Source organism: Rhinoderma darwinii, chromosome 8 (assembly GCF_050947455.1).
Source record: "Rhinoderma darwinii isolate aRhiDar2 chromosome 8, aRhiDar2.hap1, whole genome shotgun sequence".
Taxonomy (NCBI): domain Eukaryota; kingdom Metazoa; phylum Chordata; class Amphibia; order Anura; family Rhinodermatidae; genus Rhinoderma; species Rhinoderma darwinii.
Window position 1 is genome coordinate 98,551,689 of NC_134694.1, and position 72,089 is coordinate 98,623,777.

Below are 72,089 nucleotides of genomic sequence, written 5' to 3' on the forward strand. Positions count from 1 at the left end.
CATAGTCTGTATGTCTGATATGTTTACATTTCTGTATTTGATATGAGAAGTGCCTCTGTGGAATGAATACCTCAGCTTTGTGAGTTGCATAATGTTTTGCCCCTTTACTGAAACTTGCAATAAGCATAATTTTGGTGAAATTATTTTGATTCCCATGAGTACAATTTTATTAAAATCTGACCACTTAATGGATACTACAATATGACTATGTTTCGTTATGAAAAGTAAAAAAAAACAATCTTATTATATGTAATATATAAATCCTAGTCTTTATGGTGAAAGTTCACTTTTACACACCATCTGCAATGTCATTGAGACATATCAGAACATCTTAGTGATGGGAACCCCATTGGGAAGCACTGCCAAGAACAATGTCTCCCTAGTTTTTAGTTTGGAAATCTTCGTTTTCTGTGGCACATTCCAAGGATCCATCTTGAATATCAGAATATTTTCCCCCAAAAAAGTCCTTGGCTTGACTCCCCATTCTGAGGACTGCTTTTTTTTTTTTTTGCATTTTGTTTTTTATTCAATTACAAATACACAAAACACAGTGAACGGTGTCAGACTGACCCAATAGTGGTCGGAAACAATTAAAAACAGAATATACATGACAAAGGGCACAATCCAGTAGCCATATTCGTGATAGGAGCACCATTTTCGAAAACGAAATAAATCATCAGAAACATGACTTGGTACATATAAACGATTGAAAAAAGGAACCTTATGCTGATCCAGGCTAGGTCAAACGTGACATTTAGGAAGGTGGAAGGTGGATGAAAAGGGGGGGATACTTTCTATTCCCTTACAACCATTAGGAATACAGTACGCTATCAGGTGTCAGCAGGGACTAAGGCGGCATGCACACATTCGTCGGCCGTTGTACGGCCACCAATGACGGATCCTGATTGATAAGATAAAACTCAAGCACTCCTCTGGTTAAATATGCAAAGAAAATATTTAATTTTCAGATCAGGCAATGTAATAGAGAAAATATGTAACGTTTCGGCCACAATCCGGCCTTTGTCAAAATTCTATAAATAGATACAGAGAATGGTAAATACGATAAAGTGGATTGAAATTGATCACAATCACAATAAACATATGAAATGAGTCACATATGAAAAGTACATAGTAATACAATGATTCAGGATGAACAAGCAGGTCCGATAAAGTAGTCAAAATATAAAGCTAAATGATTAAGACTAACAGTGTTAATTTACAGCATGAGGCAAATAAACAATAAGAAAATAACATTTGACTACTGCAAAAAAATCCAATCTCCCTTGGAACATTCACAGGTGCTGAATATATCTGGAAGTAGATAACAACAGAGGAACATAGAAATTACCTGTATTAACAGAAAAGTATAGTAATAGTACTAAAGGTGGACAAGATGGTTTCCGTCGTGTGAACCCCGCAACATAAAGTCAAACTGAAACCACAGCTTCCGTTTCTGTCACCATTGATATCAATTGCTAATGGTTTCCGTTTGTCACCATTCCAGCAGGTTTCTGTTTTAATGACGGAATCAATAGCGCAGTCGACTTTTTAGTGGACCGGGGATGGCAACTGTTGTAATGTAATAGACTGTTACGATCGGTCTCTTTTTTGAATAAGTCTCAGGATAGGGATAGGTTATCTCCTGAATTCTTCGGAATTTTAGTATCCAAAAAGCTGATAGATTTAGGATCCTGATGTAGTGTGAACTGGAGTTCAGGATAGATGGAATTGAGATGTGCACGAAATGCGTTGAGGGATTCCAATGTGCCGCCCCATATGCAAAATATGTCATCTATATATCTCTTCCAAACTATGGAATGGTTGATGAAAAGGGTGTTAGTGTATATATATATGTCTCCTCGAAATCGGCCATATAGAAATTTGCATATGGGGGGCTACATTGAACCCCATCGCAGTGCCCTGTTTCTGCAGATAGAAGTCATCCTGGAACATGAAGAAATTCGATGTCAATGTGAGATTAAGTCCATATAAAATGCAATCAAATCTGGTGCTGTGTCAGAAGTTGAAAGGAGTTTGCTAACTGCTAAGAGACCCTTATCGTGTTTAATGGAAGTGTAGAGACTAGTTACATGTCAGTTAGGAAAGATTTAGTTGTATGCACAAGAGGTGTAAGTACTTTTTCTAGGAGGATTGAGAGGGGTGACGGAATCGAGTCTGTTGATGCCACAATGGGTCTCCCTGGTGGGTTATTGAGTTTTTTGTGTACCTTTGGTAGTATGTAGAAGACTGGGGTAATGGGGTGTGGATTGGTGAGGAAGGTGGATACAGACATGTCAATAATGCCCCTGCTTAGATAGGGCGTTATAGTGGTGTATATATTATGAGAGATTTTGTGTGTCGGATGTTGTGTCAATCTCTCATATACAGATGTGTCACGTACTTGGCGGTGGATTTCTCTGGTGTAGTCTGACCTATCCATGACTACCAATGCACCTCCCTTATCCGCTGACTTAATAATGATAGTTTTGTCTTCTGTTAGGGATTTTAATACTTGTCTGTCTAGGTTGTTTACATTGGATGGGTATCTATATGTCCCTTGAGACACAGATCGCACGCAGATGGCTTCCGTGTGCAGTCCGTTGTTTCACGAACCAAATCAATGAAAAGGCCGAGACTGTTCCGTCAAAATCGGACAGGAGTAGGACCTGTCCTATTTTTGACACAACGGCCGCACAGTTCCATTAAAACAACGGAAGTGTGCATGGCCCTATTGAAATTAATGTGTCAGAGTGCTATCAGTTAAAAAACGGATAGCACCCTGACGAAAAAAAACTGAAGTGGGCATGAGGCCTTATAGGTATCCGAGGACTGAAACTGAATCCAAGGGGACCAAACTGTGAAGAAATTTTCCTCAGTATTCCACAGCAATGCAGTGAGATCCTCCATCCACATGATATCATCCACTCTATGTAACCATTGCCCAATGGTCGAGGCAGTGTTTTTTTTCCATAGGACAGGGACACAGGCTCGGCCAGCATTGACCAGATGACGGAGGATAGATCGAGCGTAGTAACGCTGAGGAAGATCATTGATATGTAAGAGAAAGAGAGACGGGGATCTGTCTAAGGATATACCAGTAACCTGGCAAGAGAGTCTATGAACCCCATTATTTCATTATACCAGTATTCTTGAAGGGCTGAGCAAGACCAAAATATATGTAAAAGAGTTCCTACTGTAGAATCACATCGCCAACACATAGGGGAGGAGGAGGGGTGAATAGAGCAAAGTCTCTCTGGTACACAATACCCCCCTTTGCTTTTTTTTAACCCAAACCAAGCTTAACAACTTTCCCTCACAGATAATCCAGCTATGATTTCCATGACCTCAAATTTCCCTAATATGGCATTTCAAATGTGGTCGTCTGAAGTCGAAAACCCTATACAGAATTCCATTGTAAATTGAGAACTAGATTCTGCAATATCTGGAAAATTTACCACCTCGTGCATTTGGAGATCCATATTTATTTTGCACTAGGACCTGGATAAAGCAAACAAAAGGGAGTGGGGTTTACAGTACATACATGGTCAAACTATCCCACTCATTACCATAGGCCGCACTCCTTTTTTGGGTGTAACTTTATTTTTAGGTTACTGAATGCAGGCGCTCTGGACTGAGGAGTCAAAATTTGAAATATTTGGCTGTAACAGAAGGAAGTTTTTTCACCGAAGGGCTGGAGAGCAGTACAATAATGAGTGTCTGCAGGCAACAGTGGAGCATGGTGGGAGTTCCTTGCAAGTTTGGGGCTCCATTTCAGCAAATGGAATTGGGGATTTGGTCAGGATTAATGGTGTCCTCAATGCTGAGAAATACAGGCAGATACTTATCCATCATGCCATACCATCAGGGAGGCGTCTGATTGGCTCCAAATTTATTCTGCAATAGGACAACGACCCCAGAGATACAGCCAAAGTCATTAAGAACTATCTTCAGCATAAAGAGGAACAAGGAGCCCTGGAAGTGGTGATATGACCCCCACAGAGCCCTGATCTCAACATCGTCAAGTCTGTCTGGGATTACATGAAGAGACAGAAGGATTTGAGGAAGGGACATCCACAGAAGATCTGGGGTTAGTTCTCCAAGATGTTTTGAACAATCTCCCTGCAGAGTTTCTTCAAAAACTGTATTCAAGTGTACATAGAAGAAATGATGCTGTTTTGAAGGCAAAGGGTGGTCTCTTCTGTTCATTTACTTTGTTTTTTTAATTGATAAAAAAATAACTATTAAAACTTCAAGCATTATTACTTTGCAGCATTTTTCTACAACTGCCTAAAACTTTTGCACGGTACTGTATATGCTTGGAGTTCCTTTAGGAAAAACGAAGTATAACAATTGATTAATGGTCAATTAATAAAGGTCAGGAGAACTATTGTTTAAAGAAATCACGTTTACACTACCAGGAAGATTCTGAACGCAACCCTGCATTAGGTAAAAAATTATTTTAGATTGAAGTTTTAAAAAGACTGGAGACCTGCAGGATTTATGTAGCACCACAGATCATCCTAGAAATCCATTTTAAGGGGGTTTTACACAGAACGATTATCGGGCAGACGAGCGTTCATAGAATGCTCGGCGCTGATAATTGCCCTGTGTAAAAAGGGCAGCGATCAGCAGATGAATGAGCGAACTCTGGTCGTATAGTTTTAAAAAAGTAAAAGATTATCGTTGTCGGCAGTACATCTCCCTGTGTAAACAGGGAGACAGCTGCCGACATGATAATAATGTATGTGGACAAGCGATCGGAGTAACGACCGCTCGTCCACCCATCCATAGATCCGTGTGACAGGAGCAAACGAGCGCCGATCAACGATGTCTAGTTGATTGGTGCTCGCTGCACCGGCCGCTTATCGGCCGGTGTAAAAGGGCCTTTACATGAGGCTATTCTAAAGGTGTGAAATACTGTTGATAAGGTCACTGGTAATGTATATAGGATTCACATGAACCTTTTACCTTCTAATGAAGGATAATTATCTGACAATATGAACAATGAATGAAGATGAGCACCATAGAGCAGCCCATAGACATTTACATCTGGATTGTCAAAATTCTAATGTGTACAGGCACTGAAATCTGCTCCCTGAAAAAAAAAAATTAGATTTTCGCAACCAAATCTTAAGATGCCGATAACTGTCGGACAAAAACCTTTTCTTACCGGCTCCGCCATTAACAGGCACGGTGTAAAAGGGTCTTAAGACAATCACAGGATATTCATAATCAATTTTGTCAGAGAATTTTTTTAAATAATATCTTCCTGATTTCCTTCTTGTGACTGATCTGATACAGCTGGGGGTTGATAACAAACTCATTCACATAAATAGGTAGAAGATTCAAGATAAGGGCCAACCATTGATAGTTTCGCTGGATGGGCATTGGTAATAGTAAAATAATGGCGGGGGGGGGGGGGTTTATGCATAATGCTAATTGCACATTAGTACATTTGGTTCAACACAATATATTACATTTTAGAGGAAGAAGATATAAGCACATATGGTATATAATGTTCATTATGAGGAACCAAGCAACACAGTACATTTTACAGTCAGGCCAAAAAAAGTCTTCTCTTTCTTATTCAGTCGACGAGAAGAAACTTAAAATATGTGTGCAGAGAATCTAAATAAAATAGACAATTATTGCATAAAATTGTAAATATTTTGGTTGGTCATTAATTGAACTTTAGAAGCTCAACAACATGGCGGACCTTCCCTGTCAATGAAGCAGGTACAAGGGAAGTAGAACTAGCTGTCACAATCAGGCTTCTACTGCTGGGAAACCATAGGACCCCAATGCTATATAAGAGAACAGCAGCATCATATGTGGGGATTATAAAGACACAAAGACTTACCGTGCGATTTGAACATTGATGTAATGACGATATACTGCGATTTCTTACTGTACAAATGAATATATGATTTTATATTGTATATAGATACAATGCAGGGTGGTCATACACAAAGGTATGAAAAGTAGTCTGCCAACTATTAAGTGGTGGGCCCAAGAGATTCTGAAAGGTGGCTCATAGGTTTGAAGCCCCTATCTTTAGGACAGATATAAGGCCCCATGCACACGACCGTAATTACGGACACATTCATTTCTATGGGCTACGGAAACGTTCCCATATTTTTACGGCTGGCCGTAGAAATGATCCGTAAAATATAGAACATGTCCTATTCTTGTCCGTAATTACGGCACGGACTCCCCATAGAAATCTATGGGTGCTTCCGTAATTACGGAAGCGTTGCTAGGCGACGCCAGGTTTGCATATGTTGCACATCATTTGTGGTTTTCTTCTTTTCGCGGATCCGTATATACGGATGCACTACGGACAGTATTTGTGGATACCGTTCCGTATATATGTGGATAAGTTGCGGATGACTACTGGTCTGTATTTACGGATAGCATTTACGGTTGGATAAAAAAATATGGTCGTGTGCATGAGGCCTAAGCGGGTGTGTCCAGGAGTAAATAAAAGACTATGCTTTATTTTCCATAAATAACGCCCCTTGCGCATGGGCTGTATTTTGTATTGCAGCTCTTTCTGAATAAAGTGAATGGGGCTGAGCTACAAAAGCAGACACCGCATATGTACAGTGATGCTGTTTCTAGATAAAAAAATATATATATATTTTTTTTCTTTCTAATCCTCGAAAACGCTTTTTAGGATTGACCAGGATCTTTTCTCATGATCACTTACCTGGAAGATGGCTTTGCTCACTCACGAACAGTATTACCCTATACGCGACAGAGAAAACCTGTTAAGAATGACAGGATCTCCTGGAATGGTCACGATTGAAAACGATTAGCACCTTTTTGAAGAATAAAAGAATGATTACACATTATTATCGCATTTGGCACATTTTGCAGGAGGCGTGCCAGTATGCCCATTTCCAGCTGGTATCCTTTTCCATGTACAATCATTTCAAGCTATCTTGTAGCAACACTTGTTCTCAAAAGGCAAAGGAAATTTACAGCATTCACTGTATATATTATTAACAGGATTAGTTAATACCAAGCAAGGCGGGAAACACCTATTGCAACATTTCTTATTTTTACATCCTTAAAGATTTTTATTTTTCCTCCTCTATTATTTGTTACCCAGTTACTCGGGGACAATTTCCATGAGATAATCAAGTGGTTTATCCGGATGCAATGTTTAACCGCAGGAAAAGTTTTTTTGCTAAGATGGATTTTACTTTCCATTTCTATGGACAAAGTGTTATAATTGAAAGTGTATTCCCATCTAAGAATGTTATGACATATCGATAGGATATTCCATATTATTATGATTGGTGGGGATCTGACCTTTTCGACCTCCATCGATCCAGAAAACAAAGGAACAGATATCCTATTGGAAATTCTGCTGCACAGCTGTGCTCCCGACTACCTGCTGTGCAGGGAACCTCAACCCAGTTCCATTTAAGTAAATTGAGCTGTGTTGTGGTTCCCTCCAAATTATGCAGTGGGGGAACATCACTGTGCAGGGAAAATCTGTAAAGAAGCTGCAGTAGTATGCGATCACTTCCTATGATGAGGCAACCCCTTAAATGCTATGTAAGTGCATCTTTGCACCCCCATTTTTTAAAAAAAATGAATAAAACACTGTTTTAGGTGGTTTATAGCAACTTTTAAATTTACTTTAATTTAAAAAAACAAAACACTTTTTAAGATACAGCTTCTATTTATCCTGTATACGTAGAAAATGTATCGTTCCATCAAAGCCGGTTCCGTCAGGCTTTGACACGCAGTATCCAAGTTCTGGGTCTATAGGTACCCAACACACTACTCTCCATTAGTTAAAGGTCAACATTTTGTATACTACAAGAATATGCTAAACAAGGAAAAAAACTGCAGAAAGACCTAAACACTTACAAGTTAAGTCTGTTCTGTTTTATTGGGTGCAGGAAGGTACAAGGGTTGGGAAACTCAAACTTGGATATGACCCTTATAATGTGAACAACTTTTTATTCTCCAAATCATGTTTTACACCCTAAGTTGAGTCTTCTATAGCAGCCCACAAAATCATTTAGCAAATGTGGTGTTTGTTAAATAGACAATAGGCGGAAGGACCATGTTTATTAAATGACTGGTTGTCCTTTTATTCAGCTTAGGCTATGTTCACATCTGTATCAGGGCTCTGTTCTGACATTCCATCGGAGCTTTCCGTCGGAACGGAGCCCTGACTGACACAAACGGAAACCAATGAAATCAATGGTTTCCGTTTGTGTCAGTCAGGGCTCCGTTTCGACGGAACGTCGGAACGGAGCCCTGACGCAGATGTGAACGAAGCCTTACTATGGTTCCTCAGTCCAGATAAGATGTTCATGAAGTTTGCACAGACCAGGTAAGTGTTAAAAGTGATAATAGGTATTCTCCACGTGACAAACCTTAATCTCTCTCATAACTATAAGGCTGCATTCACACGAGCATGATGGATTTATGCTCGTAAAAAAGTGTGTTAAATCTGTCCATTATACATCACTGTGCTTTGTGAGTGGCATGTAAAATTGTGCATCCGTGTGCTGTCCATGGTTTTCACGTAACCATTGACTTCAATGGGCAGCTAGGTGCGTGAAAACGCACCAATATAGGACATGCAGTGAGTTTCACACAGCGGACACCTGCTGCGTGAAAACTCATGCATGTGTGAATGGCCCCATTGAAATCAATGGGGCCGTGTGCTGTGCTTTGCTTCAACGTACAGCACACGGACGAGACTCTCGCTCATCTGAATGAGCCCTTAACAATGGTCCATTAACTTTCAACCATTTTGAACAATTTTATGTTTTTTTCCAACTAGCTCAGGAAATGAACCATGTGCATACCAGTTTCATAACTCCTTTCATCACAAAATATGTGCAATTGTCAGCGCACCCAAGTGTAGGTAATGGTTCATGGATGGCAACTGGGACACACTGAAACTCAGCAACGATCAAAAGAAGATGTTCAGAACTAAGAGATGCTATGACTAAAGGATAGAGTATCAAAATTCTGCTGCCTGCATTTATGCATCTTGAATCGCATTATGAATTTTAATCTGGAACCCCACCGTTCGCGTGAACGAGGTCTCGAAACCTCCGTTCCTACTCACTGTTCGACCACAGTGAGGAGGATATTGAATCCAGCAGTGGTCAATCGCCCACGCTGTCACTCTATTTAAAGTCTATCGGTCTGACGGAAACAGCCATGTACAGCACTCGGTTTTTTCCATCAGTTCCAGAGACATTGAATAGAGCGGAAGTGCGCATGCTCGACCTACGATCCATTTAAGGAAATTAGAGTTCAGGACCCCCGTTCTCGCGACTGGTTGGGGTCCCATCGGTGTGGCCCCCCATCAATTAGACAATTATTACATATCCTGTGAATAGGTGAAAATTTTCTATTCTGATACAACCCCTCAAATAGTCTAATTGAGTACTGGACATCCTCCTTTAAATCGTTCCTTTCATTACAACCTATAGTAAAATAGCCTTCAGTTGACATAACTGGTGCCTCTCTTCTTTCATGGCTGGCAAGATGAGGTGGGTTGGCAGAGAACCCACTTCCTACAATCCCTTACATAAAACTCTAATGTTGTGCTGGAGTCTGAATATTTAGATTTCAAATGACCTATTCTACCTATGGGCAAGTTTCTGAGGTATAATGGAACTACATCCTATCCTATAGAGGAGTGGGGGTTGATTTAAATGGGTTTTCTCACGAGGGACATTTATGACATATCCACAGGATATGTCATAAATGTCAGATAGATGTGGGACCCACACCTATCTCTAGAATGGGGCCCCAAAACCCCGTTCTACCTCTTTGTGTGTCAGCTGATTTCCGACCATGAATTAGGAAACAGTGTAGCTCGCTGAGCTACGCTGTTTCCGTAAGCCCCATAGAACTGAATGGCAGTTACGGAAACAGCGTAGCTTGCATGCTACGCTGCTTCCGTAACTGCTATTCACTACTATGGGAGTTACGGAAACAGCGTAGCTCAGCGAGTCACACTGTTTTCGTAACTCCTGACCATGAAGTCGATAGCAGGCAAAGCTAGAGATAGGTGCGGGTAGGTGTGGGTCCCAGAGGTGGGACCCGTATCTACCTGACATTTATGACATATCCTGTGGATATGTTATAAATATCCCTCATGGGCAAACCCCTTTAAGGCCCTGACTTTGGGGAGTTGGTGTGTATAATAAATAGAATCAGCCAGGGGGATCAAACAAGCCTAATTCCCCCTTTAGGGCTCATTCACATTCAGACGAGCGTGAATCTCGTCCGTGTGACGGCCGTTAAAACAACAGACTCATGTATTTCAATGGGGACTGTTCACACAACTGCTGATTCAACGGAGCGTGTTAAGGGTTCGTGAAAAAATAGGACATGTCCTATTTTACTGCGTGTCACGCATCTCTCCATAGGCTCTAGTCTATGAGGGATCCGTAACAACACGTCCCACACGGGTGAACCTCTGACGTGAAAAACTACCGTTTTTCACATTCAAGGTTAGCTATGCTCGTCTGAATGAAGCCTAAGAGTAGATGTTTGAAGGCGTCTAGCACCACCACCATTCATGTGTTCATCAGTGGCTTCTGCCAAAAAAACATCCATCAAAACATCCATCAACAACAACCTATTGGTGGTGAGGTAAGGGTTACACTACCATTAAGTTTATAATTTTGTATTGGATTGTGTAACATCTACTTCATGAACATGTTTTATATGTTATAACTTCATTATTTAATCTTCATATTAACTTTCAATGTATGCTGTGTTTTTCATCAGTGTTAGTCTTGCTGTAATAAGTGACAACTAGGGGAGGTGCCAGTTACCAGTTACACACCTTAGTGAATGAAAAAAAAACATTGCCAGGCATTGACGCTCCACATAGCACAACCCAAGGAACATCACTGACTCCTCAACCAGCAGGTGTCCTCTGTACTGGATAAGGAATACTTGACGTCTGATCATCATCATGGGCATGAAAGAGATTCTAAAACTGAAGGATAAAACACCTGGTGGAAAACAGGTGAGTAGTTAAAAAGTACTTAAGCTCCTAAAGAGTTTGAAATTGCATGAAATCAGTAAATGAATAACTCAAGGAAAGGAATTCTGCACTGTGGAAAGTAATGGCAATCTCACACAATCTAACAAATCTAACAAGATTTACCAAGTATATATGATACAGTAGTTGTTACAATTTAATTGTATTTTTATGGGTAGAGTTATATTTTATAGGTGATATGAAATGTTGGATATAAAATGAACTTGTTTGCCTTTCTGGACGGTTTTCAGATTACGCAGAGCAAGCCGATTTTCTAATATAGAATATCTTAATAGGGTTGAACGCACTGCACGTTTTCCATATATCTTGTATTTCAATTTTATCCAAGAGCAGATCTCATAGAGATCCCTATGTACTCATTTCCCATGCATGGATGTAAACATACTGGCCCCTGTGAACAGCCAGATTTGTAGAAATATGATTTTAGGAACCAAATTGCAACACAAGTGTGAGCACAAACAATGCGTTGTTCAATATTCTTTATTTATATAGTCCTAGACAATGCCCTTAAACCAGCATAGTGATATTCTGATATTCTTTAAAGTGTAGGCATGCATGTATATTTGGGAAATGCATTGTGATAATCTATAAATCATCCGGTTCACTATGTTTGGGGTTTTAACAATTGCCTGATTTCCCATGGAAGTGACACTGGCGGCATTGTACTCAATCTCTCTTACTTTGAGGACTCAAGCAAATGGTCATATAAGGGATCTGTTTTGTATGGATCAGTAATATGTTGCACATAGCCTGATATATGCCAATACTATACTTCCATTATGGCAGGCTCCATCTCATAAAAAATTAAAGGGTTATTCCAAACTTAAACATTTAGCTCTGGTAAATCCAGGCGGCCGGAACATCCAGGTGTTAAATGAATAGAGAGGATGGCTGCACACATGCCCGGCTCTCTCCATCCACTTATATGAGAGGCATGGTTGCTCAGCTGTTTCCGTAACTTCCATCGTGTAAAATTGAGAGATTTGCGCACATTGGCAGCCACTTCTTCATTCATTCTCTGCCTAGATGAAACAGCCGGCAGACATTTATGGCATATCTCATGAATGTGCCATAAATGTCTAAGTTAAGAATATTCTCCCTTAAGAATCCCATCAAAAGTGTATTATGTGCCTTTTGGGACTCTGTGTGGCAATGTACTGAGTCCTTACATGTGGGTTTGGCGTTTGCCATGTACATGGACTATAAAGGAAGATAGCTGAATGATAAATCTATACTGGGGAATTTTGACTAATGCAATTCCATCCCTAAGGCCGCTTCATACGGTCAAATTGCAGCTGCATTTTAGCACCAAAATAGTGGCTGTAATACCTGGATATCCTGCAATTTAATTGAACGAATTTAGACCACCATAGGGTTCTATGGTTATCTAAGATCAATCCAGTTGATCTGCTTGAGTTTCGGGTGTTGCGGCCGTAATACAGACTAGAATGATACTTACTTTAAAGTGGCTTCAAAGAGGCAGGTTCACCTCATGGGATAAGTGATGTTTAAACAGGGACATCTGAGATTTTTACCCAGCTTATATCCTTCTCCTCCATGCTCGATTCCTATTGACGGTGGTACCCTTGTAGCTGGTCTAGAGAGGCACCCACTCTGCTAGGTTCTTTGATGTAATGTAAAGAGATGAATAACATTTTTTTTTTCCAAAGTTACATTTTAATTGTAAGTGTAAATGATTTGCCAGACACAGCTTCTGTATCGACGCCCGTGGGGAATCAGTCTGCACCTGCTCCTATGTCTGTGAGACTGACTCCATCTTCCACCACTCAGGATGGCAGGCTTAGGAGTGGGAGAGCCTATCACAGCCTGGCCAGACAGAGCTAGCTCCCGCCCACTGTCTATTTATACCTGCCTTTCCTGTTCCTCCTTTGCTTGTGATTCTGCTCTTCTTGTTTCCTGGCCTTGCTGCTACTGCTTGTACTACTCATCCTCTGCTTGTTATAGACCTTGGCTTTCTGACCACTCTCCTGCTCAGCGTTTTGTACCTCGTTCACTCCAGGTTTGACTCGGCTCGTTCACTACTCTTGTTGCTGATGGTGTCTCCGTGGGCAGTTGCCCCGTTTCCCTAGTTTCTGTGTACCCTTGTCTGTTTGTCTGTCTTGCACTTACTGAGCGTAGGGACCGTCGCCCAGTTGTAACCAGTCACCTAGGACGGGTCGTTGCAAGTAGGTAGGGACTGAGTGGCGGGTAGATTAGGGCTCACCTGTCTGTCTCCCTACCCCGTCATTACAGTAAGACTTTTAATCATAGATGTATTACACTTTGGGTATGTATATAGTATATACTATATATACTGTATATACATACACATGTACACAGTTGAGGCACATTATTATGACCACCAGCTAATATCCAGAGTAACCTCCGTGTGAAGCACGGACAGCAGCTAGATGGGCTGGGAGCAGCTCAATAAGGTGCTGGTCAGTTGTCTCGGGAATCTGGAGCCGTGCTGACTGCAGTGCATCCCACATTTGCTGCAGGGTTCACGGGGGAGGATCCATAGAGCGAACAAGACGATCGAGGAGGTCCCACAGATACTCAATTGGGTTCTCAAGTCTAGCGAATCAGGGGGCCAGGGAAGTACTTGGAAGTCTTGGTCGTGCTCTTCCAACCACTGTCGAATATTTCTAGCCATGTGACATGTTGCATTGTCTTGCCGGAAAATTCCATCTGCCTGATGGAAAACAAACAGCATGTATGGGTGGACGTAATCTGCAACAATGGATTCATACCCAAATATTTCAGAGCGCCTTCCACGTGGATGAGTGGGCCCAGAGAATGCCATGAAAAAATTCTCAAGACCATAAGGCTCTGCCACCTGCTTGTGTTCTTCCAGCAATGATTGCAGGGTATTTGTTCCCTGATGTTTTTTCGCCTGACACGCCAACATCCATCCGTTTGAGAGAACAGAAAACCTGACTCATCAGAGAAGGCAACCCTTTGCCAATCATCTGTGGTCCAATTCTAATACTGCCGTGCAAATTTAAGGTTTTTTTTCCGATGCACCTTTGTTAGCATAGTAGCAGTGTCCATCTATCTGCTTTGGGGTCCCATATGCATTAGTGTTCGCTGAACTGTTGTTTTAGACACCTCTGGTAGCCCCCTGGTTGATTTTCACGGTGAGCTGCTCCACTGTAGCGTGTGGTGCGGCCCTCGCGCACTCTATATACTTTCACCACAGCCAGGGCCTATTCTAGCTTTTCTGCTGCCTGAGGCGAATATTGAGATGGCGCCCCCCAAATTTTGATTGACATTCCCCTGGCTATTCTACATCACTAGCAGCCTCCTCCAACTCTTGCGGATGTGCCGTTGACTTGTACTCTTGCGCGATGTAGCCTGGCAGAATACACCTCGCTGCGCGGTGCATGCCCAAGTAGTATAAGGCAATGGCGCATTTTGCCCTGCCAATCAGCGTCATTGTCATTCAGCGTCATTCGTGCCGGGCCATTCAGCGCTTATGAATGTATTTGTACCTGCGTTCTATAGACGCAGGTACAATTAGTGCAGGAATGGGTGGTGGCAGGTGGATTCAGTGGCGCCTTCAGAGAGGCAGCAGGCCGCTGCCTGAGGCAAGATGCTCATCTCACCTCATGAACAGTGTGGCCCTGACCACGGCAGCACACGAATAGTTCACAAATTGCGCTGTTTAAAAAATACTGCCATCCTTGGTCCGAAAGCCAATAATCATCCTTTTTTGAACTCTTATAAATTGCCCCTTTTACCCAGGGCAACAATGATTGATATGTGTTCAGACAGCCTATCGCACACCTTATATCCTGGTTCCCCGAACACCATACAAAAAGTCTCTAGGAATAGCGACAGATCAGAAAATTATGGGCCCTCTCGTTCCAAGATGGGGTTTGCCCATGCCAGGCCTTTGCCGGAGAGGAGGGAAATAATGAACACAACTTTGGCCTCATCAGAGGGGAAGAGGTGAGCACGTAACCTGAAATGGGTGGTACACTAATTGATAGCGAGGAGGTAGAGGTGACAAAATTTGTAGGCAGGAGGGTTGGCTGGTGGTGTAGCCGCAGGAATAGTCAGAGGATGTGCAGGAGGATGATCCAAATTACATAGGATGGAGTTCACCACCTGTAGTAGTTGATCCTGATGTGCCCAGAGGTCACGCATGTCCGTTTGCTTAACTTGTTCGGCGGACTTGGATTGGCCAGCAGTTTCCATGGCCTGAGCGTACTGTAACGATCCTGGGGTATGTGAACCCACTAGGCCGCAATGCCATAGCAGAGTGGCAGCTGGCCAAACAACAGTCTATGCAAAAGTCTTAGCACAAGAGTAACTGTAAGAGTCCAGATAGACACGAGGTGTAGTAGACGCTTGGCACAGATGATTCGAGGCACAGATGATGCTGGCGTGGCACATGATGCTTGGCGTGGCAGATGACACAGGAAGTGGCAGATGACACTGGACGTGGCAGATGACACAACACGACTCTAAGACTAGACTTTATTGAATTGGTTAGGGAACTTTTACATGCGCGCGCTGGCCCTTTAATGCCAGGGACGAACGCGCGCATATTAGAGGACACTGCAGAGCAGTATGGCCGCTTGTGCTGGCGCCTCCGGGGAGGGACCGCCAGGAGGTGAGAGAAGGTGGTGGTGCGCGACCACTGCCGTAACATATACCCACCAAGCCAGCCCACCACACATCACTTTCTTCATGGGCTACACGCTGTCGACGTAGAAAGTAGGAGGTGGTCATAATAATGTGACTCGATTGTATATATTGTGACTGTGTTAGAAAAAATTCTAATGACCTAACTGCCTTTCAAGCTCTGTGGTACATTTAGAGGGAATTATTATTCTCTTTTCTGTTCCTTGTGTGAGATGTATGTTAATAGTTAACTTCACATATATTAAATGCTCCCATTAGGTCGTACTCCTCCTCTTCGTTATTGTTCCATCCACATCATATCCTGTAGGCAGTCGATGCAGACAAGCTATTGATGGTGAAATAATAAGTTCTCACACACACAATAGTGATTTGGATCATGAGTATAAACAGACATAGCAATAGTCAGTGGTGTCGCTACCACCTGGCATATGGGCCCCAAGCCCCGGATTATTGCACCGAATCCCTGGGCGACTGCCACATTCTATTGTATCTGCATCCTCGGTGCCCTTTAATACCCCCTTGTATGTTAGCCCACCATCACATAAGACCAGAACTTTTAGCCTGGCAAAGTAACACCTTTGAGGTGTTCACGTACCATGTTCTATGTGTCATTTATACATAAATAGGCTGATATCACTAGAAGCTGCTGACAGTAACAATCTGAAAAAGAATATGTTGTGATTTTGATATATTTAATATGTTTGATATTCACGTTATTTGTCAAGGACTCTCACGCAGACTCTAATGATGAAAACACGGAGCGTGGAAATTGGACCCGGAAATCAGACTACTTACTGTCTATGATTGGCTATGCCGTAGGTTTGGGCAATGTCTGGAGATTTCCTTATCTTGCATACAAGAATGGAGGAGGTAAGGACAATTGAGCAAAAAATTATATTATATAATTGAATGGAAATTTTACTATTGAGCAATACCCTTACTAAAGGGAAATGCAACTTTCCATCATTCACATACTAAAGACCAAGCATGTTTGCACTAGCACTATCCAGAACTTAAATAAGCCAAGCCACATGTTTATCCAAATGAGAAAATGAATACAGAACTACACCTTTTGCCACATTTATAATATAAATGAAGGTGTTAAAATTTAACTTACTAAGAAAAACATTACGAAGACAGAACTTATTATGATAGAGCCGTCAGAGTAACCATTTACTTTTCTGACATTTCAGCATATTCTGCATAGGAAACTATACTGTTTAATTATTGCAGTTTCTGAAGTTGCATGTTTAGTCGTCAATGATGTAATGTCTCTAACCAATTCAGCATTTCAGCCAAAGCTTTTCTCACTTCGAGATTTCCTGTGTGGAAGGAATTGATACACTCTAAAACAGTGGTACCCAAACTTTCTGAGGCCAGGACCCACTTTTGTCCGAGACTTTTATTTGGGACCCCCATTACCATACTTAGCCCCATTTCGTCTGACGTATGCCAACATCATGTCAGCTAGATGCCGGTACTGAGCTCCATTTCAAAAATAAGTCCCTGCAAAATTGAAAACAACAATAATTGTGCAGGCGGGGAGGGGGTGGGCTCAAGGTACCCTGATGCTGTGCATCGCTGAGGCCCGACTATGGCCGCTGATGGCTGGTCATGTGTCCCGACCCATCCATCAGTGGCCCACAGAGGCGTAGCTAGGGGTTTAGCACAGGGGTGGCGAGACACATCTGAGTGGGCCCCAAGATAGTGACCCCCCCACAGTATAATGACCCCTTAGTGCCCCCCATACAGTATAATGCCCCTATAACTGCCCCTACAGGATAATGCCCATATAGCTGCCCCTATACAGTATAATGCCCTTATAGTGCCTCCCCACACAGTATAATGCCCCTATAGTTGCCCCCCCACAGTGCAATACCCCTATAGTGCCTCCCCACACAGTATAATGTCCCTAAAGCTGCCATCACACAGTATAATGATCCCATAGCTGTCCCCACACAGTATAATGCCCCATAGCAGCCCCCCCCCATACCCAGTATAATGCCCCCAAGTGCCTAATAAAAAAATAATAAAACAATTATTCACCTATCCCCATTCCCACGATGAATAGAGGAGATCCCTCTGCTTCTCCGGTCTGTGAAGTGTGTGGCTCGGCACAGACGGGCGTTATAACGTCACTACATCACAACTATCTGTGCCGAGCCGCTCAAGGCCGACATTACACAGTGAATGCTGGAGCAAGGAGCCGTCAGCTCCCTGCTCCATCATTGGATTAAACTGCATCTGCGTCCTGAGAACGCAGATACAGTTGAAACTGGGACACCAATGAGTGACTTGCGACCCCCCCCCCCGGAGGTCTTCACACGATTCCCCAGGGGGTCGCGACCCATGGTCTTGGAAAATCTGCTCTAAAACATAATCTTTGCTAAGCAGGCTGCCCAGGCCGGGTGCCATTACCACAACTGTTGCAGCCCTACAACATGGATAATATAATACAGTGGTTCCTTAGTAGCCTCAGATTACAATATTTTTAACTTACAATGGTTCTGTCGCAACCACATTCAATTTAAAATGACGTAGACGGTGTCAATCTCCGGTGCCCAGGATTGGCAGGAAGATCCAGCTAATCAGTAGGGTAATTTTACTGGCCTCATTGGGGGAAATTAAATCCAATCAGTAGTTGCTCTATTACTGAAGTGCAATAATCTACCTGTGTCAGAACAAGCTGTTCCTTTTGACTCCGGGTGAGGATCGCTCCACTATATTTTTCCTTTACACTGTGCTTACCGTACAGGACCACGAAGAATTTCTTGTTATCACAAAAAGCGTTTCAGCAGCTCCCAGCAGTAATTTCTAACTTTAATATGTAAGGCTATTTCTTTAAGTCTTTAAGTTCAGCATTATAGTTCTATCATCTACATGTTCTTCTTAGTTTGAGTTGACATTTGTTGGTCAACTACTATTTTTTTTTATAGAGTTCTGGTCTGACGTTACAATATTTTCTATATTTTCTAGTTACAATGGTCATCCAAGAACTTTTAATATTGTAACGTGAGCAACGAAGGTACTCAGTTCTTATTTGATTGTATTACGTAGGGAGCTGGGCTGGTTACGTCACCCAACTGAGGCAGGGGTACTCAGTATTGCTAGGACTGACAGATTTCGTGAACGGATCACAAACGGATCTTAGATTGTAAATGTATCAGACCAACCGCCATGCCCTCACATGGAACATAGGGACAGCTGGTAAGGGTCGGGAGATCATGCCGGGGATCTCATGATGTTACATCTTACTATGTACACTAGCATATCTACAGAATTTATACAATAGATTGACCTGCAATGTTAAATATTTAAAGAGGTATTATGTGTATATGCTTTTTCATGCATTGATTGATGATGTATTCAATCACTGGTCAATAAGTGATACCTTCTCTGTTTATTCAGTAGCCAGTCAATCATTGACAGTCTTTACATGTTTACTTGAACTCTCACAATAAGCATCGGACAGTAGATATACTACAATGCACTGATAATAAGCACTGGAACAAGTAACGTAGATTTATCAGTCTGGGAATAATTAGTGCAACAGTCCGTAAAAATTCAATATGGCCATTAATCCACTTTTAATATCCTGCTCATACCTCAGAGGGCAAAGCTCTCACAGGGTTAGATTACCATTCTTGTGGCAGTGGATTTCCCAAATAGATAAAATGATTTCTATTTAAAAAGGAATTTATAGCAAGCTTACATTGTGCGCTTTGTGATAACATCTTTGGCTTCTGCATAATATGCACTTATTTGTTATACGTACATACAGTATGTTGAACCATTGCCATCCTTGAATTTACAAAAAGAAGCTATGATTTTTTAACATTTTTGTAATATTTTTTTTATTTTAATTTTCTTCTCACTATGATAAACAAAATCCAGAAAAATTGAAATTTTCACCCTGGCAAATGAGCCTCCCAATAGGCTGATATGTCCTGTTTTGTAGAGAGAATTTTTTTTCAGCTTGAGCTTTGTACACTGGGGGCATTGCCAGCTGAGGGCAGGATTACAATGGAAGGTAAAATCCCTTATTAAGCTGTATGTAGATAACACAAAATCTCACCAGACACTAGGCGATGGCAGCACAGATCCCCTCCCCCTCTCTGTGCATTATATACTGCATATGCCACTGAGCATGTCCACAACAATCTCCCATAAAGGGAAAATTTGCTGTTTTCTTATGTCCTGATGTCTTGCGTCCATATAGATTTTACAGAGGTCCACCATCATGATTTTGTGGTCATACATAAGACATTTAAATTGTACATAAAATAAATCAATATGGCAAAGAGAAGGCAAAAGCATGAATGGCATAAGGTACCAGGTAGGACTTATGCAGCTTAAATTAGCAGAATACTCTTTATTACACCCAAACTAATGCTCTGGAGACCTAAGGCTTCAATTAAAGCAATAGATGTTTATTGATTTTAATAAGTACCCTGCCCCCTCAAGGAAGACCATCATTACATGAAGGATCCCCTGAAACATTTGATGTTCATGGAACCTTCAAGCAGTAAGACCCTCATAATCAGCTGCTGGCGTGGGGACCTATAACATGAGAAATAATTTTCCATACAAACACTTTCGCATTAAATCATTAAAGATTATCTGGTAGAAAAATAAGTCTAACAAGTTTCATCTATTACGGTTTATAGCTGCTGTTCGATCCAGAGAAAGGCTAAGCAAAGATTCATCTGTATGTTTTATGTTGTGTGTATATATAGATATATAGATATACATATAGATAGATAGATAGATAGATAGATAGATAGATAGATAGATAGATAGATAGATAGATAGATAGATAGATAGATAGATAGATAGATAGATAGATAGATATACATCTCAGAGATATACATATAGATATATATATATATACACTACCAGTCAAAAGTTTTAGAACACCTCACTTTTTCCAGTTTTTATGGATATTTGCACATATTGACAGTTTAATGTCTCAAATTTACTTTGAAATTAATACATAGAAGAAATAAACAAGTTAAGATGAATAAAAATAATGGATTAACTTTGTTTCAACAAATTAAATCTAGATTTTGGACTCTACAAAGTAGCCGCCTCTAGCTGACATAAGAGCTTTACAAATTTGTGCCATTCTTTCTACAATTGCATTCAGATATTGTTCAGAAATTTTTTCCCAATATTGTTGCAGAAGTTCCCACAAATGTGCTTCCCTTGTAGGTTGCTTTGCTTTCACCCTTCTGTCCAGTTAAAGAGGCTCTGTCCCCACATTATAAGTGCCCTATCTCCTACATAAGGAGATGGGCGCTATAATGTAGGCAACAGTAATGCTTTTTATTTAAAAAAAACGATCTGTGTTCACCACTTTATTAGCGATTTTAGATTTATGCTAATGAGTTGCTTAATGCCCAAGTGGGCGTGTTTTTACTTTAGACCAAGTGGGCGTTGTACAGAGGAGTGTATGATGCTGACCAATCAGTGACCAATCAGCATCCTGCACTCCTCTCCATTCATTTAGTCAGCGCATAGGGATCCTTTTAGATCGCTATGTGCTGTCTTATACTAACACATTAACAATACTGAAGTGTTTAGACAGTGAATAGACATTCCACGGGATGTCTATTCACAATCTCTGCACTTTGTTACTCTGTCTGTGGTAGTTACAGCAGAGGATGCGTAATCTCGCGAGATTACGCGGCAAATGACAGGTTACAACGAGATTACGCTTCCTCTGCTGTAACTACCACAGACAGAGTAACGAAGTGCAGGGATTGTGAATAGACATCCCGTGGAATGTCTATTCACTGTCTAAACACTTCAGTATCGTTAATGTGTTAGTATAAGACAGCACATAGCGATCTAAAAGGATCCCTATGCACTGCCTAAATGAACGGAGAGGAGTGCATGACGCTGATTGGTCACTGATTGGTCAGCGTCATACACTCCTCTGTACAACGCCCACTTGGTCTAAAGTAAAAACACGCCCACTTGGGCATTAAGCAATTCATTAGCATAAATCTAAAATCGCTAATAAAGTGGTGAAAATAGATTGTTTTTTTAAATAAAAATTATTACTGTCACCTACATTATAGCGCCGATCTCCTTATGTAGGAGACAGGCCACTTATAATGTGGTGACAGAGCCTCTTTAAATCCCATTGAGCTTGTTTGGGATAAAGTCTGGAGACTGTGCTGGCCATTCCATTATTTGAAGCCTACCGGCTTCTTCTTGTCTTCATAGGTAGTTCTGACATAACCTAGAAGTATGTTATGGATCAATGTCTTGCTGTAATATGAACGCCTGACCAAGCAGTTGTTCCCCAGAGGATATTGCATGGCGCATCAAAATGCTGTGGTAGCCCTTTTTGTCCAGCGTGCCAGCAACCCTGTGCAAGTTGCCAACTCTTGATCCAGCAAAAGAGCCCTAGACCATCACGCTTCCTCCTCCATGTTTGACAGTTGGTGTCACACATTGAGGAACAATCCTTTCACGCACTCCATGACATACAAAAACCCTGCGTGATGTACCAAAGATGTACAAATTTTGATTCCTCAGACCATAAGACCTTCTTTCACTCTTCAGTAGTCCACTGGAGGTGCTGCTTGGCCCAGGCAAGACTTTTTTTTAATTTTGCAATCTTAGCAGTCGCTTTCTTACTGATACTCGACCAGCCAAACCTGCAGATAGAAGTCTTCTCTTCACAGTTGAAATGGAAACTTGTTGATTTTTTGCTGCATTAGGTTGGCTTGAAGATTTTGTGCTGTGAGGCAACGATCACGCATATTACTGACTCTCAAAAACTTGTCATCTGATTTTGTAGTGACCTTTGGTTTGCCAGACCTCCTCCTGTCAAAGTTTTAACCAGTTTCCAAGTGCCTTATGATGATATAGGAAAGTGTACTGACTGCCACCTTGGCTTTCCTGTCAATTTCTCTGTAGGACAGCCCTACACTTTTAAGGGTATGTTCATCACACGGCTTATTATCAGCCGTTTTTCAGGCCGTAAATGCCCTGAAAACGTCTGAAAAAATGGAAGCTGAACACCTCCAAATATCTGCCCCATGATTTCAATGGAAAAAAAACTGCATTTCGTTCCGACTTGTTTACGCGGAAGTTTTAAAAAACGGCGTGTAAAAATCACCCCGTAAAAAGAAGTGCATCTCACTTCTTGAGCCGGTTTTCATTGTGTCAATAGAAAAACAGCTTCAAAAACGGCTGCAAAAAAACACATCAAAAAACACTTGATGCTTAAAAAACGGCTGAAAATCAGGGGCTGTTTTCCCTTGAAAACAGCACCGTATTTTACAGCCGGGTTTTGTTTAGCGTGTCAACATACCCTAAGGGCTTATTCAGACGAACGGGATATACGTCCGTGCAACACGCGTGATTTTCACGCGCGTGGCACGGACCTATATTAGTCTATGGGGCCGTGCAGACATGCGCGTGATTTTTTGCGCAGCGCTGATAAAAGTCACGACATGTCCGTCCTTTGAGCATTTTTCGCGCATCACGCACCCATTGAAGTCAATGGGTGTGTGAAAACCACGCATGCCACACGGAAGCACTTCCGTGCGAACTGCGTGATTCGCGCAACAGCTGTGAAAAGGATGAATGAAAACAGAAAAGCACCACGTGCTTTTCTGTTTACAAACATCCAAATGGAGTGTCATAATGATGGTGACTGCACGAAAAGCACACAGCCGCGCATCATATGCTGCTGCCACACGGAGCTGTTAAGTGCCTTTTGCGCAGGCAAAACGCCGCGTTTTTTGCGTGCGCAAAAAGCACACACTTATGTGAATCCAGCCTAAGGCTGGGTTCACACGACCATGTTACGTCCGTAATGTACGGAACGTATTTCAGCCGGAAGACCCGGACCGAACACAGTGCAGGGAGCCGGGCTCCTAGCATTATAGTGATGTACGATGCTAGGAGTCCCTGCCTCGCTGCAGGACAACTGTCCCGTACTGTAATCATGATTACAGTATGGGACAGTAGTTCCACGCAGAGGCAGGGACTCCTAGCGTCGTACATCACTATGATGCTAGGAGCCCGGCTCCCTGCACTGTGTTCGGTCCAGGTCTTCCGGCCGAAATACGTTCTGTACATTACGGACGTAACATGGTCGTGTGAACCCAGCCTAAGGGCAGATTCACACGAGCGTTGCGTTTTTGCGCGCGCAAACAACGTGGCGTTTTTTCGAGCGCAAAAAACATTTGACAGCTGCGTGTGTCATGCGTGTCTGATGCGCGGCTGCGTGATTTTCGCGCAGCCGGCATCATAGAGATGAGGCTTGTCGACGCCCGTCACTGTCCAAGGTGCTGAAAGAGCTAAATCTTTCAGCACCCTCGACAGTGAATGCCGAACACAACAGCGAAAAACCTGTAAAAAAAAAAGATAAAGTTCCTACTTACCGAGAACTTCCCGGCCGTTGCCTTGGTGACGCGTTCTTGGTGACGCGCCTCTCTTGACATCGGGCCCCACCTCCCTGGATGACGCGGCAGTCCAAGTGACCGCTGCAGCCTGTGATTGGCTGCAGCCTGTGCTTGGCCTGTGATTGGCTGGAGTTGTCACTTGAACTGAAGTGTCATCCCGGGAGGTCGGACTGCAGGAAGGAGACAGGAGTAATCGGTAAGTTAGAACTTCGGTTTTTTTTTACAGGTTCATGTATTTTGGGATCGCAAGTCACTGTCCATGGTGCTGAAACAGTTTAACTCTTTCAGCACCATGCACAGTGAATGTCTTCCGACGTCGCGGACGGGAAATTTTTTTGCCGGGTTCGGCCAAAACGAGTTTGGCCGAACCCGGTGAAGTTAGCTTCGGTTGTCGGGGTTCGCTCCTCGCAAAGACACTCCGTTTGGATGCTTGGAAACAGAAAAGCACGTGGTGCTTTTCTGTTTCCATTCATCCTTTTGACAGCTGTTGCGCAAACACGCAGTTCGCACGGAAGAGCTTCCGTGCGACCTGCCTGGTTTTCACGCACCCATTGACTTCAATGGGTGCGTGATGCGTGAAATACGCAGTTATTGAACCTGTCGCGTATTTTGCGCAGCGAACAAACGCTGCGCAAAATACACGGACTGTGTGTACTGCCCCATAGACTTCTATAGGGCATTGGGTGCCGCGCGAAAACCACGCGGTCTACACGCTGCCAAATCACGCTCGTGTGAATCCCCCCTAAGGGTTATAATTGTCTGTCTGTCTTCTTTGGTAATTGCCTTATTCTTACCATTATGATAGCAATGTGCTCTGTCCTGAAGAGTAAAGCTGTCCGAATCCTGTCCTACAGGGTGTTGTAATGCAGTCTCTTCCAACACTGGTTATGTAGAATCAGAGGGTTTGAAAGTAATCTCCAAAAGTTGAGACACCTGTAGGAATACTTTGCATCCAATTTCAAACCATAGTTTGCTTTCTGTGCTGCAGAGCAGCAGTCCTTGATGTCTTCCCTGAGAAAATACCATGTGGTTAAGATCAGAAATTCAGACTATTGTCGCGTTTGAGGTTAAAAATTAATATTACTTTTATGTTTTTAACTTATTTTTGAACCTCTGAACCATTTCACACTATTTGATGTACTAGAACTATATTAATGTTAAAAATAACTATAAAAATTTAGGTGTTCTTGACCGGTAGTGTGTGTGTGTATATATATATATACATATATATATATATATATATATATATATATATATATATATATATATATATATATATATATATATATATATATATACATATATAAACCACACAAGGGTTTGAACAGCACATTCCAGCAAAACAAAACATGTATACAGGTGCAAGAATGCCTGTGACTGCAAATTTATACAGCACACAAGAAAATGGTGACAGCACACTGCGAGCACTAATGTCACCTAAGCCACTAAATATAAATAAATATGCAATACTGCTAAATCTACTTACAATAGTGAGGTTCTTAGCGCACATTTTGATACAATTGTGTGAAACCACCTGCCACGTATTAGCAGTATTGCATATTTATTTATATTTAGTAGCTTAGGTAGCATTGGTGTTCGCAGTGTGCTGTCACCATTTTTTGTGTGCTGTATAAATTTGCAGTCACAGGCGTTCTTGCACCTGTATACATGTTTTGTTTCATTTTGCTGGAATGTGCTGTTCAAACTCTTGTGTGGTTTATATGTTTCATATATGTGGGGTTGACTGCCTCCAGTTTTTTTTTGATCTTGCACTCCTCCCATTCTGCCCTGGGTGATTTTAATTAGTTTAATACTGGTTCCTACCATCCCCAGGTATATGTAGTCTTAGTCCCAGTTCTGTGTGTATGTGCAGCGTATGGACCAATCTTATGGAGGTCGCATTGTCGTGGCAGGTGGGCTCACACAATTTGATCAAAATGTGCACTTACAACCTCACTATTGTAAGTAGATTTAGCAGTATTGCATATTTATTTATATTTAGTGGCTTAGGAGGCATTAGTGTTCAGAGTGTGCTGTCACATTTTTGTGTGTGCTGTATATATAATATATTAATGTTGCAATAAATTCTATTTCACAGGGGCTTTTCTCATACCGTACACAATTATGCTTGCTCTCGCTGGCCTCCCACTCTTTTTCTTGGAATGCTCTCTGGGACAATTCTCCAGCTTGGGTCCGGTCTCAGTTTGGCGGGTCGTACCAATTTTACAAGGTATCTGAGCATATGCAGTATTGCAGAATATTGCTTCATCTAACAGTTTATCGAAGCTTTTTTCTGGGAGGTAGAATAGATTCATTGACATCGTGATTTAGTAAAATGTGATAGCAGTGATTTGTCATCAGTTGGTTGTGTATAAAAAGTAATGCATGTATGAATATAAGTGTGGCCCATAGAAAACCATAAGTTCAGCTACAAAGGATGGATTGTAGATGTTAGCAAGCATCTTACTGGTTGGTATTGATACCTCCACTCATTTGTTTTTTGCATTTGTTTTTGGACATGATTTTGCTCAACCAGTATAAGATTACAAACAGTACAACTAGTATCACATTAAAGAAACACTTGAATGGAAATGCACTGCAGTGAGCTGCAGTACCAGCCACAGCCACAACCATGTGTATGAGCGCCATGGGCACTTCATTTAACTGATCAGTAGAGATGTCCGGAGTTAGATCCCATCGATCAAATATTTATGGGCTGCCTAAAGAGAGGCCATAAATATTAGAATCCTAGAATGTCTCCTTAACGCGTCAATGACGCTGGACAAGTATACATATCCTGAGTGGCAGGCAGTTTATGCATTAGGACGAGCATACTCAGGAGCGGTTCAACAGCTGTAATACACAGTCATAGTCCCGCTCTTACGGCAGAGATCAGAGGAACCCCTGATAGCTGCCGTTAATGCTTTGTATGCCGCAATCAACGCTGATCCCCCTATGGGATAAAAACAAGTAAAACATTTTTTATATATAAAATGGGGGGAAAAAACAATTGTGTAAAAATCCACCCAAATGCAAGTTTTTTACATTAAATAAACTTTAGTAAATGGCTTATAACCTAAAATTATATATATATATATATATATATATATATATATATATATATATATATATATATATATATATATATGTATATATATATATATATATGTATGCATATATATATTGGGTATCGTCACAATTCATAACAACCTGTACAATAAATTATTATGTAGGGCGATCGGTGTATTCTGTAAAGAAAAAAAGCAACATAACAAAATAGCTTTTTCAGGATTTTTTGCCAAAATAAAAATGTATATATATTAAACACCAAGATAAATGTATCAAAAAATGGCACCTACATAATGTAAAACCCGACTCACAAAAACACAAAGCCTCCTACAGCTACGTCGAAGAAAAATATAGAAAAAGCAAAAGGCTTTAGCTTCTGTCCATATAATAACGTCAATGGAATTTGTATGGGGATTGTTTGTATCAGTGTCCCAGTGTGAGCAATAGATGGTGTTGACATTCACCTGAACTGTATATATTTGCTATGTGAGTATTGTCTCGCTTCCTTGCTTTTGTTTTCAATAGAAGCACGAGGAAGTTGGCATAAACATGGTGGCACTGCCCATGGATTAATTTCAATAATCACAGTAATCCACTCTGATTGAACAAAGCCCTTTTACAGTTCTGGAAATAGTCTTCAGTTTAACCCTTTTATTGACATACGGATGGGAAAGACAGAAAGATTTTATGCAATCATCTGGCTCTCCACTCTGCTTTATATTTTGACCTAGAGAAGAACAGAAAGAAACAGTTTATAGTAAAGCCCCATCTCTAGAGTCACTCTTAAAGAGGCTCTGTCACCACATTATAAGTGCCCTGTCTCCTACATAAGGAGATTGGCGCTATAATGTAGGTACAGCAGTTCTTTTTATTTAAAAAAACGATCTATTTTTACCACTTTATTAGCGATTTTAGATTTATGCTAATGAGTGTCTTAATGCCCAAATGGGCGTATTTTTACTTTAGACCAAGTGGGCGTTGTACAGGGGAGTGTATGACGCTGACCAATCAGCAACATGCACTCTTCTCCATTCATTTACACAGCGCATAGGGATCCTTTTAGATCACTATGTGCTGTCTTATACTAACACATTAACAATACTGAAGTGTTTAGACAGTGAATAGACATTCCACGGAATGTCTATTCACAATCTCTGCACTTGGTTACTCTGTCTGTGGTAGTTACAGCAGAGGACGCGTAGTCTCGCAAGATTACGCGGTAAATGACAGGTTACAACGAGATTACGCTTCCTCTGCTGTAACTACCATAGTAAAAGTAACGAAGTGCAGAGATTGTGAATAGACATCCCGTGGAATGTCTATTCACTGTCTAAACACTTCAGTATTGTTAATGTGTTAGTATAAGACAGCACATAAGGATCTAGCAGGATCCCTATGCGCTGAGTAAATGAATGGAGAGGAGTGCATGATGCTGATTGGTCAGCGTCATACACTCCCCTGTACAACGCCCACTTGGTCTAAAGTAAAAATACGCCCAGTTGGGCATTAAGAAACTCATTAGCATAAATCTAAAAACGCTAATAAAGTGGTAAAAATAGATCGTTTATTTAAATAAAAAGCATTACTGTCATCTACATTATAGCGCCGATCTCCTTATGTAGGAGACAGGGTACTTATAATGTGGTGACAGAGCCTCTTGTAGTTGTCTTCATGAGGGCAACCCCTGTCCATATGCCCTATTAGAGCATATAAACATCATAGAGGGGGGGTCCCGTGCTCACGACCCCCTTCTATGAGCCAGAATGAAGAGTCGCTTTGTAAGACAACCCCTTGTAAACCTTTAAATAATTATTTTTTATTTACTAAAACAATGTGTTATTGTGGTTAGTGCAGCTTTGTAATTGGCTTTTATTAAAAAAAAAAATTTTTATTTTTTGTGATACAGCTTCTATGTATCCTGAATACATAGAAGCTGTGTCTTGCACTGAAACACAAATCCGCAGGATCCACCTGTTATCAACCACATCTAAGTTATGAACTTAGATGTGATAGATAACAGGCAGATCCTGGGGGTCAGAGACATGCAGGACCTGCTGCATTTTTGAAAAATGAAAAAACAAATACATAGTTACACTAAGCAGTATAATACATTGTTTTAGTAAAAAAAAAAAACATATTATTGGAATTGTTATTTATACAAAGTTAGGTCAGAATTACTCTTTAATGGGGCATAAGGATATTGGCATAAAACTGTTATGTTATTTATAATAAAATGGGTTGGAGTTTTTCTGTTTCCAATTCCTAGCTCCCTTGACCCAGTCATAGAGTTGAATCACAAAATTTTGGCTACCTGCAACTGCCACTAGAGGGAGCTTGGTCACTTACTGTATAATGTATTCATATTATTATTGCGTTCAAAGGATAATCTGTATGCAGTGAAATCTTGAGCTCCTCCTAGTGGTGGCTGCAGGGAGACAGAATATTATAATTTAAAGGGAACCTGTCACTAGGTTTGAAACCACTAAACAGCCAACATTTCATTATGAAGCTGGGGTTTAGTGTGTCAAACCTGCCCACATCGAAACTGGCCGTTTAGGCATTAGTTCGTAAAATTCCTTACAAGTTACTGAGAGGAGTCCAGTAGAGCAGTCCGGCGGCAACGGGCACATGCACATAGCATACATGAAACGGGAGACAGTACCCCTCACTTTACTGATCAGTATACTGTCCTCGCCTAAACAGCCGATTTCGACGAGTGCTGTTTGGAGCTCTGCACCCCAGCTGCATAATGACATGCTGGTGGTTTAGTGGCTCCAAACCTACGGACAGGTTTCTTTTAACATTATGGGTAAATTAATCAACTTTTTATGGCAGTTTTCTGGTATAGAAAAGTCGCAAACTACACAAAAACAAGAACATTTTTTCTTTTTTTGCAGTTTCTGCTGCCAACTCTAGTTTTCTAAAAAGTGGCCAAAGCTTAGCGGACCAGGCTGGGCCACACGCGGCCCGACACATTTACCAGAATTTACGACAAAAGCTGGTGTAAATTATAGTAAAAATCGACACTGGCTCCCAGCTGGCATAGATTTCACTCTGTGATGCACGGACAGTAGAATATGAGACAAAGTTATTACATCTTACTCCTGCAGGCTTTAAGCTAAGCCTCGCAACATTAGTAAACTTGACCCTATGTTTAAGAGGGGATTTCTTACTCAGTAAAATAAAACTGATCACTATAATGATATTATGAAATTAATTAGCAAAATTTTGGACTATTTTTTTGTTAAAAAATTCAAATTTTGTCCTAGGATGGGCACCTTTTTTTCCCTTTAAAAAAACCATCCAGGAAGGACTCCCTGGCAGCTCTTATTTTGCATAACCACAAGACTAAACATAGAAAAAATATCACTCACCACTGAGATCAGAAAGCAGGGAGATATTTCTTTGAACTTAGGTGTAAGGCTAAAAGAGTGTTTGGCATACAGCTGCATACAGGGTTATACGTTTGGCGTATATGCCGATCATAGGGGAAAATGAATTGTGAACAGAGCCCAAGTGAGACATATCCCTGTATGGGACCTGCTATATTTGCCTTTTAACTAATGAATCTTCTTGGCTGGCTGGTTTGGTTTAGTTATTTGTGCTATATTACGTTAGACAGAAAGAATTAAAAAATATTATTTTATTTTTCTAGGTGTTGGTATCACAATGGTGCTTATTACTACAATGGTGTCAATCTACTACAATGTCATCATTGCCTACAGTTTGTATTACATGTTTGCATCATTTCAAAGTGTCCTACCCTGGTCAGATTGCTTCAGCTGGTCTGATGACAGATGCAGCAAGACTATACGAGGTAACCCGTTGGACTACTTTACATTTATTTTTGTGGTCAATTTTATTAAAATATTTAAAATAACTACTAATAGAAATGGGGGTTTTCTTGTATTCTTCAATCTTTCTTGTATAAAAATTATAGATCTTTCATCTGAAGAGAATTCATAATAATGCATGTTATTATTGATATAGTAAGTAGAGGAGAGCACAGAGAGGAGGTAAAATAGAAATTGGCCATAAAGATCCAATTAGGCCAGTAGCTTCTACCTCAAGTCCGATTCCGATGGCCTAAGGTTGCCTGGAATTATGTCCTATGGACCGATTTCAATAATTTTTGTATACCGATCAAGGACCAATGCACGACTGAATTACTGCTCTGTACAACCTTCGAGTGGTATGGAGCCATAAAATTGTGGTGTTTTTATCCTATTAAGGTTTCCGTACCATCATGGGATGCTCTTTGTTTTTAGATGTTTTTGTGACACCATTTGAAATAAGGGTGAAATGATAGGATGGATCTTTACAAATTATTTATTGTTGCCTTATATTAATAAGGTATACTCATTTTTATCAAATTTCAGGTAAATGCAATGTAACAGTAAATGACAACATATTCACAACAAATCTAACTTGGGCGAAAGAAAGGAACTACACCTGCATAGACAACACCACTTTACTGGAGGATTTGGACTTACCAAGCAAGCAGTACTGGGAGTAAGTGGAAACTTTGTTATTTTGGCTTTTACCCCATCATGACTATAATTATTTGTTTCACTTGTATACAGGGTGGGCCATTTATATGGATACACCTAAATAAAATGGGAATGGTTGGTGATATTAACTTCCTGTTTGTGGCACATTAGTATATGGGAGGGGGGAAACTTTTCAAGCTGGGTGTTGACCATGGCGGCCATTTTGAAGTCGGCCATTTTGTATCCAACTTTCGTTTTTTCAATGGGAAGAGGGTCATGTGACACATCAAACTTATCGAGAATTTCACAAGAAAAACAATGGTGTGCTTGGTTTTAATGTTACTTTATTCTTTCATGAGTTATTTACAAGTTTCTGACCACTTATAAAATGTGTTCAAAGTGCTGCCCATTGTGTTGGATTGTCAATGCAACCCTCTTCTCCCACTCTTCACACACTGATAGCAACACCGCAGAAGAAATGCCTCCCGATCTGACCCCCTTAGACTTTTATCTATGGGGTCATCTGAAGGCAATTGTCTATGCTGTGAAGATACGAGATGTGCAGCAACTGAAACTACGGATACTGGAAGCCTGTGTTGCTATCAGTGTGTGAAGAGTGGGAGAAGAGGGTTGCATTGACAATCCAACACAATGGGCAGCACTTTGAACACATTTTATAAGTGGTCAGAAACTTGTAAATAACTCATGAAAGAATAAAGTAACATTAAAACCAAGCACACCATTGTTTTTCTTGTGAAATTCTCGATACGTTTGATGTGTCACATGACCCTCTTCCCATTGAAAAAACTAAAGTTGGATACAAAATGGCCGACTTCAAAATGGCCGCCATGGTCAACACCCAGCTTGAAAAGTTTCCCCCCTCCCATATACTAATGTGCCACAAACAGGAAGTTAATATCACCAACCATTCCCATTTTATTTTGTTGTATCCATATAAATGGCCCACCCTGTATATTGGTTCTATGCCCCACAGTCATAGTACATTATGAAAACTACTTGTGCAGTCCAAGTTGGCTTATTAGAGGTTATGATTTAAAAGAACCAAAGTCTACATTTAACTATTGCCAAAGACACAAAGAAATTTAGTAGGGTGTAATTAATTAAGGCTTTATTCAGACGACCGGGTGTCAAATCGGCCATGAAAAACTTCAGTTTTTCACGGCCAATTTGCACCCGTGCGAGACCCGTTTTCACGGTTCACACATGTCCTATTTTTACCCGGGCCGATCACACAGCATTCATTTTAATGCAGCCGACGGCCGTTAAAAAAACGCCTGTCACACCTCCGATAATCCCTGTCGTCTGAATAGGGCCTAAGATTAAAAATTCTAAGAGGTATCTGTTCACACAATCTAATTTAATGGCCTATACATATATCCATTAATGGCCAATAACCTCTGGGACCTTCACCGATGAGCACAATGAAGGGGCAATGTACCTCTGAGGTTGGACCGCCACCGATCCAATATTAATGGCCTATCATAAGGATAGGCTTTCTATATTATTGTCCCATACCACCCCTTTAAGTTTAATTTTTAACAAACAAATACAACGTTAGATGGATACCCTGATCAGTTTTCATACACGATACAGAGCCTTTCTATCTTAAAACAAAAGTCCACCTGTGAGCACCATTTAACAGTTTACATAAAAATTTACTCTGCATAAAAAGTTGAGTAACTTTGTAAATCCATTGCATTATTTGTCACAAGTTACAGCCAGTAGGACAGTATAGGGCTGCTTTCATAGCTCTGCTGGGAACTGGTCTGAAATCTCCCATCATGTCCTGCTTGTTCAGAGTCTTCACAGAGCTATAAAAGCAACAGTAAATAAAAAGCTCATGGTAATTATAAAAATCTAAAAGCAACGCAGGCGTCTAGTGTCATCTATACCTGTGTTTCCAATAAGAAAGTACTAGTAACAGCCGGGGACTGGCAGACATTTTCAAAATCTATCTTTTACTAAACTCCTTTTGTTTGTAGGAAAGTAACACTGCGTCTGTCCAGTGGTATGGATGAGACTGGTGAAGTGGTTTGGTACTTGGCTCTGTGTCTACTGTTAGCTTGGATAATTGTTGGGGCATCTCTATTTAAAGGAATCAAATCATCTGGAAAGGTAATATCAGAAATTATGCCGTTCCTTTCTGTCCGGTCTACCGATTTTTCATGTCTTTCAGTTTAAAATGATTCCATATAATTTAAATTATGCCACAATTACTATTTATTCATAGTTTCAAGTTCGATATCTCGGCTGCAATCATGTTGCATTTCTTGTTGACAGTTTATGTCAATATCTGATTTGCTTGACCTCCATTGTATTGTGAATTAAAGATGTGTTACTCTAACCACTGATCCTTAAGTGATATTATTTGTGGCAATATGTTGAGGCCCTGTAATCTCTTAACAGATTTTTTGTATATAATTCCAGGTGGTGTATTTTACTGCAACATTCCCTTATTTAGTCCTTATCATCTTGTTGGTTCGAGGAGCAACTCTAGAAGGTGCATTTGATGGAATTGACTATTATATTGGAACACAGTCAAACATTACAAAGATAATGGATGCCGAGGCAAGTGTAATAACCTCAGTCTATCATCTCATACATGCAGGGCCGGTTTAATGGCAGTGAGCAACAAGCAAAGTAGGATCCATTGCTTATGCCATTTCTAGACAGTTTCTTGTATAATTTCATCCCACATAAATACTGCAATACTGCCATATACAGCCCACATAATACCGCAATACTGCCATATACAGCCCACATAATACCGCAATACTGCCATATACAGCCCACATAATACCTCAATACTGCCATATACAGCCCACATAATACCGCAATACTGCCATATACAGCCCACATAATACCGCAATACTGCCATATACAGCCCACATAATACCGCAATACTGCCATATACAGCCCACATAATACCGCAATACTGCCATAAACAGCCCACATAATACCGCAATACTGCCATATACAGCCCACATAATACTGCAATACTGCCATATACAGCCCACATAATACTGCAATACTGCCATATACAGCCCACATAATACTGCAATACTGCCATATACAGCCCACATAATACCGCAATACTGCCATATACAGCCCACATAATACTGCAATACTGACATATACAGCCCACATAATACTGCCATATACAGCCCACATAATACCGCAATACTGCCATATACAGCCCACATAATACCGCAATACTGCCATATACAGCCCACATAATACCGCAATACTGCCATATACAGCCCACATAATACCGCAATAATGCCATATACAGCCCACATAATACTGCAATACTGCCATATACAGCCCACATAATACTGCCACATACAGCCCACATAATACCGCTATATACAGCCCACATAATACTGCCATATACAGCCCACATAATACTGCAATACTGCCATAAACAGCCTACATAATACTGCAATACTGCCATAAACAGCCCACATAATACCGCAATACTGCCATATACAGCCCACATAATACTGCAATACTGCCATATACAGCCCACATAATACTGCCACATACAGCCCACATAATACCGCTATATACAGCCCACATAATACTGCCATATACAGCCCACATAATACTGCAATACTGCCATAAACAGCCTACATAATACTGCAATACTGCCATAAACAGCCCACATAATACCGCAATACTGCCATATACAGCCCACATAATACTGCAATACTGCCATATACAGCCCACATAATACTGCCACATACAGCCCACATAATACCGCTATATACAGCCCACATAATACTGCCATATACAGCCCACATAATACTGCAATACTGCCATAAACAGCCTACATAATACTGCAATACTGCCATAAACAGCCCACATAATACCGCAATACTGCCATATACAGCCCACATAATACCGCAATACTGCCATATACAGCCCACATAATACTGCCACATACAGCCCACATAATACCGCTATATACAGCCCACATAATACTGCCATATACAGCCCACATAATACTGCAATACTGCCATAAACAGCCTACATAATACTGCAATACTGCCATAAACAGCCCACATAATACCGCAATACTGCCATATACAGCCCACATAATACTGCAATACTGCCATATACAGCCCACATAATACTGCCACATACAGCCCACATAATACCGCTATATACAGCCCACATAATACTGCCATATACAGCCCACATAATACTGCAATACTGCCATAAACAGCCTACATAATACTGCAATACTGCCATAAACAGCCCACATAATACCGCAATACTGCCATATACAGCCCACATAATACCGCAATACTGCCATATACAGCCCACATAATACCGCAATACTGCCATATACAGCCCATATAATACCGCAATACTGCCATAAACAGCCCACATAATACCGCAATACTGCCATAAACACCCCACATAATACCGCAATACTGCCATAAACAGCCCACATAATACCACAATACTGCCATATACAGCCCACATAATACTGCCATATACAGCCCACATAATACCGCAATACTGCCATAAACAGCCCACATAATACTGCATTACTGCCATATACAGCCCACATAATACTGCCATATACAGCCCACATAATACCGCAATACTGCCATAAACAGCCCACATAATACCGCAATACTGCCATATACAGCCCACATAATACTGCAATACTGCCATATACAGCCCACATAATACCGCAATACTGCCATATACAGCCCATATAATACCGCAATACTGCCATAAACAGCCCACATAATACCGCAATACTGCCATATACAGCCCACATAATACTGCAATACTGCCATATACAGCCCACATAATACCGCAATACTGCCATATACAGCCCACATAATACCGCAATACTGCCATAAACAGCCCACATAATACTGCAATACTGCCATATACAGCCCACATAATACTGCCATATACAGCCCACATAATACCGCAATACTGCCATAAACAGCCCACATAATACCGCAATACTGCCAAAAACAACCCACATAATACTGCAATACTGCCATATACAGCCCACATAATACCGCAATACTGCCATATACAGCCCACATAATACTGCAATACTGCCATATACAGCCCACATAATACTGCAATACTGCCATATACAGCCCACATAATACCGCAATACTGCCATATACAGCCCACATAATACTGCAATACTGACATATACAGCCCACATAATACTGCCATATACAGCCCACATAATACCGCAATACTGCCATATACAGCCCACATAATACCGCAATACTGCCATATACAGCCCACATAATACCGCAATACTGCCATATACAGCCCACATAATACCGCAATAATGCCATATACAGCCCACATAATACTGCAATACTGCCATATACAGCCCACATAATACTGCCACATACAGCCCACATAATACCGCTATATACAGCCCACATAATACTGCCATATACAGCCCACATAATACTGCAATACTGCCATAAACAGCCTACATAATACTGCAATACTGCCATAAACAGCCCACATAATACCGCAATACTGCCATATACAGCCCACATAATACCGCAATACTGCCATATACAGCCCACATAATACCGCAATACTGCCATATACAGCCCATATAATACCGCAATACTGCCATAAACAGCCCACATAATACCGCAATACTGCCATAAACACCCCACATAATACCGCAATACTGCCATATACAGCCCACATAATACTGCCATATACAGCCCACATAATACCGCAATACTGCCATAAACAGCCCACATAATACTGCATTACTGCCATATACAGCCCACATAATACTGCCATATACAGCCCACATAATACCGCAATACTGCCATAAACAGCCCACATAATACCGCAATACTGCCATATACAGCCCACATAATACTGCAATACTGCCATATACAGCCCACATAATACCGCAATACTGCCATATACAGCTCATATAATACCGCAATACTGCCATAAACAGCCCACATAATACCGCAATACTGCCATATACAGCCCACATAATACCGCAATACTGCCATATACAGCCCACATAATACCGCAATACTGCCATATACAGCCCACATAATACCGCAATACTGCCATATACAGCCCACATAATACCGCAATACTGCCATATACAGCCCACATAATACTGCAATACTGCCATATACAGCCCACATAATACCGCAATACTGCCATATACAGCCCACATAATACCGCAATACTGCCATAAACAGCCCACATAATACTGCAATACTGCCATATACAGCCCACATAATACTGCCATATACAGCCCACATAATACTGCAATACTGCCATATACAGCCCACATAATACTGCCATAAACAGCCCACATAATACCGCAATACTGCCATATACAGCCCACATAATACTGCAATACTGCCATATACAGCCCACATAATACTGCCATATACAGCCCACATAATACTGCAATACTGCCATATACAGCCCACATAATACTGCCAAAAACAACCCACATAATACTGCAATACTGCCATATACAGCCCACATAATACCGCAATACTGCCATATACAGCCCACATAATACCAACATATTGACCAAATAATTTGCAATTTAAATAAAAGAACATATATAAATATATTCAGGGAGGACAAAGAATCGAGCAGGTTGAAATCAGACACTAAAATTCTTCTTTCTCCTAAAGGCAGACGTCAGGGGACTTTAGGGCTGCTCCTATACACATTAAATCGTTGGTCAATTGGCAAGTTGGGCTGACTTAAATCTTTTGTATATGGCCAGGTATAGTACTGTATAGAGAAAAGCTCACCATGGACTGGAAGATTTATATAATGCATTGAGGCATATGTGCAATAATGTAAATTATTTTCCATGTGAAAATGGTTCATATGCATCTTCTCATGTAACACAGTGATTGTTGCATTTAATAAGTAACGACCAAGAAAAATTGTAAATAGATCATATACTTGTTCTGACAGGTGGACCAAACTGGTGAGGCTCCTTATTTTAGCACCGTGTTCTTAAAGTGACTCTCCAGTCAAAAGTAAAAATGTGACTATATATAGTCAGCATACCTGGTGCTCCCCTTTTGAACTATCCTGCAGCCATTCCTGCGTTCTGGTACCCCTTTTTTATCTCCCCAAAATGGCCACTACAGTCTCAGACTTCCCTATGCAGAGCATTTTTAGGAAGTCTGAGACATGAACCACCTCCACTGCCCTCTGGTGAACCAGCATCAATGACTCAGAGCACCGATGACATCATCAACACAGTGGAGGGGGACATGACAGACTTACTAAGAACACTCTGCATAGGGAAGTCTGAGACCGTAGCAGCCATTTTGAAAAAAAAGAAAAGGAGTACCAGAACGCAGGAATGTGAAAGAGCAGGGCACCAAGTATATTGACTACACATTTGCAGTGTATAGTCAAATACATTTTAACTTTTGACCGAGGGTCGCTTTAATGATTATGATTGATAATTGTGTTTTAGGGTTTTGTGATTTATTCATTGCCAAACAAGCTAATATTTGCATAATTTAGAGCCTGTGCGGTGGCACACAATATCCCTACAGCTCTTTACTACGGATCCATGGGCACTCCGCGTGGTGGCTCCATGCTGAACTTTATTACTGAGATATTCTTCATTAAAAGAAATGCTTCTACAGGAGAATACCTCCATAATGCATATACGGGAGAATACCTCCATAATGCATCTACAGGAGAATACCTCCATAATGCATCTACGGGAGAATACCTCCATAATGCATCTACGAGAGAATACCTCCATAATGCATCTACGAGAGAATACCTCCATAATCATCTACGGGAGAATACCTCCATAATGCATCTACGGGAGAATACCTCCATAATGCATCTACGAGAGAATACCTCCATAATGCATCTACAGGAGAATACCTCCATAATGCATCTACGAGAGAATACCTCCATAATGCATCTACGAGAGAATACCTCCATAATGCATCTACGGGAGAATACCTCCATAATGCATCTACGGGAGAATACCTCCATAATCATCTACAGGAGAATACCTCCATAATCATCTACAGGAGAATACCTCCATAATCATCTACAGGAGATTACCTCCATAATCATCTACGGGAGAATACCTCCATAATGCATCTACGGGAGAATACCTCCATAATGCATCTACGGGAGAATACCTCCATAATCATCTACAGGAGAATACCTCCATAATCATCTACAGGAGAATACCTCCATAATCATCTACAGGAGAATACCTCCATAATCATCTACGGGAGAATACCTCCATAATGCATCTACGGGAGAATACCTCCATAATGCATCTACGAGAGAATACCTCCATAATGCATCTACGGGAGAATACCTCCATAATCATCTACAGGAGAATACCTCCATAATCATCTACAGGAGAATACCTCCATAATCATCTACAGGAGAATACCTCCATAATCATCTACAGGAGAATACCTCCATAATGCATCTACGGGAGAATACCTCCATAATGCATCTACGAGAGAATACCTCCATAATGCATCTACGGGAGAATACCTCCATAATGCATCTACGGGAGAATACCTCCATAATCATCTACAGGAGAATACCTCCATAATCATCTACAGGAGAATACCTCCATAATCATCTACAGGAGAATACCTCCATAATCATCTACGGGAGAATACCTCCATAATGCATCTACGAGAGAATACCTCCATAATGCATCTACAGGAGAATACCTCCATAATGCATCTACGAGAGAATACCTCCATAATGCATCTACGAGAGAATACCTCCATAATGCATCTACGGGAGAATACCTCCATAATGCATCTACGGGAGAATACCTCCATAATCATCTACAGGAGAATACCTCCATAATCATCTACAGGAGAATACCTCCATAATCATCTACAGGAGAATACCTCCATAATCATCTACGGGAGAATACCTCCATAATGCATCTACGAGAGAATACCTCCATAATGCATCTACGGGAGAATACCTCCATAATGCATCTACGGGAGAATACCTCCATAATCATCTACAGGAGAATACCTCCATAATCATCTACAGGAGAATACCTCCATAATCATCTACAGGAGAATACCTCCATAATCATCTACGGGAGAATACCTCCATAATGCATCTACGGGAGAATACCTCCATAATGCATCTACGAGAGAATACCTCCATAATGCATCTACGGGAGAATACCTCCATAATCATCTACAGGAGAATACCTCCATAATCATCTACAGGAGAATACCTCCATAATCATCTACAGGAGAATACCTCCATAATCATCTACAGGAGAATACCTCCATAATGCATCTACGGGAGAATACCTCCATAATGCATCTACGAGAGAATACCTCCATAATGCATCTACGGGAGAATACCTCCATAATGCATCTACGGGAGAATACCTCCATAATCATCTACAGGAGAATACCTCCATAATCATCTACAGGAGAATACCTCCATAATCATCTACAGGAGAATACCTCCATAATCATCTACGGGAGAATACCTCCATAATGCATCTACGGGAGAATACCTCCATAATGCATCTACGGGAGAATACCTCCATAATCATCTACAGGAGAATACCTCCATAATCATCTACAGGAGAATACCTCCATAATCATCTACAGGAGAATACCTCCATAATCATCTACGGGAGAATACCTCCATAATGCATCTACGGGAGAATACCTCCATAATGCATCTACGGGAGAATACCTTCATAATGCAGCACCCATTAAAGCATAGCAATTTTTTTTTTCAAATTTATAAAAACATCTCTGTATTACCTACGGAGGCATACACGGGTACAGTAGGGCCCCATGGACTTCTATGGCCGCCGTATCATGGCTCCGTCTAACTCTGTATGTAAAGAGAATTATTATACCTGTGTGCATGAGCCCTTACACCTTTTCAGGCATTTTGTGCTTGACATTCAGCGTAAGGACATTGAATGTTCCTCAACTTTAGTAATAGGGCAAGGAAAACTTTCCTGACTAACAAAGGAGGTCACTTAGATAAGAGATGAAACATCTTCAAGACTTCTAAACAAGTCCAATTGACTTACCACTACTAGATAGACAATGACCTAGTTAAAAAGGAAAACCTTCATAGACATACTTCTGATGGACATTTTTCGAGCTGCACCCACATAATCTTTTTTTTCCTGGGTTATTAAAAACACCAGAATGTTGAGTTCATATTAACCCTGACACATGCTTTTGTCTCATGATATGCAAATTTTTGCTAATTATTCACTTGGCAGCTGCCCATTCAAGGAAAAAATGACCTGGGTGTGATACACTTTTGTTTGACTTCGAATTCCTTACGTATTGAAAACAAAGAATATATAATTGTAGTATTAATGATTGCTAAATGTGAAATGAAGCTAATAAGTCTCAGAATGCCATTAGGTCTCCCTTATATGAAAGTTTGTGCCGCATACTGAGATCTGGCACCTCCCATCATGCAAGGCCACGCCCCCTGAGAATGGACTGAGTTACACAATGGATGCAACAATGTTCATCTTCTTCAATAAGCCCTGCCTCTTAGGTCTCCGTATTAAAAGAGATTAGTTATATCCAAAACTATCTCCACAAAAAGTTCCAATGTAAATACTCAATAATGCCAGATAAATGCCCCCTTTAACAACACAGGTTAAAAAAAAAAGTTCCTGCTTCCATTACCCGTAGGAACTTTCCTGGCAATGTATCCGTACAGCCAACTTTACCTGCGAGAGTTGCAATACCAGGACATGGCCCGTGGGCAATTGTGGTGTTGTTTCTGCAAGAAAGCAGCCATAAATACTAAACCAATAAAAATAAACATGATAGAACTGCCCTCAGTGTTTGCTAGTCTCAAAGATGTTCTACATTTTTCTAAAGGAAAAAAAGTTATTGAAATCCTACATAGTGCACATGAGTTAATTTCCTTCTGATCTCTTCCATTTTCAGCTGTCATATGGCTGAGGGGCAGGTCTTAACCAGGGGGTGGGGCTAATCATTCTTTGTTTCCTATAGGGGACAAAGCTGTGGGGGAGGCTCTTGCTGCAGCCAGTTGTCTTGCAGCCAGACGCAGAATTGTGAGGAGGAGGGGAAAATGGCTGAACTCCTGGGACACATGAAGAAGAATTCTTTGTATGTTTCTTAGTTTTAACTCCAACATAAGAAAGTAGGTCATTAAGGCAGGGATTGATGGGATTTTTTTCTTAAGTGTTCTTTTAAAGCAGATCTGCCATAATACTATGCTGCCCTATGTATGCGGCCAGGTCTGCTCTACCATAGGCCCAAATAGCACTAAAAAATATTGTGCCGTTTGGCTAATTGAGACTTATAAAAAATACAGCTCTATAGGTATCAATGAGCTCTCCCCTCATGAAAACAGCAGACTTCATAATTGTATAGCATTTTTTTCCTACTAAGCTCTAGTTACCAAATGGCACAACATACTGTAAGGCTGTATGATGAAGGATCCGCTTAAAGGGATTGTCCGGTTTCAGCAAATGAAGGTTATTTTTTGTATAATTAAAAGTCATACGATTATCCAATATACTTTCCGTATTAATTCCTCAAGGTTTTCAAGATCTCTGCTCGCTGTTATTCAGTTGGAACATTCAATATTTACTTAAGTGGATGAAAAGCTGTCCATGGTCACGTGATGGACACACAGGTGCACGATTCGTTACAGTATGTGTATCAGAGCTGTGTCTCCTAACGATCCCAGCACCTGTGTGTCCATCACATGACCATGGACAAAATGTTATCCACTGGAAGTAAACAATGAATGTTCTTACTGAATAACAACAAGCAGAGATCTTGAAAACTGTTAAGAATTGATACAAAAAGTATATTGGAAAATTGTATAACTTTTATTATCCTTAAAATTACAATAATTTGCTAAAACCGAACAACCCCTTTAAAGTACTTTTGTAGCTGCTTCTAGGATGATATATAGGTGTTGATTGATCGCTAATAAAAAAAAAAATTCCACTATGATATGATTTAATCCAAATTCATCATGCCTGATCATTTTTATGTCTAATATGTCAATACTTTATCCATTGCAGGTTTGGAAAGACGCCGCGACTCAGATATTTTTTTCCCTCTCCACGGCCTGGGGTGGACTCATTGCTCTGTCCTCGTACAATAAATTTCACAATAATTGCTTCTCAGACGCAATCATAGTCTGTGTAACCAACTGTGTCACCAGTGTATTTGCCGGATTTGCCATATTTTCTATTTTGGGACATATGGCGCACGTGTCTGAAAAATCAGTTTCCGAAGTAGTAGATTCAGGTACTTCATACATATAAAAAAATAAGGTTCGGCATTATTCTACTTAGATCTAATTATATATTTAGTACAAGCTCATCCGGCTACAATATAGTTTTGTAGATTTCAATATAAACGTTAATAAAGGGTTTTTACAAATATGTGAATGCTTATAGGTTCAAGAGTCATGAGTGTGCATTACAGTGTGTACTCCTTGACAACTTCATAGGTGAAAAGGTTTATAAGAAATTAGAAACAGTCTTTTTCCACAGAGACAGCGCCACTCCTGTATATGGGCTACGTCTAGTATTGCAGCTCAGCCTGAATTCAGCCTCAACTGAAAAACCCTCATCGACTTTTTTCTATTCTCAGACAACCCTTTTATGCTGCCCATGTACAGAACAAGCTGACACCTATACAAGAAATGTTTTTATATTTTTCTTACTGGCTATATAAGAAAACATATTTCTTAGGGTATGTTCACACGGCCTATTTTCGGCCGTTTTTCGGGGCCTTAAAGGATATTTCCTATATGAAATCATTGCAGCCTTTTCAGATCCTGATATTAAGCAACCATGTTCCCTATTGATATAATTTCCCAGATTTAATGATGACACAATTGATTTCCCGTTCCACCAGGTATTGCATTGTACAAGGATTATCACATGCCACTAAGGCTGGATTTATAGGCTACAATTTTGTGAGGATTCAACTTGCAATCTTCATAGCAATAGTTCCTTTATAACAGCAATCCTAGTCTGACATCAGGGGACCAGTTATTACTATGTTCATAACTTAAGCTGACCATAGACTACACATTTTGGATGGTCAAAAAAGGTTGATTTAGACCATTTTCTGTTGACAGTCGACACCTTTTCACATCACAAACGAGAGTGACAGACACCACTCAAGGGCAGATATCTGTGGAAAAGTTGATATGCCATGTTGGATTTTTTTGGCCGTTGCCTTGGAAATTCGTTCATGCCACACAATGAAGCTGACCCTATATAGTGATTTAAGACTCTGAATTTCTGAATGACTTGTCGTTCATGGTTGGTATGTAGAGCATGTAATTTTGGACGTCAATTTCATAAGTTAAAATTACAAATCACTGATCGATCTCTGCCTTGATCTGTTTCCTGGTCTGGGCTTCTATTGATGGGATGCAGATCCGTCTCTTAGCAAAAATGACTTTTCAAGGACTGCACCCGACAACGACTACAAAGATTTATCACGGCACATTAACTTTTTCACAAATATCTGCATTTGGCGTCTGTCACGGCGCAGACAGTCAGCAGAAAATGGTCTATAGCGGACTTCCAAAATCTTTAGTGTATCGCCAGCTTAATAAAAACTCTCCAAGAACTACAACAGTTTTTTGTCTGACAACACCAATTTTTAGCATGTGATGTTAATTTTACTTATGCTTGGCAGCTATGACTCCAATGGAAGGTTGATCTGCCGTGTTGGCCAGCTGTAGTTTTGTTTCGTAAAATTGCGGTGGGTCTGGGTCTTGAGGAACCTATGGGGACGTTAAAATATGCCCATATTAACACTATGTGAAACAGGCCTTGAGCTAAAATTACAGCTCTGGTACTGGGACAATGAGAAAGGTGTAAATGGCATGACCCAGGCACAAGGATATACAAGAAGACTTATGAACAATGATAGAAACCTCCAAAATTATGAAAAATACGGTGTTGCAATACCACTAAATAAATCTATAACACCAGTGTTGAAATAGTAGCTGCACATATTCCTGAAAAATAGCCTTTATTTCCTGCATTATTGTAAGAGAATTTTCCCAATGAGGAACGTCCTTGAACCTTTGTAAATTGTACAAGTTAAAGTTTGCAAATCAATGAACATTTCAGACATGAGATGTGCCTAGAATTCCAATCTATTAATGTCATTGCCCTGAGTAGGAGCTTAAGTGAAAATCTGAGTGTTTGAAATAAGACGACAGAATGTCCTGTTACTATAATGTGACCTACTTCAATTGTGCTGCTGTTTACTCAACGCAAATGGCTTTCTCTATGAAGCATTATGTCCTTTCATTTAGAAACAAATACATTTATATAAGAAACATTTTTATTGTTGTTGTGCAGTGGTCATGGCATAAGGATTACAGATATCACATGGGAAATTTGTAATACTTCATTCCACCTGTGGCGGCACTGCAGGGACATTGAACACTTGCTGCCAGGTCCCTACCACAGATTACAGTCGATCACTGGGGAGACAGCAGCGGGACATTATCTTAAGAGCTTATTGGAACCGTACTAACAAAAAGGGATTATAAAAAACACAACCAATTTAACGAAAAAACATCTGAACAACTTCATGTACTTATATTATACTGACTGAAATTTTCTTTAAGTGGGAAGGGCACATTAAATGGATTGCCCACTTTGAAAAACGGCTTCCTATATGCCCTATTGTGGCATATTGAGGCAGATTTACTAATACTATCTTAGTTTTAGACAGTGTAAGCTTAGACAAGGCAGTGAGAAAATGTGCCAAAATTAATAAAGTGGTGCATGTTCTATTACAAATTTGGCACATCTTGCTAGACATGTTAAACAATTTTCTCTTCCTTTTACCAACACTTGGTGGGCTTAGTTTAAGCCGGTTTTTTTAGCATCAAAATTTTGGCACAATTTTGATGCATGATGTCACATTTTAAGCCATGCCCTTTCTCAGAGACCACGCCCAATTTTCCACTAAGCCACACACCCTTCTTAATCATGTTGAAAGAAAGTGTCTGAAGCAGTTAATAAATGTGGGGCACAGAATGTACGCCAGTATTTTGTCCCTATGTGAATAGTAAATCTGCCCCTTAGTGTTAATAAGGATGTATAAAGAAGATGTTTTGGTGGACGCAGCATGTCTGTGGTAATTGGTATACACAGTTTAACAAAAGCTGAGTGATGCAGTAGGGGAAATTTAAGGTAAGCTGAAGCCACTATCACTGGGGGACCAAGCAGCAAGACCCTCCTTGACCAGCTCATCCTCAGGGCCAATGGTTCCTTGTATGTTTCTGAAACATATGAAATTTCATAATTATATGCAAATAAACTTAGAGTTAACCTGACCAGGTCCAAAGATGTTTTAGTAGTTTTTGTAACATGCACTTACCTTATGCTTTCTTTTTTGTCATTGGGATTTAGGCTTCGGTTTGGCATTTATTGCATACCCAGAAGCTTTAAGCCAACTTCCAATTTCGCCTCTTTGGTCATTCCTGTTCTTCTTCATGCTTCTTACTTTGGGTCTGGACTCTCAATTTGCAATGCTAGGTAAGAATATTTTTCAAATAATGGACATTTTCCCTAGCTCAGATTTTATAGACTTGGTCAAATACAATTGTATAAAGGTTAAGAAACTGGTCAAATTTAAACGCTGTAGTTTATTGAATGGGAATTGTGTATCGTGACTTAAAAAGTCTTATACTTTTTGACCTGATCTGACGAAGGGACCGGTGCAGTCCTGAAACTCTGAATAAAGAAACAATTTAATTTCATACATCTCATTTGTACTTACTAGCCTGGCACCGTTACCAAGATACTTCATGAACTTTTTTTTCGTTTCCTCTTGCTCATTATACTTTTGGAGGACATCCAATCAAAGTGGTGTGATAAGTCATAGGTACATGGAGGGACAAACACAGAAATCCTAGGGCCCTATAGCTAAACGCAGAATGGGCCGCCAATGAGCTCCACCAAATGTACTGCACCTTTATTAAAGTTAATGTCCATCATTCCTTTTTTAGGTCCTAATTCTGTGCTGATTTATTTCTTATACAGCCGTAGGGAAGCTCTTTTTTCTTAACTGCGTACAGCTAGTATTGAGATATAAAAATGTATGTAGTGCGCTCCCCCTAGTGGCAGCTTCAGGTAGCCACCAAGACAATGTCACGGTAAGAAGGGGAAGCAAATTAGTATAAGGCCCCCTTAAAGCATTGGCCCCATAGCGGTTGCAAGTCCTACTTGTGTGCGTGAATTTCTCACATATATCTATGACTTATCAGAGGATCATTCTGACCGTACTTCACCTTTAAAAATCTATTTATTTTGCGTTTTTCGTAGAAATTAATTGCAATTTTAACCACGCTGATATAGTAACATCAACAACTTCTCTTGCAGAAACTATCATAACATCCATACAAGATGCATTTCCTCTAGTCATGAAGAAACGTCGGATCCCTATTACTATTGGCTGTTGTTGTGTTCTGTTTCTTCTAGGATTGGTTTGCGTTACACAGGTATTACAGAAGTGTCCAGAAGTGTCCACCCTTACTTTCTCTTGAATTGCGTTAAATTCTACAATTTGTCATGATACTAATTCAATACGATCTAGAGCTATTTCGTTTTTTTACATGGGAGTCTATGGACGACGAATAGCCGGCGGATGCCTCAGATGGAAGCCATCCGTCGACCATCCATATCGCTGCGGACACTTTATTGCTTGCTAGACACAGCTCCGTACATTCAGTAGTGGCTGTGCTTGGTACTGCAGCTTTTACAGCGAATGGGACTGAGCTGCAGTACCAGGCACAGCAACTATTGAATGAAAGAAGCTGTGCCTGCTGAGCAATAAAGAGTCAGCAGCGCTGAAGCCCTCAACCTCTTCAATCAGCTGATCGACAAGGTGCCGGGAGTCAGACGCCCACCAATTTTATATTAATTACCTAAGGATAGGACATACATATTCAAGTCCCGGCAAACCCTTTAAAAATGTGGATGTTGGGGAGAAAAAATTAGAGATAATCCCAATTTTCAGACTCCCCAATAGCGAAATACTTACCAAGGAAGGGTTTTTATCAGGTTTGGACCCCACAAAATAAGAGCTACAGTAGAAATTCTGTATAATTCAATTGTTGATTGGTTGTTGATCTTTTCTTCAATAACCCTTCATCTAGAAGACATGCTTTCAATACAAGAGGTGGCTCCCATAAGTGATCAATAGGAGCTAGTGGGAATCTATTGATTCTTCGCTCCAATGAAGCATCTATGACCTATGAAGCTATGTAATGTGTTGGGTATTCTACGTTCCTTATTTGCACAGCATATACTCCTTAGAGCAGAAGTTACATGAATAACATTGCCATATGCAGCCTAGCATACAGATAGTAAATCATTTGGGGCACACCTCTAACCCGGGATGTTCCACCAAATCCGTCGGACATTGCACAGTACACATGATGGGTGTAATGGGTCTTGTACATGTATACAATATATTTTTTTGTTTTCTACAGGCCGGAATTTATTGGGTTAACCTGATTGATTACTTCTGTGGTGGATGGGCAATCCTCTTTGCTGCGGTGCTCGAGTTGATTGGCATATGCTGGATTTATGGTAAGATCTTATATAATATTCTATATTCAGCCACAGACAATGATGCATTTTGGTTTTGCTACTGGGAGCTTAGGTTAAACAGCTAAAGGCTGCATCACATACAGTAAGTGCAGAGGCATAGCTATAGCGGGTGCAGAGGTGGCAGTTACACCCAGACCCTAGTGCCAGGGGGAGCCAAAAACCGCCTATGCCACATGAGAAGACACTAGTATTATATATAGCAAATAGTATAGAGAAAATCCATTTTCATCTATAGAAATCTGCCAAAATTCTAGTCAACCTCAATTTAAGAGGCTTAAGTTGAACTTAAAGGGAAATATAAATTTGGGAAAGTAAAATAGAAGTGCAAAGTTATTCAAAATAGGAAGAAATTTGAGGTATACAATATGAAGGAATTATAGCTTTACATCGCCACCTGCTGGCAACTACTGCTTACACCATTAGGCCCTATAGAATTTGTTTAAAGAGAACCTTATACCACCCTATATATGTGCAGCTGAGTGCAGCATGTAATGGGGAGGGCTGCACAAACCCTGGGGCACTGTCCATTTTTTTTCTACCCTCCTTCGATATTTAGATATTGGTGCCGTTATATTTGGTGCCCGATATTTAAATAACCCCCTGAACTGTCAATGGGGCGTGTTACTATCGCTGTGACACTGTCCAATCAGATACGGACAGTGTTACAGAAAGAACGAAGATAGAGAAGAGAGTGTGCACGCGCTCCCACTCTTCAGCTTTCAAGATCAGTCTTCTGTCAAGGGGGTGTGTCTCTGCTACGGAGAGTACAAGAATTATTTGGACAGTGACACAATCTTCATGATTTGGGCGCTGCTGCCACCACATTGGATTTGAAATTAAACAACTGAGATGCAATTGAAGTGTGGACTTTCAGGTTTAATTCAAGGGTTTGAGCAAAAATATCCTGTGAAACGTTTAGGAATTGCAACCATTTTTCTACACAGCCGCCTCATTTCAGGGGCTCAAAAGTAATTGGACAAATTCCCATTCCCATAAATAATATGTTTTTTTTAAAATACTTTGTAGCGAATCCTTTGCAGGCAATGACGGCCTGAAGTCTGGAACCCATGGACATCACCAAACGCTGGGTTTCCTCCTTTGTGATGCTTTGCCCGGCCTTTACTGCAGCGTCTTCAGTTGTTACTTGTTTGTGGGTCTTTCTGCCTTAAAGGGAATGTGTTGCCAGCAAAACATGTATTTTTTTTTTTAGTTAAACATTTAGTGTGTAGGTGATTAAACATCGTTCAAATTTTTTTTCTTTTTTTCACGAGTCAGGAAATATTATAAATTGGATTCAATTGGATTCTAATTTATAACATTTCCCAGTGCTGGTCACTAGATGGAGCTATTCCCAAAATTGCAGCATTGCATGTGGTAAAGCAACCACATTGCTTTTTGCTGCAAAATTGGGAAAAAATCACTCGCTCTAGTGAGCTCTGAGAATCCCCCCCTCCTTTATCCTGGCTAGTGCCGGGATAAACGAGGGGATTGAACGGTCTAACCTCCTACACTGTGTGTCGCCATTTTTTGAGCTAACACACAGTGTAGTAGGTTTACATACAGTAGTAAACACACACAAACACGAACATACATAGAAATCTCTTACCTGCTCCTGCCGCCGCGGCTCCCTCCGGCCCGTCCACTCCGTCTGCTGCCGCTGGTCCAAGTGCACAAGTCCGGAAGCCGCGACCGGAAGTAGTAATCTTACTGTCCGGCCGTGACTTCCGGTCCACAGGAAAATGGCGCCGGACGGCGCGCATTTCAAATTGGACTGTGTGGGAGCGGCGCATGCGCCGTTCCCACACAGACGGCGTACACAGAAGTGGATGGGACGGGCCCCGTCCGCAGTCCCTATGGGACTGTGGCTGCCGTATTCCATGTCTGTATGTGTCGTTAATCGACACATACAGAAATGGAAAAAAAAATGGCAGCCCCCATAGGGAAGAAAAAGTGAAAAAATAGAAAAAAGTAGCACACAAACACACAAATAAATAAAAACGTTTTTAATAAAACACTAACATAAAACTGACATGAAAAAAAAATTTTTGGTGACACTGTTCCTTTAAGTTTTGTCTTGAACAAGTGAAATGCAGCTCGATCGGGTTGAGATCTGTTGATTGACTTGGCCATTGCAGAATATTTCACTTCTCTGCCTTATAAACTCCTGGGTTGCTTTCGCAGTATGTTTTGTGTCATTGTCCATCTGTCCTGTGAAGCGACGTCCAATCAACCTGCTGCATTTGGTTGAATCTGAGCAGAAAGTAAATCCCTGAACACTTCAGAATTCATCCGGCTGCTTCTGCCTTCAGTCACATCATCAATAAACACTAGTGACCCAGTGCCTTTGGCAGCCATGCATGCCCATGCCATCACACTGCCTCCACCACGACTTACAGAGGACGTGCTGTGCTTTGGATCATGAGCCGTTCCAAGCCTTCTCCATACTTTCTTCCTCCCATCATTCTGGTACAGGTTGATCTTCATTTTATGCTGTTCCAGAACTGGTCGGCTTCTTTACATGTTGTTTGGCAAAGTCTAATCTGGCCTTTCTATTTTTGAGGCTGATTATTGGTTTGCACCTTGTGGTGAACCCTCTGTATTTGCTCTCATGAAGTCTTCTCTTTATGTTAGACTTAGATACTGATCCACCTACTTCCAGGAGAGTGTTCTTCACTTGGGTTGATGCTGTGAAGTGTTTTTTCTTCACCATGGAAAGGATTCTGTAATCATTCACCACTGTTGTCTTCCGTGGACGTCCAGGCCTTTTGGAGTTCACGAGATCACCAGCGCGCTCTTTTTTTTTTCAAGAATGTACCAAACTGTTGATTTGGCCACTCCTAACATTTGTGCTATCTCTCTGATGGATTCTTCATTTTTCTCTGCCTAACGATGGTCGGTTTCACTTGCATTGAGAACTCCTTTGACCACATGTGGTGGGTTCACAGCAACAGCTTCAATTACATTTGGTCCCTTTTAAAAGAGACAGCTACATATTAAAGAGCCGTAATTCCTAAACCCTTCCTCAAATTAGGATATGAAAACCCTCAAAATAAAACTGAGAGTCTCCATATTGATTTTATAACTGTATATTCAATAAGTTTTGGTAAACCGCTAAAATGCAAAAACTTGTATCACTGTGCAAATAATTCTGAACCTAACTGTCCCTATCTATCTCATATTTATCTATCTCATAACTATCTATCTATCTATCTATCTATCTATCTATCTATCTATCTATCTATCTATCTATCTATCTATCTATCTATCTATCTATCTATCTATCTGTCTGTCTGTCTGTCTGTCTGTCTGTCTGTCATCTATCATCTGTCTGTCTGTCTATCATCTGTCTGTCTGCCTAATAACTATTTTTGCTTTCATGTCATGTTTAAATAATTTCATTTGTATTTCAAACAAAAAATGTTACATGATCTCATGCTGTAGGTGCTAATGAGTTCATTAAGGACATTGAAATGATGATTGGAAAAAAGCACTGGAGCTTCTGGTTGTGGTGGAGAGGTTGCTGGATGTTCGTTTCACCAGTCTTATTAATGGTAAGTATCAGGTCTTCCTAAATGGATTCTGTCTACTACTTTTGGGACTATTCCCGCCTGCATTATCCTACTAAGAAGAGGACTATGATAACAACATTATTTTTCTACTTAATTTAAGTAAATAGAATAAAAGAAGAAAATTGTCTATAGGAGTTGTCTTGAAGACCCTTATGACGTCCATATCTTTAAATCTAACATGACTTCAGTCATTTGGAGAGCTGGAGACCGGTTAGGTGGTGTCCATACACATAAGACAGCTGATGGCAGAGGCATAGCTATAGGGGGTTCAAAGGTAGCAGTTGCTTAGAATCCAGGTGCCTGAGGGCGCCCAAAGGACCTTCTGTCACATAGGAAGGCACCAGTATTATAAATGGCACATGGTAGGTAAGGGGCACTGTTACAGATTTTGCATTCAGGGCTTCACTTCCCGCCTCTGACTGATGGCTCAACCATCCTATGCTGATAGCGATCACCAATGCATGTTTGGCTCAGCAAGTCCATGAAGGAATAAGGGAGGACCTTTGTTTCTGCTTTTGATATGAGTTCATCAATTTATCTAGCCAATTACCTCTTCAGAAAAGTGGATGCCCAAGAGGGTATGTCAGACCGTCTACATGTTAGATGACCAGCAAATCCTGCAGAATAGAATGACATCCTCCAACATTTACCTATTATGTACATGGATGACTTTAGCCCTGGAGCCTAGTATAAGGGAACAGCTGGACGTGCTATAGGATTTACAGTGTTGTTACAAAAATATATGATTACTTTATCATATATAATAATATATAATTATGTACAGTAATTGTGCTCGTAGCTCACAAGAAAATGACATCATCACTGAATGTTCTTCTATGTTTTGTAGGCTATTCTCTTGTGGTCATTGATCACCTTTGAATCCCCATCATATGGTACTGTCAAGTATCCTACTTGGGGGACAGCTCTGGGCTGGTGTATAATCATATTCTGTCTTATATGGATTCCAATTGTAGCCATAATAAACGTTTTCCGTGCAAGAGGAAACTTTTTGCAAGTAAGTGAACCAGTAAATTGAACATTGTTATCACTACTGGAAATAGACAGAGGTGGGGACTGCACCGGACATGAACGGTCCCCTGCTATAGAGAGGCAAACGCTTAAGTCATCTCTTTATTTAAAAAAAAAAATGTATATAACTGATATTGTATCATATGTGTTATGGACATATGGTAAGTTGTTAGACAACCCGGATTCTGTCTAGTCTAAGGCCAAATTCAGACAAACGTGGAGAAACTCTGACGTGAGAAAGGTCCGTTTCATACTTATGAGTTGCCCAATGCGTGTCCCATTTTTCCGGATCCCCATAGACTTGGGTCTATCGAGGGATCCGTGAAAATTGAACAAAATAGGACATGTTCTATTTTTCCACGGACCCTTCACACGCTCCGTTGAAACAACGACCGTATGAGCGGCCCCATAGAAATACATGCGCCCATGTGACGGCCGTTCTTTTAACGGCCGTCACACGGACGTATACCACAGTCGTCTGAATTTGGCCTAAGGGTCAGGATGGCCAGCCAAAGACATTAAATTTCAATCTACAGTGGTGACAATAGCATCTAATGGGGTTTGGTAAGACTTGCTGTCCCCTTAGAGGTTCTGTGCCAGAGGTGTCTGCAGTAATGTAAGGAGGGGCCAGGCATTGAGTCTATAGCTGTGTCTATGCTGGCTGCTCCATGGATGAACCTGCATACTATGTCCTAACAGTCGTTGGTAGATACAGGTGTATAGATTCTCTGCCTGCTTCCTCCTCACAGCAGCTCCATGCTCCAGTCCCTTCAAATCTGACCTGTTGCTTCCCCTGACTTGTCTGTATTAGTAAATTATTGTTTTCCCCATGAAACAACAAATCTGGAGCATCTTTTCTTGGACTTCTACGTTATGCCGTTCCTCTGTTATTTCTCCTAGAAATGTATGACAAAATTGCCAACTGGGTGTTACAAATTGGGGTTGTGTCACTACACAGACTGACATTGTCCAATCAGTGCTGAGGGAGTGAGACTTTGTAGAGACATGCCCTTTTTACAAGGGGAATGGTTACTCCCAGTTGTCAATTAAGTTCTAAATGTTCTAGGAGGAATAACAGAGGAGCGGCACATTGCAAAGTTCTGAAAAAAATATGTTCCAGAATTAATATTTCATGAGGAATACAATTATTTACCAAAATAGACATGTCAGGAAAGGTGACAGGTCCTCTTTAAGTGCACTAGTGACTTACCCTAGAACTAATGGCATGCATACCATAGAATCAGACCATGCGGCTGCTATGGGGCCCTTGGAGAGAGGCGACCCATCCCCTTTGCAGAACCTGTGCAGAAATCCTATCTTCAGTGGCACTGCATTGTAAGCAAATGAGAGAGTCATTGGGGGGCAAATGAAACAGACCATTCTGTCCTTGGTGGCAAACCCAGCAACATAATGGCACCCCTTTTCTTTGTACATCACTGTTTAGAACACTGCGTAACCCATTATATCACATATTAATAACTTATATGTAATTCTGTTTTAAGACCTGCAGACCAGCTGACAACTGGGGACCAGCACTGGCCCAGCATCGTGGGGAACGTTACAAACACTTGGCCGACAACACCGAACAAAAGAATGCTGTGGAGATACCAACAGTGACATCCATGGCGGAATATGATAATATTGCCTGTTTCTGATGAGACTAGTCCATGCTTGGAGAACACGTGAATGAAGTGGAAACTTCCTTATTTAAACGCACAGGATTGTGTATATAATGGTCACCTATTTTATTTTGTATATAATAAACTTTTCAATACATTGCACAGCAAGAATAATTTATCTGATTACAAAAAATTTCATATATATGTGGTAAACAGAACACAATGTTAAAGCAATTAAACTGAATTTATAAAATACTGTTTCTTACTCCAAACACCTAGAACAAAGAAGACAAGAACTGGATTTCTTCATAAGAAATAATACAAATGGAATATGTTATTTAAAGGGACAATGAACTGTCTGTAGTGTTTATCAATGGGAAACAGAAGTTGTGTTATTTAATAGGGTTGTCTCACCATGAAAAATAAGTGACCCTGTGATCAGCTGGTTTGGGGAAGACATACATTTCGCCTGCAGCTGTCTTATTATTTATCCATGGCAGCACTGGACATACCATTGGTGCAAACTGTTCAGCTGCACAAGGATCCAGTAGGTTTTAAGGGCCCACTGTCACCTTAGCCCCTTCCCGCCATAGCCATTTTTAAGATTTTTAATTTCATCTTTTTCCTCCCCACCTTCCAAAAGCCATAAGTTTTTGAATTTTGTCTATATAGTCCTATGAGAGCTTGATTTTTGCGTGACGAGTTGTAATTTTTCGTAGCACCATTTATTGCACTATATACTGCAATACTAATGTATTGCAGTATATCGTCTTTCTGACAGGTGCAGGGGCAGGGCTTAATAGGAGCACAAAGATGGCAGGCCTGGGGGTCTTTATTAGTCCCCCAGGCTGCCATAGCAACCATCGCTACCCAGCGATTGCATCGCGCGGGGGAGGGCGATGAGCTGTTAGAGGGGGTCGCCCCCTCTCTCTCTTATGATTTAAATGCCGCGGTCGCTATTGACCGCGGCATTTAATGGGTTAAACGAGTGGGATCGCGCTGGAGTGTGATCCCACTCGTTACTGTGAAGTGTCGGCTGTAACATACATCCGACAGCCGCATTGTATGGAGCAATCTCAGCCCGTGAGCCCGCTCCATACTTCCCCTACTCGGCTATGACGTAGCCATACGAGAAATGTCGGGAAGGGGTTAAAAGCAGCTTTGTACTGTCTGTCGGATTGCGTGTAAGGGACTGAACTAATCACAATGGCTCACAATTATTATTGAATTGTTAGAAAGACAAGGGCATGGTGTTCTTTGATGAGCTATTGGAGTGTAAGAATCCTATTACATGACCCGACGTGGGCCGTGTAAACGAGCGCCAATCAATGAGACAGCTTGTTGATCGGTGCTCGCTTGCTCCTATCACACAGAGCAATGTTTGCTTATGTATAGGGACGAGCGCTTACTCTGATCGTTAGTGATCATACATTTACATCATGTTGGCAGCACATCTTCCTGAGAACACAGGGAGATTTGCTGCCAACAACTATGATTTTTAATTCTGCATAAAAGAGCAGATCAGCCGGTGAACGAGCGTATGAACGCTTGTTTCCCTGATCATTGGCCTGTGTAATAGGGCCGTAAGGGCCCCATATATTTTTCTGGCACTAGAGCTTTCTGTTGTCTAGTTCGCCCCTGATCCACGGTGTGCTAGAAATAGCAGATAATGGATGTAATTGTGCTGCAGAATGCTATACTTTGCTTACAGATTGAGATCTGCTGCCGACTAGCAACAGTTTTATTGGCCGCATTAAAAATCTGATCAGTCGAACGAGCGTTAACCTGTTCAACGGCTGATTTTTTCTCTGCTTACAGAGGTCAATGATCGGAAAGGAGCGTTCATATTAATGCTCGTTTACCAGATTATTGACGCGTGTAAAAGGGCCTTAACCCGTTAGTGACTGGCCCATAGTCTTTTTACGTCGGTGACTAACGGGCCTTATTCCGATGCCATAGACTTTTTACGTCCCGGCATCGGATTAGTAAACAGAGCAGGGAGCTGTCAAATCTCCCTGCTCTCAGCTGCCAGAGGCAGCTGAGGGCTGGGAGTGTCCCTGCTCTGCCGGGTGAGATCGATATTAGTATCGATTTCACCCGTTTAACCCTTCAGATGCGGTGCTCAATAGTGAGCACCGCATCTGAGTGGTTTTGGAGAGAGGGAGGGAGCTCCCTCTCTCTCCCACCGACACCCGGCGATAATATCGCCGAGTGTCTGTGTCTCCCATGGCAGCCGGGGGCCTGATAAAGGTCCCCAGGTCTGCCTGGAGCGAATGCCTGCTAGATCATGCCGGAGGCATGACCTAGCAGATGCCTATCCGCTTTAAACGGACAGGCATAATACACTGCAATACAAAAGTATTGCAGTGTATTACAATAGCGATCGGAGGATCGCATAGTGAAGTCCCCTAGTGGGACTAGTAAAAGAGTCAAAAAAATAGTTTAACAAAGTTAATTAAAAAAAATGTGAAAAAAAAATGAAAAACCCACTTTTTCCCCTTACAAACTGCTTTAGTATTAAAAAAACAAAATAAAGTTAAAAAGTTACACATATTTGGTATCGCCGCGTCCGTAACGACCCCGACTATAAAGCTATTACATTACTTAACCCGCACGGTGAACGCCGTAAAAAATTAAATAAAAAAATGACGGAAAAATTGCTGTTTTCTGTGAATCCTGACTTTAAAAAAATGTGATAAAAAGTGATCAAAAAGTCGCATCTACTCCAAAATGGTACCAATAAAAACTACAAGTCTTCCCGCAAAAAAAAAGCCCTCATACAACTGCATCGACGAAAAAATAAAAACGTTACGGCTCTTCAAATATTGAGACACAAAAACAAATAATTTTGAAAAAAAAGCGTTTTTACTGTGTAAAAGTAGTAAAACATACAAAAACTATACAAATTTGGTATCGTTGCAATCGTAACAACCCGCTGAATAAAGTTATTGTATTATTTATACCACACGGTAAACGGCGTAGATTTAGGACGCAAAAAAGAGTGGCGAAATGTCAGATATTTTTTTCTATCCCCCCCCAAAAAAAAAGTTAATAAAAGTTAATCAATAAATAATATGTACCTCAAAATGGTGCTATTAAAAAATACAACTTGTCCCGCAAAAAACAAGACCTAATACAGCTATGTCGACGCAAAAATAAAAGAGTTATAGCTCTTGGAATGCGACGATGGAAAAACGTAAAAAATAGCCTGGTCATTAAGGTCTAAAATAGGCTGGTCATTAAGGGGTTAAGTGATTACAACCTATTTTTCTTAGTTATTAGCTATTTTAGAGTCAGTTGCAGGCTAACTGTAGTATCCGTCAATGCGATGATTGACAGGAAGTCCAGAAAAAATTCTCTGCCCCATGATCACTACTTTGTCTTATAGAACCTCTAATAGAATTAATATAGTATGTGTGAATAATAGCAGCTCATCTTAAAGAGCTTTTCCTATCTAAGACATTTATGCCATATACACAGGATCCCAATTGAGTGGCCTTTTCTTTTTTGGAGAACTAGGATTCCTTGACCTTCTACTCGCCAAGCTAGGTGGTCGACAATGGCTGTATCCAGTTTTATTGAGGTCTACACCGCTATAATACGAGTTTTGGTTGTTAGAACCCCTGTGCTCCCACTACTATAACTGCCTTTAGATCTTAGTGTAGTCTCACACTCGGCTCTTTTCTGCAGAAACAGCGCCACTCTTGTGCATCAGCTGGGTCTGGTTTGCAGCTCAGTCCCGTTCACTTGAATGGAGATGAACTGTAATACAAGACACAATCTATGGACAAGAGCGGCAATGTTTCTGGAAAAAAAACAGACCTGTTTTTGTAATCTTCGACAACCCCTTTAAATGCAGCCAAACAGCCAAGTGTGAGACCACACTTTATAATCTAAAGGAAGTTATAGTAGTGGGAGCACAGCAGTTCTAACAACCAAAACTCCTATTTTTGCTGTGTAGACCTCAAAGCTTTGTAGTTTACCCAAAACCAGCGGCGGTACTGCCCTGATATAGGATATATAAATGTTCTAATCTAACACAGAGTGAAACTAGTTTTATAGCCTCCATGAACCTTAGTAGACACAAGACAATTAAAAATATCAGATAAAACAATTTGTAAACACAACACAAAGAAGGAAGAATAGTATAAAACAATGGAAAGAACAAACGCAAACATAGTATAGATCATTGTATTGAGAGACACACATGATAACACAAAGAAGTAATAGAAGGAAGTTGTGAGAGGCACTGAACCCATCATGGACAACACAAAGACTGATTCAATGGAAATTTTTAGATGGTAGCATTCAAAGCGGAGCCATAATATGCCAGTGTACGTGAGCTCTAAATGTAAGTCCTTGACGTGTCATTCGTAAATACTGAAAAAGAAAAATGTAACTCAAGGATATGAAGCGTCCCAACTGTTTATGTTACATATACAGTCATCTTGTAAGGTGTGCCTGGGGCACCAAATGTGAATGCGACGGAACTTTCATTTATTTAATTTCTTAGCAGCAGTTCTATGTCATTTTAGTGTCCTGCTGCTACCTAGTGGCCAAACTACAGTTGTATTTGATACCGTAGAAAAAAAGACATGTGCTACTATTATATGTAATCCTGCTTTTCCTCCAGGACTGTGCAGTTCAGAATTTCGATGGTGGTTTAACAAAGGGTTCTACAGGATTAAGGATTTCTTTATGGGGGCGACATTAGAACTTGGGATTACTTTAAAGAATCATATTTGTTGCCTCCATCGGAACATTTGGGATATATGCAGATATGCCATTTCTTGTTAGCCTGGAAATCCAGGATGTGTGTCTTTCACTGTGTAATGCAGAATTGTCTCTTATTTTAACATATGTGACATAGGGGGGGGGGGGGGGTGTGGCTGTGTTTAGTATGTTGTGAGTTGCCCAAAATATATTACTTAGAGTGTGCCATTCTGATCAATTTGGTACAATTTGTTTATAGCGAAATTTGTCCAACACAAAATTGTCTTCACATCACGCAATCCCACTGAACATCACTGGAAAGACTTCTTCCCATCCTCCAAAGCGTCAGAGGCTGCTGGACCAGGATTGGATTGGCCCACTGGAGTACGAAACCATCCCCCTGTGGACCCCTGGCTTTAACATAATAAAGGGCCCTAAATATCAGGCAGAAGACAACCCCATTTGGAGGTGACTTTGGAGACAATCACTTGCCACTTGGGTCTATTTGATGTGTCCTTTGTGTACAATGATGACAACAAATTTTAGGATGAAAATAAAAGTGGACGTGCACATGATCTGTATAGATGTGATCCTTTTGAGGAGTTCAGAATTTGTGCAACCATTCTCTCAGCGATCACTTATTTACTTTGGTTCATGTAGAACAATAGACTATGATACTTGTACAGGGAGGGGGTGAACACTTGTGTATAGAAAAACATTCAGTAAGAGCAATGGGTTCAATTCAAAATTATTTATTGCGCTCAAAAAATGTTCTGATGACTGATACTAAGAAAACAAACAGTTCAATAAAACTGGAGATTACAATAAATATATTTTATGCTGTATTATTACTACATCTACCAAGTAATTATCTCTGATCACAAGAATGGTCAATAAAAACGGGTAAATTCCTGGCTGAGTATTTTTTTAAAGGGGTTTGGCCCGCCGTAGAGATTTATGACATGTCCTCAGGATATACCATGAATGTTTTAGGTTGGGGAATAGAAAGAGGCCAGGGTGCAGAAACAGGACCACTAGGATAATTGGGCTCCCCTGTCAGACCAGGGGAGTCGGCCATGGCATCCAAATGAAGATTAAATGGTGCGGCTGTTTAAATAACTCCATTAGGGTGTGTTCACACCGTTAGCATAATACAGCTGAAAATACAGAGCTTTTTTCAAGCGAAAACAGTTCCTGATTTTCAGCCATTTTTTAATCAAACTAGCGATTTCACAGCGTTTTTACGGCCGTTTTGGGAGCTGTTGTTCTATAGAGTCAATGAAAAACGGCTCCAAAAACGGCTCAAGAAGTGACATGCACTTCTTTTTACGAAGCATTTTTTACGCGGTCATCTTTAAAGACGGCTATGTAAAAAAAAAACACAGGGAACGGAACGCCGTTTTTCCCATTGAAATCAATGGGCAGATGTTTGGAGGCGTTTTGCTTCCGATTTTTTAGCTGTATTTTGGGACGTTTACGGCCCAAAAAACGTCTGAAAATAGCCCGTACGAACATATCCTCAGGCTTTAATGGAGAGAGACATGCACATGTGTACTACACTGCCATCTCTTCATTGATTTTCCTCCTGTATCTGGGGCCACCTCACCTGGTGGAACAAGGGTCAGGGGAGTACCGTACTCCTGATGGGTTGGGGTACCAGAGGTGGAACCCTCAGGGTATATATTTCAGAAAAATTAAAAAAGTTTTTAAAAAAAAATATTTTTCCATTTTTAACAAAAAAGGAGGTAAGCAATAAAAAAAAGTTAAAATAATAGTTATCACCTCAACGGTAAAAGTCAAAATTATAAAAATATTATGCCATTTAACTGCCAGGGGATCATCGTAGGAAAAAAAACTGACTATGAAAGCTGTCACCGCGCTTCCGCAAAAAAAATAAAAAAATAAAAATTATCAAAGTTGTAAGTACCCCAATGTAATACCAATAAAAACTACAGCTCGCCTCACAAATAACTAGTCCTCACACCACTCCATCGATGGAAAAATAAAAAAGTTATGGGTCTCAGAAAATGGCGACACAAACATATTGTTTTTTTGGAATTATAGCAGTTTTTATTGAATTTTTCACAACATACAGGCAATATGACAGTGAATGACATCAAGTATAGGCCCCATGCCCACTTCAGTCTTTTTCTTCATGGTGCTAGCCGTTTTTCTGACGGCTAGCACCTTGACCCATTCATTTCAATGGGGCCATGCACACTTCAGTTTTTTTGACGGTCCCGTTGCTCCGTTCTGATCCAAAGTAGAGCATGTCCTACTTTGGTCCGAGATTCCGTGACCGTGAGGCCCATGCAAGTCAATGGGGCCGTCAAAAAAACTGAAGTAACACGGAAGGCATCTGCGTGCCGTCCGCGTGTAACGGAGCCGTTGCCTAGCAACGGCCGGGCGGGCAGACATACATTACAGAAATATTACACTAATCGGCAGCCACTTGTCTATATCAATCACTGATAGAGAAAAGAGGCTGCTGATTAAAAATAAAATAAAAAGCAGTTCATACGTACCCCGGTCGTTGTCTTGGTGACGAGTCCCTCTTCTTCCTCCAGTCCAGCCTTCCTGTATGACACGGCAGCCTGTGTTTGGCTGCAGAGGCCGCAACAGCCTGTGATTGGCTGCAGAAGCGGTCACGTGGGATGAAGCGTCATCCCTGGAGGCCGGCCTTCTGACGTCATCCTGACGTGCGTGACCACCACTACAGCCTGTGATTGGCTGCAGCGGTGACATGGATGAAACGTCATCCCTGGAGGCCGGACAGGAGGAAAGTAAGTATGAACTTATTATTTTTTATTTTATTTCATTAAAATTGTATTTTCCGAGCGCTGAGCATGGTACTTTCAGCACCCTGGACAGTACCATGCTCGGCGCTCGGAAACGGAAACATGGAGCTCACACGGGAGTGCACACGGAAATCACACGGCCTCTAAAACGGGTTCACGGACCCGTCAAAAACGGTGATGGAAGTGTGCAGGAGGCCTAAAGGCATAACTCTCAGGATAGCACGTGTAGACAACAAAAACACATATACCTTGGTGAGCAGTAAACAAACTTTTTTTTTTCAACAAAGTGTTTTTACTTTGTAAAAGTAGTAATTGATAAAGAAAAAACTATGTAAATTTGATATCACCGTAATCGTATTGACCTACAATACAAAGTAATTTTTTAAAGTTTCTCAATACATTACATGGTATATGAGATGTTACCATTAAAAATTACAACTTGTGCCACAAAAAATAAATCCTCATATGGCTATTTTGATGGAAAAATAAGAAAGTTATGGCTCTTGGAATATGAGAAAATTGAAAATTACCTTTATCTCCAAATTGTTAATAGCAGCCTAATATCACTGAGCACTACTGTTATATTTACTCTTCGTGTGCGCTCCCAAATCCTTTTTTAACAATGAGAAACCTGAAAAGCATACAATGGATAAGTAGCATGAACACTCCTTATCCTCAAGTACATAATGATACTAATAACTGTCACCTGTTATTTATAAGATCAGTGCCTCCATTTACCCAAATCTCAAGAAACACATTAATATATTCTTAACAATTCAATCCCCATTGCAATCTGTTTTTGCTTCCCATCATTTTTGACCAACAATAAAGGCCCTTTTACATCGGCCAATGATCGGGCAAACTAGTGCTCATATGAACGCTCATTCCCAATCATTGCTCTCTGTAGACAGGGCAACGATCAGCGGATGAACGGGGGAAACGCCCGTTCATCGGCCGATCGCATCTTTTATGAAGCTAAAAAAAATGGTCACTAGTCTGCAACACATCTCCCTGTGTAAACAGGGAGATGTGCTGCAGACATCATGCAAATGCATGGGTATAAGCAATTGGAGTAACTACAGTTCGTCCCCATACTAAACAATCATTATTCTGTTTAAAGGGGGCAACGAGCGCCTATAGACAAGCTGTATTGTCAAATGGAGCTTGTTTTAAAAGTGTTAAACATGGGTGATATCTGCCAGTGTAAACCCACCTTAAGTTTTAAATATGAAATAGAAGTTAACCGGTTGAGCATATATTTTGTAAAAATAATGCTCAGGCCCCAGACATGGCTAGCTTCAGCACTTGCAAAAGCTCACTCTATGGGTGCCTTTACACGGCAGTGCTAGTGTACGGCGCAGTCATAAACCAGGCGGTTTTACTGTAAATTAAGTTTTTTTAAATATGGTTTTAAAATGTTAAACCTGTACAAGCAGTGCAGCCAAAAAATGATTTGGAAATCAAAGTGAAACCGTGAGAAATGGTGACTTTCCGCTATTTAGCACAGAAGAATATACATAAACAATGGGTGAGAACACATATAGAAAGATATCTACATAAACATACAGGGTCAGGTGGATCCCCGGTCCAGTTTGGACAACACATGTTCAGAGTGCACCTGCTGGGACGCTTGACAGCCAAATGAACTTCTGAAGAATTGGTCTGCTTTTCTTAAAAAACAAATCATTTTAGGGCACCCATTGAAATAAATGGGCTCCAGTGGTCCTCTAAAGCAAGAAATAGAGGGGATTCCGGCTTGGTGCCTCCTCTATAAGCAAGAGCAGAGAGCTGTGTCAACTGCTTCTCCACATTATGGCTGATAGAGAGGGGAACGTTACCTGTGTGCCCCCTTAAGTGTGACTATGCGGTTGTGTTTGCTTGGTAGGTCCAGTCTGATTGACTATAAAGATTCTAACAAGACATTGTACGGTATCAAGGCTGTGATTTCTGGTAGTGTCCATTGGTGTTTAGTATGTTTGTATTTATATAAATATATACACTACCGTTCAAAAGTTTGGGGTCACCCAGACAATTTTGTGTTTTCCATGAAAACTCACACTTATATTTATCAAATGAGTTGCAAAATGACTAGAAAATATAGTCAAGACATTGACAAGGTTAGAAATAATGATTTTTATTTGAAATAATAATTTTCTCCCTCAAAATTTGCTTTCGTCAAAGAATTCTCCATTTGCAGCAATTACAGCATTGCAGACCTTTGGCATTCTAGCTGTTAATTTGCTGAGGTAATCGGGAGAAATTTCACCCCATGCTTCCAGAAGCCCCTCCCACAAGTTGAATTGGCTTGATGGGCACTTCTTGCGTACCATACGGTCAAGCTGCTCCCACAACAGCTCTATGGGGTTGAGATCTGGTGACTGCGCTGGCCACTCCATTACAGATAGAATACCAGCTGCCTGCTTCTTCCCTAAATAGTTCTTGCATAATTTGGAGGTGTGCTTTGAGTCATTGTCCTATTGTAGGATGGAATTGGCTCCAATCAAGCGCTGTCCACAGGGTATGGCATGGCATTGCAAAATGGAGTGATAGCCTTCCTTATTCAAAATACCTTTGACCTTGTACAAATCTCCCACTTTACCAGCACCAAAGCAACCCCAGACCATCACATTACCTCCACCATGCTTGACAGATGGCGTCAGGCACTCTTCCAGCATCTTTTCAGTTGTTCTGCGTCTCACAAATGTTCTTCTGTGTGATCCAAACACCTCAAACTTCAATTCGTCTGTCCATAACACTTTTTTCCAATCTTCCTCTGTCCAATGTCTGTGTGCTTTTGCCCATATTAATCTTTTCCTTTTATTAGCCAGTCTCAGATATGGCTTTTTCTTTGCTACTCTGCCCTGAAGGCCAGCATCCCGGAGTCGCCTCTTCACTGTAGACGTTGACCCTGGCGTTTTGCGGGTACTATTTAATGAAGCTGCCAGTTGAGGACCTGTGAGGCGTCTATTTCTCAAACTAGAGACTCTAATGTACTTGTCTTGTTGCTCAGTTGTGCAGCGGGGCCTCCCACTTCTCTTTCTGCTCTGGTTAGAGCCTGTGTGTGCTGTCCTCTGAAGGGAGTAGTACACACCGTTGTAGGAAATCTTCAGTTTCTTGGCAATTTCTCGCATGGAATAGCCTTCATTTCTAAGAACAAGAATAGACTGTCGAGTTTCACATGAAAGCTCTCTTTTTCTAGCCATTTTGAAGTTTAATCGAACCCACAAATGTAATGCTCCAGATTCTCAACTAGCTCAAAGGAAGGTCAGTTTTATAGCTCCTCTAAACAGCAAAACTGTTTACAGCGGTGCTAACATAACTGCACAAGGGTTTTCAAGTGTTTTCTAATCATCCATTAGCCTTCTAACAAAGTTAGCAAACACAATGTACCATTAGAACACTGGAGTGATGGTTGCTGGAAATGGGCCTCTATACACCTATGTAGATATTGCATTAAAAACCAGACGTTTGCAGCTAGAATAGTGATTTAGCACATTAACAATGTATAGAATGTATAGAGTATTATCTTATTTGAAAAAAACTGCTTTTCTTTAAAAGATAAGGACGTTTCTAAGTGACCCTAAACTTTTGAACGGTAGTGTGTATATATATATATATATATATATATATATATATATATACAATACATATAAATATATATATAATAACTGTGATATAGCGCTAACATGTGGCTATAATGGTAAACAAAGAAATAGGATGGGTACGACAATATATGTAAAAAGGCGCTTGGAGTGCTGACTCAACAAATGTGTAACAATTACACAAAATGAAGAGGAAAGACAAATGCTACTAGAGTCGCACATCCAAAACAATTTAAGTTACTTTATTGCAATATACATGAAAAAGTACAAACAATGAGCACAACAGTACACAAAATGGAAAAAAAAAACATCTAAAAATAATTAAAATTGAAGAAAAGAGAGCACATGTCCCTGGCCTAAATAAATGCCAAAGGGACCCCCACTATTGCCCTATTAGAATTTAAACAGGAGAAATGTCACTTAAAAGAAAGGACACTTTAATTCCACCAGCTTGGCATGGTAATCTCATGTTTTCTTATCTTGCACACTGTCTTCATTTATTTGCATTGTCTTTGCATTCTATATTTGACATTGCATTTTAAGTCATTCAAATGCAGATTTTTCCGTGTCCTTTCTTTTAAAGGGAATATGTCGCTAGAATTTTTTTTTTGTTTGTTAAACAGTTAGTGTATAAATGATGAAACATTGTTCTAATTTTTTTAATTTTTTCACAAGTCAGGAAATATTATAAATTAGATTCTAATTTATAACATTTCCCTGTGCTGGTCACTAGAGGGAGCAATTCCCAAAATTGCAGCATTGGCATGTGGTAAAGCAACCACATTGCTTTATGCTGCAAAATTTGAGAAGACACACTCGCTCTAGCATCCTCAAACAATCCCCCCTCCTTTATCCTGGCTAGTGCCAGGAGAAAGGAGGGGATTGCATGTTCAAACCTCCTACACTGTGTGTCGCCATTTTTTGAGTGAATACACAGTGTAGTAGGCTTACATACAGTGGTGATCACACAGTAAAACACGAACAAACACAGACATAACTTACCTGCTCCTGCCGCTGCTGCTCCCTCTGGTCCGTCCGCTCCGTCTGCTCCCTCCGCTCCTAGTCCTTGCTTCAGAACTTATGTCTGGAAGCCGCGACCGGAAGTAGTAATCTTACTGTCTGGCTGCGGCTTCTGGTCCACAAGAAAATGGCGCCGGATGTCGCTCGGCCGAAGACCTTCCATTTGGACTGTGTGGGAGCCGTTCCCACACATACGGCGTACACCATAGTGAATGGAACGGCTCCCGTTCGCATTCTCTATGGGGATGTATGTGCCGTATTCCATGTCTGTATGTGTCGTTAATCGACACATACAGAGATGAAAAAAAAAATGGCAGCCCCCATAGAGAAGAAAAAGTTAGAAAATAAAAAAAAGTAAAACACAAACACACAAATAAATAAAAAAATGTTAATAAAACACTAAAAGCAAATTGATATAAAAACATTTTTTTTCGCGACACCCTTCCTTTAAGTGACATTTCTCCTGTTTTAATTCTAATAGGGCAATAGTGGGGGTCCCTTTGGCATTTATTTAGGACAGGGACATGTGCTCTCTTTTCTTCGATTTTAATTCATTGTTTGTACTTTTTCATGTATATTGTAATAAAGTAACAAATTGTTTTGGATGTGCGACTCTAGTAGCATTTGTCTTCCCTCTTCTTTTAGTGTAACACGTGGCTATATGCCATCCTAATAAAACATCACATTAGGAACACATTCATTGCTTCATTGATAATTTATTTAGAACAGTTTGTTCTTCAGAATGCTATATATAGACTGTCACAGTAATATAAAGAATGACGACATTACATAAGGTCAAATTTCAACGTTTCCTTTCCCCTCATATCAGCCCCCTGACCCTGGAGTTTCCTGACCCTGCTTGTAAGACATGAAACTGACACCCGATATACCTGGGAAAAAGTTCAGTCACTGCCCTAGCCCTGTATCTTAATACCCTGGCCAAGACAGAGTGGCTTATTCAAGCCCCCTGGCGCCAATCATGCGCTACCAACCCCCCATCTTACTCTACCCAATGTCGTAAAAATCACCTGGGTTAAGTAAAAGTCTTCTAATGTCTATGGGCGTCTTTAGAGGAGCCCTCTATAGACTATGTAAGTAATAGCAAAAATAATATAAGAATAATAACATAACTCATACTGTAGGTTCTTAAAATGTCGTCTTTCGTAAATGACCCTTTATAGTTATAATGGAGCAATGCTAGGGGTAATCCAAGAGAGCCCTACTTTATCTAATCAGACCCAAAGCATCAGCATAACCTTGTCAATAATACATTTGTGGGTCATTGCAGCTATAGACATTACATATGTACAATAATAGAGTTATAGGGGGCGCCGATAACCAGAAGAAAGCAGTGCTCATGTCGGTATATATTCTACTAACTGTATAAGAACATCAATGGTAGATTTATGAATGTATTTACAACATATTTTTTCAAGTCCCAACGCAATCTAAGCGTCCAAAGCGTCCGAAAATCTGGGTGGGGCTTCAGAGTTACGCCAAGCACAATTTATTTATCCTTACTTATCAACATGAGATTAGGTCCGACCTGGCTTTGTTTTCAGGCTATACCAGGATGTGAATCTGGGGGGATATATTGCCTCACCTTCTGTGTTAACTAGTATTAATAAATCTCCTCCATTGTGCTGGATTGGGCACATGGACACTTCAATTGCCTTGTATTGCGTTATAATGTTGGTATTAGAGCATCTGCATATGTTGGGGGAGCAGAAGACAGGTACATGTTTTTAATCTTGGCCAAGGAGCTTCGATAGCATGTTTGTAATAGAGAAGATGTTGGTAGAGCCCAATATGTCTGTTTGAGGTCTTATGTTGAGGATGGGGGGTGAAGTGGACATGTTAGGTTTGTCCCCATCCTCCGTATAATAAAGAGAAATTTTTGGCTGAGCCAAAAAACAATGACCTTGGCATGATGGCAAGGTCATAAAAGAGGCTCTATAGAGCTGGGGCCAGCGTCGTAACTTAAAAGCTCCTGAGTCCCAATGCAAAATCTATAACAGGGTCCCCACCTACAATATATTATTTATAATACTGGTGTCTTCTTAAGTGGCTGAGGGTTTTTTGTGCCCCCTCAGGCTGCAGGGCCCGGGTGCGACTACTACATCTGCACCCCCTATTGCAACGCCACTAGCTGGAGCACTTACCCCATCAGGATCCATTTGCAGCCGGCATTTGTCTACACTGACTTTGCTTGCTGATGTAGAAGAAAGTTATAACTCAGCAATTGTCTTCCTTTTTAGGTCTGATCATCTCTACCTAGTAGTACAACTTCAATATTTGCATAGAGAATTACAGCTCAATGTGGGTTGGTGTCTTTTAGTCGTTTTATTGAGTAATCACAGGGAGTCAATTGTTGTCCTCCTTAATTATAAAGTACTGTGTCATCTTACATGCCCGTCCATTCAATGACAGTCCCTGCCAGAGCTATCATCCAGTGCCTTCCTACAAACAGGTTCTGGTAGAAGACATGGGAAATATATCCTTATCTAGATGTATGAGATGCCGTCGGAAAAATTCTATACAAACAAATGTAAGTTGATGTTATATAATGGATTCTTACATTTTTTTCCTTCTTCATTTCTTACTGTGACACTTTATAAGGTGCTCTAATCTTTTCTGGACAATCATTTCTATCTTTCTATGGCATTTATTCTTTAAACATATCCTTCCTTTCTTAAAGAGGTTGTCACATGATAGACAAGCTCTGTCCTTAATAGGGATGTCATAAGGGGATGCCCCGGCTCAGGACCCCCTCTATGGGCCAGAATTAATTTAGAGATTTAAATCAATGCGTTGTCAACAAAATTTGGCTTAATTTTTTTTGCATTTTAATGTCCATTCATATCAATTCATATTAAGATTGCAGTGGAGATTATGCAAGGGACCCCTTTTTTAGCTGGGAGGAGATCATGCACAGCAAAAGTAGAACATATAGTAGGTTTACCTAAAGTCTTGCAGAACCTGTAGAAGCATTTACATATATGTTTGTGAGCATTTTTTAAATGTCACTTTAATGAGTTGTCCTTATTATTCTTTCTAAAAGTCTCCAACCAAAATAGTAAATGTTATACTGCATTTCATTAAAAGGGCGTTCCAATTGGAAGAATTAATGGCATATCCTATCTTTTGGACCCCTACCTATTGGGTCAACCGGGGTTCCCCGACTCCTGTTTGCTGACGCAAGTTGACTTCAATGGAGAGGTGACCACCCTTGCGTCAGGCTCTCAACATTAAGGTCTATGGGAGTTACAGAAAGAGCCAAACTAGCGGAAAGGGCCACCCTCCATTGAAGACGATACAGCCAAAACACCGGTTCCCGTTCTCCCAATAGTTGGGTGTCCCTGTGGATATGCCAAAAATACTTCAGATGGGACACTAAATGTCAGCCTCCCTTATTTCTTTTTACTTTGCAGCTGAATGTTTCCATTGTTGGAGTGGCCATTTTAGTCTGCAGAGAGGCTGACTATAGTGTTCCTCAAAGGAAAGACTGAGAGGAAGTTTAGGAGAATACTTGATCCCATGATCACTGCTTTTTCTCACATAATGCGGTTATGTGAAGGGAGAACCTTTAGAGACATTTACGTACATATAAGATGTTTTGTGCTCTTTTTATTAGCTGCACTTTGATTAGCTACTGACTATATGGTTAGAGTTCTTTTAAAGGGGTACTCTGCATTGGACAATCTGTACTTGTTAGAAAGGACCCTTGACAATAAGTAGATCACTGATCACTGGTGAGACCCCCAGTGATCAGCTGTAATCTGTGGAGAAACCTGGCAGTAAGTTTTCAATTTCCCGGTAGCGCCACTGCAGGCAAAATTAAGCATTGCACATACAGGACAGGTCCTACAGAGCGAGAGACATTCGTTGTAATGGCTCTCCAATTTGGCCAAGAGGTGAGGATCATGAATAGGGAACTTTTTGCTATTAACTCAGAAGTCCCTAATAGGGGGAATGAAACGGATTTTCTAAACTGGACAACCCTTTAAGGGTCCTATAACTTTTAACGCGGTTCCAGTACACCACTTCCCATTGACCATGAATGCTAAGGCAAAATTCACACTTAGTCCCAGATGCTGAAGTATTTTACCATTGTTGCCTCATTAGATTGCTGTGAACAAGATTTGACTAAATTCTGTTCATGCATTTTGTGTTTTTTCCCTTTGAAGTTATTTAGAAAAATCCCATGGAAAAACTATGACTACTGTCAGTTTCCAATACATGCAGCTCTAGGAACAATTCCCAGGCTTGCTTATTTAAGAAAAAAGCAGAACTCTGGTTGAAAAGCTTATAGTTACATGTGGGTTTTCCATGCTTCTTGTGGAGCAA

The 72,089-nt window shown here is 40.7% G+C and overlaps 2 protein-coding genes across 2 annotated transcripts in view; both read left to right on the plus strand.

Annotated features, from left to right (window-relative positions):
- The first annotated feature begins 10,972 nt into the window (after positions 1-10,972).
- Positions 10,973-55,645, plus strand: LOC142658778 (sodium- and chloride-dependent neutral and basic amino acid transporter B(0+)-like). Its single transcript, XM_075834391.1, has 14 exons — positions 10,973-11,026; positions 16,441-16,585; positions 26,240-26,371; positions 30,866-31,027; positions 31,590-31,722; positions 33,704-33,836; positions 34,149-34,289; positions 43,813-44,041; positions 47,188-47,313; positions 48,160-48,278; positions 49,272-49,371; positions 52,834-52,943; positions 53,809-53,976; positions 55,493-55,645. The coding sequence occupies exons 1-14, from the start codon at positions 10,973-10,975 to the stop codon at positions 55,643-55,645; spliced, it is 1,905 nt and encodes a 634-aa protein (XP_075690506.1).
- A 14,582-nt stretch (positions 55,646-70,227) lies between these two features.
- Positions 70,228-72,089, plus strand: part of LOC142658779 (sodium- and chloride-dependent neutral and basic amino acid transporter B(0+)-like) — a 19,414-nt gene continuing 17,552 nt past the window's right edge. The window contains exon 1 of the mRNA XM_075834393.1: positions 70,228-70,290. Within this exon, the coding sequence (XP_075690508.1) occupies positions 70,228-70,290 (63 nt within the window). The remainder of the gene's footprint in view (positions 70,291-72,089) is intronic.

Excerpts from the sequence above, each read along its gene's own strand:
- LOC142658778 (XM_075834391.1), top strand. The coding sequence starts at position 10,973 with ATGGGCATGAAAGAGATTCTAAAACTGAAGGATAAAACACCTGGTGGA. Across the intron at positions 33,837-34,148 it reads GAATCAAATCATCTGGAAAG|GTGGTGTATTTTACTGCAAC; the intron begins GTAATATCAGAA and ends ATATAATTCCAG. Across the intron at positions 47,314-48,159 it reads CTCTCAATTTGCAATGCTAG|AAACTATCATAACATCCATA; the intron begins GTAAGAATATTT and ends CTTCTCTTGCAG.